We start from the raw sequence: 72,089 nt of genomic DNA, 5'->3' as shown, positions 1-72,089 counted from the left end.
TCGCAGAAACATTCACACATTCTCTTAGCAAACGAGATTAGGAATGAGAAATGGAGACACAGAAATATAACGCAGAAATAAACAAATGGTAAAAGGAAAAAGAGGACTACATATTGATGAGCGACCCGTCGTGGCATGGAAGCAGTGAGGTCCTGGTAGGCCACTGAAGAGTGCCGGCACAACATCTGCTCACACAAGTCTCTTAATTCCCGTAAATCCCGGGGAGGAGGGCAATGAGATCTGACGCCAAGTTTAATCACATCCCTGACGTGTTCAATCGGCTTAAGATCTGGAGAGTTGGGGGACCAGAAAACAACTGGAACTCGCCGCTGTGTCCCTCAACCGCTCTATGACACTCCTGGCCTTGTGACGCATTATCTTCTTGAAAAATGCCACCGCTGTCGGGGAACATGATTTTCATGAAGGGGTGTACGTAGTCTGCAACCAGTCTACAACACTCTCATATTGGTGCCTCCACTGGGCACATGGATGTCCACGTGGGTGTTCCCCAGAGCATAACGGAGCCGTCTCCAGCTTGTCTTCGCCTCGGAATACAGGTATCACGGAGCTGTTTCTCTGGAAGACGACGGATTCGCGCCCTACCATCAGCATGATGAAGAAGGCACCGGAACGTATCAGACCATACAATGCTCTGCCACTGCGCGAAGGCCCAGTACTGGTGAACACGCACTCATTTCAGTCGTAGTTGCCGATGTCGTGGTGTTAACATTGCTACATGCATGGGCCGCTGGCTGGGGAAGCCCTTCGTTAGGAGTGTTCGGTGCATTGTGTGTTCAGTCACACTTTTACTCTGCCCTTTATTAAAGGCTGATGTTAGTTCGCCGCTTGTCCTGTTTTTCCAGACTTCCCAGCCTATGGCGTCCGCCTTCTGTTATGAGGGGTTGTCGCCCAACCACACGAAGTTCGGGCGTAGCGTCACCTTGGTTTCTCCACGTGTTGAAGTCACTCACCACAGCCCTCCTCGAACAAGCCGTGCAGCTTTCTAAATGCTCGTTCCGAGCCTCCGGGCGTCAAAATCTGCCTTAGGGAGACCAAGAGCCTTTCCCATACTACACACGGACAGCACGCTCACTGATACTAAGCACAATGCGTGACTCACTATCAGTCATCCCTCGCCAGGTGACGCTGCTATAGCCTGGACGGGTTTATATGGATAGCAGATCGGTGCTCACAATTTCCCGGCTGATCAGATACACTCAATACAACTACAGATCTAGGAAATGTAAAGCATAAACTGAAAAATGACAGCATTTGCTTATTAAAATGCCACTATGACTGTCTAACGAAACACTTTGCTGCTCATACCTCTCCCCATAATCGAAAGCATGTTATGACCAATAAATGTGTAAATAAGCATACAAAGGCTGAATGCAGCCGAATTGGGCCAATGGAACGGGTCACATTGGCACGTCTCAGTCAGATATTTGGGGAATGTTCCTCCGACCACTCTTCACTAATCGGAAGCGATGGGTCCGTGTTTATATCGTAGATGAATGAGTGATTCATGATCCAAAAGTAAATTCCTGTATCGATCCTCGAAGAGAGACCATGTCGTACGGTCAGAAGCCCACTTTTACTTTATTTTAAAACTCCTAACATGGGTATACCTGCATCAAGACTCGCGTCCGTCTGGAACACTGAAATACACCGCGAAGTAGAAAAGAAGTGTTGGTGGCTGGAAAAAATGGATATTAAGACCAAGTTCTCATTCATAACAGTCGAAAATTCGACTTTTATTGCATTTTTGAAAGATATATGTGTCTGGAATGTTGGGACGAAAAGATTTTGTAGTCAAAGGTTTCTGCAGCCAATTGTTCGTAGCAGTGTGACGGCCGCGGTGGGACGCTCTCAGCTGGAGACACCCGGCTTGTCGTCCCGTGACGCACGATCACAAAATGATTTATTCTGCAGTATGCATGCAGACATATTAGCCGGAAAAACTGCCGAACAATGCGTGCAGCGTGCCAAACGCAGCATCCAGCTCAGCCAGATCAGCTTTTCCCGCCAAAAGGACGAGGGAGTTGCTCTCCAGGTACAGCTGGAGTTAGAGGAAGGGTCGATACACGGTCCCGCAGTTGAAAACTAAACGTATACAACAGAAAAAATTCCCTTTCGACAAATTTTGGTCAAAGTTGGTTAAAACATAATTTTTGGTATACCTTACAGAATTAGGCATCTTGAAAATCTAACTTCAGATTTGTGTTCAGCGACATCAAAAATATATTATAACATGTAAATTTTAGGTAAACTTAACTAACAGTACACACAAAAGTTTTCTCTAAACTTTAAACAAGTTTTTCTGAAGAAAAGATTTTTCAAAACTGTGTACAGCGTAAAATAAAAACGGTTCAAGCTATTAACTTCTACCTTTGACCTGCGAAAAGTAAACACATTTCTTGGGAGTTTATACCTATTGCATTTGAAATTTGTTAATATGAACTATTTTTGTAAGCCATAAAGAGTGAAAAAAATCCAAAATAGAACTCGAAGTACGAGTTAGCACCATATCATTAAATTTAAGGTTATTTCATTGTGGTTGTGTATAAGCTCCCATGTTTTTGATTTGGAAACATGGAAATTTGTGGAAAATTCCTATGGGACCAAACTGGTATTGTCATCGGTCCCTAGGCTGACACGCTACTTAATCTAACTTAAACTAACTTACACTAACGACAACACACGCACCCATGCCCCAGGGAGAACTCGAACCTCCGACGGGGGGAGCCGTGCGAACCGTGGCAATGCGCCCCAGACCGCAGGGCAACCTCGAGCGGCTATGGTTTTGATTTCAGATAACTCCCTAGAGGCTACACTGCAAGCACTACGCGTACTTAAACTCTCAGGCTCTTGACAAAAGCATAATTACGGGCGCATTTTTTTTTCTGTATTGAAAATTTGAAACGAAGTTCAGAATATGATTAATCACAATCCCCAAATTGCTCATTTGTAAGAGTTTTTACTGCACCCCCCCCAAAAAAAGAACCAAACTTACCCTATTTTTTTGCTCATTTGAATGAGAGCTTGGCCTTAATGGACTGAGCAAGAACTTTTGTTAATTTCCATGAAATGAGGTAAGACAGAGATGATGATACTATGGAGTACAATGGGCTGACATTTCGAGATATGCAGGACATTGGCGAACATAGATGAACATAATGCAAGGAAACGTTCACAGGATACATTTATTCAGTAGCAGATGTCAAATAAGTAACGATGATGACTATGTTGATAAGGCTACTTTACACTCAGCTTGTGGGAGCGATGAATCTACTGTACATTGTACACTATGTAGAAGTGCTCCCAGTAATTTTGAGCCACAGTGAAACGAAATAAAACAGTATGTACCGCCAGAAACGAACGTCCATTTTGTACAGGAACGTAGCGAATTTGGCGAGATTATGCACGAGCACGCGACGCGGTCTGGCGAGGCTTTTCGACACAGCGGAGCGATTCGCTTTGCAAATGTCGGCTTATGAACATGCAGGCGCTACAAGGACGGCGGGCGGCTGTGACGGATGGCGCGGTCCAGCATCCGTCACCAGCGGCCAACTCCGGGCTGTAAATCAACGAAACGGCCCGCTCGTGAGTGTCGCAAACACAGCCTGCAGGACTCTCCGCGGACGCCTTTCCAACTGTGGCAACAGCGCTAGACTTCGTTGCCAAACCGGTGACAATTCAGTCCCAAGAGATACGTACACTCCACGATGAAAAAGAGCCCTTTTCTGTTGCTTAAACCCCTTTTACGCGATCGACTTTCTTGTCTCCACTGACTACTCGTAACAAGCTAGCGTGCTGCTGCCTCCCCATAGGTGTTTTTTCCCGGTACCTTGTCTCGTCTGTCAGCAGTGTCACTTACTTTAAAAAAGTCTGGACTGTCTGCTGTGCAGTCTGGTATACGAACTGAGACTGGTATGTGAACACCAAAGTGAGGCTACGATGGACTATCCTTTTTACGAATTTTACGAACAGAGCATGGGGGCTTATTTAAATAAATACAATAAAAGTAATTTCAGTAGTTTTGTATCCGGTTACGAAGTCTCGTAACCGGTTGGCCCTGACTAGTATTAGTACGCAATCTGACTGCATAAAATAACAATGAAGAATAAAAGGAAATTTCCGTTAACACAATTGATTAATTAAGTCCTCTGCAACTATAAAAGCTACGAAACAACAAAGCACTAGTGTAACTGTTCTGTGTGTGGAAGTGTGATTCAACGTACACGTATCTGGCACGGTTCTTCCTCAATACGACAAGAAATTTGAAACACCATTTACAATGAATTAATTGAAAAACCAGAAATACGATAATTGCACATAGAAACCAGAATTACAAGTTTAATATATGAACGCGAGCCAGATGCTTTGTTGTTGGATCAACCTGTGACCAAGAGGCATTATTATTAAGGAGATTTGAAATAAGAAAATTTTTTGTTACCTCCATTTATATTGACGAAAAATACACTGTGATCATTGCAACATCTTCCATATATACATTACACCAACCGAACAGCATCTACTCTCTCGCCCAACAGAACAATAACTGCACACGACATGCTCTCAACTAGTACTGCTCTCGACATCTTCTCAACAAGCACTGCCCACGGCAACCTCTGAACTGCAACTGCCCCAGTGGAGGCGGCGGAATAATACTCTTTGGCGCAATCTCTGGCACTGTGACTCAGTGTAGCCACCTTTCAACAGTTCTAATTATAGTAGCAGAATGAAGGGACTAGCAATAATGATGGACTTTATCGTTGAAGAAAACAACGTTCGTAATGGATATTCTTGACAAAGTACGGATGAAAAATTGTCCACATTCCTGAAAACTGAAAAGACAAGAACACAAGAAACTTGTCGCCCAAACACTGAAAAATATCTGATATTTTATCTGCTCGAGTAAACATATACGCAATGTGATCAAAAACTAACGCGATTTTTTCATTAAACGATATTTATTTATTCAACATAAACTTTGCCCCTTCAAAGTAATCCTCCTCAGCGCTTTCTCCAGTGCTGGAAACACTTCTCGAACTCACTCGTCGTTATGGTGTTCAGCTCTTTCAGTGATTCTGCTTCTACACTATTGGCCATTAAAATTGCTACGCCACGAAGATGACGTGCTACAGACGCGAAATTTAACCGACAGGAATAAGATTCTGTGATATGCAAATGATAAGCTTTTCAGACCATTCACACAAGGCTGGCGTCGGTGGCGATACCTACAAGGTGCTGACATAAGGAAACTTTCCAACCGATTTCTCATACACAAACAACAGTTGACCGGCATTGCCTGGTGAAACGTTGTTGTGATGCCTCGTGTAAGGAGGAGAAATGCGTACCATAACGTTTCCGACTTTGATAAAGGACGGATTATAGCCTATCGCGATTGCAGTTTACCGTATCGCGACATTGCTGCTCGCGTTGGTCGAGATCCAATGACTGTTAGCAGAACATGGAATCGGTGGGTTTAGGACGGTAATACGGAGCGCCGTGCTGGATCCCAACGGCCTCGTATCACTGGCAGTCGAGATGACAGCCATCTTATCCGCATGGTTGTAATGGATCATGCAGCCACGTCTCGATCGCTGAGGCAACAGATTGCGACGTTTGCAAGACAACAACCATCTGCACGAATAGCTCGACGACGTTTGCAGCAGCATGGACTATCAGCTCGGAGACCATGGCTGCGGTTACAGTTGACGCTGCATCACAGACAGGAGCGCCTGCAATGGTGTACTCAACGACGAACCTGGGTGCACGAATGGCAAAAACGTCATTTTCTTGGTTGAATCCAGGTTCTGTTTACAGCATCATCATGGTCGTATCCGTGTTTGGCGACATCGCGGTGAACGCACATTGGAAGCGTGCATTCGTCATCGCCATACTGGCGTATCACCCGGCGTGATGGCATGGGGTGCCATTGGTTACACGTCTCGGTTACCTCTTGTTCGCATTGACGGCACTTTGCACAGTGGACGTTACATTTCAGATGTGTTACGACCCGTGGCTCTACCATTCATTCGATCCCTGCGAAACTGTACATTTCAGCAGGATATTGCACGACCGCATATGGCAGGGCCTGTACGGAAAATGTTCGACTGCTGCCCTGGTCAGCACATTCTCCAGATCTCTCACCAATTGAAAACGTCTGGTCAATGGTGGCTGAGCAACTGGCTCGTCACAATACGCCAGCCACTACTCTTGATGAACTGTGGTATCGTGTTGAAGCTGCATGGTCAGCTGTACCTGTACACACCATCCAAGCTCTGTTTGACTCAATGCCCAGGCGTATCAAGGCCGTTATTACGGCCAGAGGTGATTGTTCTGGGTACATATTGCTCAGGATCTATGCAACCGAACTGTTTGAAAATGTAATCACATGTCAGTTCTAGTATAATACACTCCTGGAAATGGAAAAAAGAACACATTGACACCGGTGTGTCAGACCCACCATACTTGTTCCGGACACTGCGAGAGGGCTGTACAAGCAATGATCACACGCACGGCACAGCGGACACACCAGGAACCGCGGTGTTGGCCGTCGAATGGCGCTAGCTGCGCAGCATTTGTGCACCGCCGCCGTCAGTGTCAGCCAGTTTGCCGTGGCATACGGAGCTCCATCGCAGTCTTTAACACTGGTAGCATGCCGCGACAGCGTGGACGTGAACCGTATGTGCAGTTGACGGACTTTGAGCGAGGGCGTATAGTGGGCATGCGGGAGGCCGGGTGGACGTACCGCCGAATTGCTCAACACGTGGGGCGTGAGGTCTCCACAGTACATCGATGTTGTCGCCAGTGGTCGGCGGAAGGTGCACGTGCCCGTCGACCTGGGACCGGACCGCAGCGACGCACGGATGCACGCCAAGACCGTAGGATCCTACGCAGTGCCGTAGGGAACCGCACCGCCACTTCCCAGCAGATTAGGGACACTGTTGCTCATGGGGTATCGGCGAGGACCATTCGCAACCGTCTCCATGAAGCTGGGCTACGGTCCCGCACACCGTTAGGCCGTCTTCCGCTCACGCCCCAACATCGTGCAGCCCGCCTCCAGTGGTGTCGCGACAGGCGTGAATGGAGGGACGAATGGAGACGTGTCGTCTTCAGCGACGAGAGTCGCTTCTGCCTTGGTGCCAATGATGGTCGTATGCGTGTTTGGCGCCGTGCAGGTGAGCGCCACATTCAGGACTGCATACCACTGAGGCACACAGCGCCAACACCCGGCATCATGGTGTGGGGAGCGATCTCCTACACTGGCCGTACACCACTGGTGATCGTCGAGGGGACACTGAATAGTGCACGGTACATCCAAACCGTCATCGAACCCATCGTTCTACCATTCCTAGACCGGCAAGGGAACTTGCTGTTCCAACAGGACAATGCACGTCCGCATGTATCCCGTGCCACCCAACGTGCTCTAGAAGGTGTAAGTCAACTACCCTGGCCAGCAAGATCTCCGGATCTGTCCCCCATTGAGCATGTTTGGGACTGGATAAAGCGTCGTCTCACGCGGTCTGCACGTCCAGCACGAACGCTGGTCCAACTGAGGCGCCAGGTGGAAATGGCATGGCAAGCCGTTCCACAGGACTACATCCAGCATCTCTACGATCGTCTCCATGGGAGAATAGCAGCCTGCATTGCTGCGAAAGGTGGATATACACTGTACTAGTGCCGACATTGTGCATGCTCTGTTGCCTGTGTCTATGTGCCTGTGGTTCTGTCAGTGTGATCATGTGATGTATCTGACCCCAGGAATGTGTCAATAAAGTTTCCCCTTCCTGGGACAATGAATTCACGGTGTTCTTATTTCAATTTCCAGGAGTGTATTTGTTCACATACAGTGCGGAGTGTCTTTGTACCTTATTCCTTGTATCTCGTTTTCTAATTGTGAAATCGCCCTGAAAATTATTTTTCTCTTTAAACAGTTCTGACTTTTTTACTGCTGAAAGTATTTTCATTAAAAAACATGAGTCCATTGAATTCTTATTTGTATGCATAATGTAGGCTGTGTCTTCGTCCATGCATTGGCTTTGCGAAACGTAATACCGGTACCTTTTTGCTTTCAGTTATTTCGTCTTTCTTGTGGAGAAAAGTTGTTGGAAAAATACCAGGCACTGGTAAAGCCTTTACAGAGTGTCACGAAAACAAAAGAGGAATAAAATAAAGATTAAGAAGGCACAAGACGCACAAAATCCATTACTACGGTAGGAGGAGAGAACAGGCTATCTTTCGACTTTGGCAGACGACGACACAATCCCCTATTTCTGCGCGGGCGCTATCCGAAACGTATTCAGGATTTGACTTTGAGCGGGGCATTGATCATTGGCGTGTCTGACCCACTCCCCACTCGGGGGGGGGGGGGGGGGAGGGGGGAGTTGGCTGCTGATTTACACGGGAGCACGTGACTCGCACCGACAACGAGCAGTCGATCTTTACCAGAAACTCGCATGTGTAAAACAGACTTCAGACTGTATTTCATATTAATGTACAGGGTAATGACGATGGATAAATGTCGCTTCTTTTGCTACAGTTGCATTATTTAACATCTCCACTTTCGACTCATGTTAGGGACACTGTTCAGTGACGAGAATAGAAGGCAGTATTTCAGCGACTACCCTAGACGGGTGTACCAAGCTTTCTAAAGGTTCCGTTATTCAAAAACTATTTATGTTGCTACACAGCTGTGCATCCGCTCTTGCGTTATGATACAGACAAAACAGGTGCTGTGTAAGTGTTTCGCAGTTTGCAGGAACGCATACAGCAGAAATAAAGTGAAGGTCCTTGATATACCATGGCGCGTCACTATCAACAGATCGATTTATCGCATCTCCCTTAATGGCTGTCAACTTGCTGTCTGGTTTGCTCGATTCTGCCTAGTCCGAAGAAGTATAAAGTACATGCGCCAAGCCGAAAGGTGAATGTCGATGACACCGCTTACTCGTTCTGTAACTCACCCTCCGGAAACCACAACGATCCCTCCAGTTACATCTCAAGCGGTTCATCTCCTGGTGCAAACCTATGGCTTCTCAAAATCAACTCTGCCTCAACCCAGGCAATAATTACAGGCCGAAACACACACAGATTCCGCCCCCACGACTGAATCCTACCATTTACGACCGTGGTATCCAGCCTTTCGGATCCGGTTACGCTTCCCATCTGCATCCTCTACCAATCTATAGAATTCCCAAGCCCACCCTTCCATCTTGAACACCTCTGAATATCCTGTGTTACCTGTGAACTCGACACGACCCACCACCTAGTTCCCCCGCCCCCCTCCCCCCTCCCCTCCTCACTGATCCTGGTGCTCTGCCACTACATTTCCCCAACACTATGCCTCAACATCCTCTACGTCCTCTCCCAAAGAAACTTTCATCGTCTTCTCTTACCCAATCGAGAAATCCGCCTGTCCTAGCAGAGCTGGGAGAACCCTACCACCAACCCCTTGTCAGGGTTCCTTTCCACTCTAATCCTCTCCACCCACTTCGAAAGTCTTGGTTCGGAACTGCATTCGTCTCCACTCTCCCGTTATCACTCCTCCAAACATTCACCGACAACAAACCCCCTCCTACGCACTATCTTTAAATGCCACGTTCCCGTGATACTCTTATCCCTGGCAGTCTACATCCAGTCATCTGTTCACTCATCTATGCGTCTGTTTTACTCACCCCCATACAGACCTTTCAGTTTTACTAAATGCAATTGTCTATCTATTTTAATATATTCGTGTGCGACACTCATCTTTATTCATCTGTGTCTATATCTGAATAAATAACCTAATTACCCTATTGTATTTAATATACAAAACGCTTATTTTTTCACCCGCCGTGACCAGCTCTTTTTGTTATATTTTTTTGTACATTTCACTCTCATGGGGCCGCAGAGCGGCAAATTGTATCCGCTGACGACCCACCCCTCCCATATGAGCGAAGTGAACGAAATAACAATAAGGAAAATATAACCGTAAGGTTGGGGAGTGTGACAATGAAGTGAACATGGACTAGTTTGCGCCAGCTGCTGAGTAAGCAGTAATCTTGGAGATGATGGTAGTACGAGAAAGGCGTTACTATAGTTCAATTCTTTTATCTTGGCGGCTCGCGCATGCCCGCCCAGACGCGGGAGATTGCTGCGTTGCCAGTTACACGCGCCGAGAGAAGCAGCGCCACAGTATAGTTCGCAAACTTATGTTTGGCGGGGGGGGGGGGGGGGGGGGGCGCAGTTAATGAAGTGCTTTGACACACTTATCATTCGATTTCACAAAAACTATTTGGCCCAAAAATTTGATTTTCACACATCTTCTTGACTGATACCTTCCCCCCATAAAGACTTAATTTTGTTTCGATGTTCAACGCAGTTATCGTGCAGCATTAAATGTAGTAAACTATTACACGAAATTTTGAAGAGTTTGCGGAGGTAAAAGTCCACAGAGTATACTTTCCGTATGGTCGATTTTGGTTGCCACTAGAAATTAAAAAAAATTACATTCAAACGAATAAAATTCATAAAGTAAGATACTGCGATATTGATTTTTAATAAAGAAAATATTAAGCACCGAACAAGATTTGAACTCAGAGCCTTTTGCTTAGCAGCCAAACACCTTAACATTAAAAAAATTTTTTTTTTTTCATTTTGTTCGATATAGTTCGTTGCTTGTGGTCTGGGCGGACGTCACAAGACATCCGTTAAAGTTGATCGTTGAATCCTTGACTCAGTTTTTTTATTACAGAGAGCACACAGGCCTCTGACCGAACACGCTGAGCTACCGTGCCGGCTACCCGTTATTCGAACACAGCTCGTAGTTCAGTAGAATTCCTGGAGTACTTCAAACAATCACGCAAAATACCGACAAACACTGTTGGTATGACTATGAATTACTTTCGTTTCGTCGAAGTACAATAGGAAATAAACAATTACCGCTGTTCTTTATTGCGAAAAATCGGTTAGTGAGAATTAAGTTCCTTGCTATCTGCTGAATTAGGAGGCTTATTGCTTGTTTGGTTTAATTAATTAATAGAATATTAAGCAGTTGGTATAAATAACGCTTGTTTCAAACTTCCTTTTATAGAAAGTGTGTTATCAAGACATTGCTTTTGTTCAGTTACTTTAGTCCGCATCTCGTGGTCGTGCGGTAGCGTACTCGCTTCCCACGCCCGGGTTCCCGGGTTAGATTCCCGGCGGGGTTAGGGATTTACTCTGCCTCGTGATGACTGGGTGTTGTGTGCTGTGCTTAGGTTAGTTAGGTTTAAGTAGTTCTAAGTTCTAGGGGACTGATGACCGTAGATGTTAAGTCCCGTAGTGCTCAGAGCCATTTGAACCATCAGTTACTTTATTTATGAATGAACGTTTCTAAAACTGAAGACACTCGTTCGTGCTCTGCACTGCAGTCGAGCTCTGGTAACGTCGTTCTCTGTTCATTGGCTGACTGTGTTTTGTGACGTCAGACGCGCTGAACGAACCTAAACTCGGCCGCCGTTGACAAGCACACGGACAAGCTATCGCAGTGCGGCAGCCTCGTGCAAGAGGAAGAGCTTGGCGTGGCTGTGTGGTGTCCTGGAGGGGGCAGTTTGACGGGGTCAAGTGCTTGCGCCACATTAATCGCAGCAGTGGTCTTCACGTTGTAAGCAATCAGCTGCACTGAACTGGTTGCCTTGGGCAGTGGCCTGCAATTGTGCTCGAAAGGACAGTGCGCGCATGAGATTTTCATGTATTGTTCGTAGGCAAGAGCTGTTCTTTGAATAATTCTGTAATCATTTTCAGATCACTGTAGAGACGTTCGAAACATTTCGTACTGACTGTGTGGTCATTTTTAGTCCGAATATGTCGCCTTGGGCAATGGGGCATTTATCTGTTAGTGTGCGTCCACGCTCGTACCGTGCGGCGACTTGCCTTGCCCTTAACGTTTGTGATGTCATTTCTCCTTAACTACTTGCCGCACAATGATGTAATATCGTAGATACATTCAGCGGCATTTGTGGACACTGTCTGGGAAATTTATTGCGGATAGAATTAGTAGCAAAGAAGTAATAAATGTAAACGTCCAGTTTTTCACGTTCACTGTTTATGAGGCCATATCTCTGAACTATGAGTCATACAATGACTAAGGTTTGCAGTTGCATTCAGTGGTATATGTTCATTCTGTCTGCAAAATGTTTCGCAAATACATATACAAATAGTAACGTCAACTGACACGATGGACGGAGGTCACTCGCGCAGTATGTTAATAGGTCTTTTGCGGCCTTAGTGGTATTGCTAAAGCTGTCTGGATTTTGGTTCAAAAAGATCGTTCTACGTACCACAGGGTAATGCAATCATTAGATTGTTAGCTAGACAGATCTGCAGAAATGCAGAAAATGGTAATAATTATCTTATGATTCGTCACCTTGAGATTTATTTCTGTGGAAGTTATTAACATCTGTTGTCTATTCACTAATTTCTTAACTGGTTAGTTGGATTCGATGCATTCTTACTGAACTAAAACAACAGTTATGCAGAATAATCATGGAATTCCGTCGAAAGAAAGTCACCTTAGCGACTAACGGATCTCGTGGGGTCACTCTGTTGTATGCAACGGTTTCAATAAGAGAGTTGGCTGCTAGTGTTCTGCACGTTATTTAAGTAGTAATGTAACTAATCCGAGAGCCCATACATTTAAATAAGGTATAATGACTTGAACTTCACCAAACTTAATTTTTCAGTGAATTTCAGGAATAGTTTCTTGTCTGCAAATGTTCCGTATTGCAATGCAGATCTGCTCGTACAGCTTAGCGAGCAGAGTGATAGCTTACGAGTCAGCGCCGGATAGAAATCGCGCCGCGATTTAACAACCGTCCATTTAGTACATACCGTCCAGTCTGGGCGTGGTTTCTAAGTAGGTTTCCACGTTCGATTAGGCGAATGCTACGCTGCTGGCCGTTCTCCGCCTCAGAAAATGCGCAACATAAACAGTTAAAACACGACAACACACTGAAAGCAGGTAACACCATTTACAGACAGGTGGTAGACGAGATTTTCTTCCGCTGGGTTAGCTCGCGACAGGAAGGGCACCCGGCGACAAACCAGAGATCGAATAAATTTGCGAAATCGCGGAAACAGCATCGCTGTGCGACGAAATAAGTGTTAGAAAAGAGAGAAATTGACTCTACATCACAAGAATATTCAAATCACCTGTAGTTTAAGACGGCGTAATAGAAATTCAGGCCTCAGCTACAATCGGGCGTTGAAAAAAATCGAATAGCGACAAGCGAAAATTTGCGCCAAACCGGTATTCGAACTCAGATTTCGCGCTTCACACCAGCAGCCACCTCAACCGCTTCGCCTCTCCGGCTACGTTTTCTGTCCAAAACAAGTTCTCAAATTGTCGCACACTACAAATGTAGCGACCATTGTTAATTTTCCTCCTTGCCCCTAGCTTCATCTAATTCCCGCAGAAAATTGGGATGTAGTGCACATTATTATTCGCCGTCAAACGTGTATACATGCGTGTGTCGTGTCTGGTATTTCGGACATGTCCGGAAGAACAGACAGCATACGTGTATGTAATTTAAGGGTGGAAAATTGGTCAGTTTACAGACACTACAGTCGTGTTCTAGAGTATTCCTTCTCATCCATTCCTTGCCTTCGTTTCACAATTTAAGGATATACTGGTATAGTATTAACAATGCCAAGAGGCTAATAAACGGTCGCTGTTACGTTTGTGGCACTTCAAAATTGGGTCCATTGATACAGAAATTCTTATTTCTGATTTGCAACTTCTGGAATATCAGTCTAATGATCAGCTTGCAATTTTATGCGACGGGTAGTTAAATATTCGCTATATATCCAGTAGCAGGAGAGGGCAAATGCGTCGTGATCCGCCAACTCAATTAGTACATTAATCATGAATGTAAATGAAAAGCTAAATATGGAAAGTTGGGCTAATCTCATTGTGTTAATTGGAGTGCTCCATTTTAACAAACTCAGCTGCATGTACTTTAAATTTCATTCAATATCACAATCAATATCATCCCCGGCCCGTTGTACCGCTGTATTTGCCATTTGTGTTATCACTCCTCTCCCATCAAGATGACCCCTGGTTCTTTTATCCATTCATGAATTTTAAAAAGTTCATAACAGCCCATAACTGGCATTTATGGCAGGGAGACTGCTCGTCACTTCACAGATTTTAAAAATATCATCGTTAGTACAATCTTCAATTGGAATTTCATGAATATTTGATTACAAGGGCTTGTTTTGTAGTCCGTCACGTCTCTGCACTTAAGTTCTGTTTACATCTGATATTCTTATTGCCATTGGTAAAAAAAACCTAATTCCTTATACGTTTTCTGCTTTACGAAATTTAAGTATAAATGTATATTCATACATTGTTTCATTGGTTCCTTCAAGATAATTGAAGTTATAAATTCGGTTACTGACTTCTCTATTGAAATATATGAACGACAGAGTCAGTAATTTAATCACAACTGAATCACCTGGGAATGGCCAGCAAAGGGAATTAATATAAAAACTGATATAAATCTAACGTGTGACACGTCTTGGAGGGTGTTATTCTGTGTTTCATCCTATTGGTTCACGCGTCTGCAGTTAGAACATAAGAAGGTATTTTGTGAACACTTTTGCTGGAATATTTAGCAAATATCAACCGAGACTTGTACCACTGCCAGTACTCTTAACTGAAGCAATGAACATCAGTTTATGCATTCGAAACGTAAGGGTCTGATGGACACATTATTGCATTCCACTCACAGAAACCACAGGTTTTAGCCCCACGGAGCAGTGAAACATATCAGTAGGTCACAATAGGTAAGGTAAAGTTATGGGGAAAATTGGAAAGGCCCAGCAAGACGTATTGTGTGGAGATCGAGTTCACCTGATAAAACTATCTTTCGTTATGCGTCAAGCATTTGGTGCCCATTATCTCAAAACACTTAACAGTTGTGCGTTGCACGCTGTCAGACAGACTCCTGAGATGCCTGAAAGGGGAAGATAAAGTATCAAGTGCGTTTCGAGTTTGAAGACAGATTGTTTTAACACTTATTTCAGAATAATATGAGCATACTTTCAATAAAATATAAAATATGCACCACCGTAACAGTTTATCTTCAGAAAGGTATGGGTACCCGTGCCCACCTGTAAGATTATGGGCGTAACTGTGGTGTCACCGCCAGACACCACACTTGCTAGGTGGTAGCCTTTAAATCGGCCGCGGTCCGTTAGTATACGTCGGACCCGCGTGTCGCCACTGCCAGTGATTGCAGACTAAGCGCCACCACACGGCAGGTCTAAAGAGTCGTCCTAGCACTCGCCCCAGTTGTACAGCCGACTTTGCTAGCGATGCAACCCTGACAAATACGCTCTCATTTGCCGAGACGATAGTTAGCATACCCTTCAGCTACGTCATTTGCTACGACCTAGCAAGGCGCCATAGCATTTGATATTGAGATTATAAAACATATATAAACAAGAGCGACGTACACCAATTAAAGTTAAGTGTTACATCAACTACGTACTTTATTTGCTACTATTAATTTCCTTAACTGTTCCAGACCTCGCGCCAGCCTGCGTGAGCTTAAGCGCGTGCCTTTCGGCTTTCTCTCATAGTGACTTGGCTGTCTTGCCAAGTCACTACAGTAACTATGTACAAATTAAAATAACGAGATAAGAGAAGATGGTCTTTGTGTGTGGCTTAACGTTTCAAAACCTCCGAGCGAATTTGATGGCGCTGAGACAAGTAATTGATATAAGAAAGATGGGGCCTCAAATGTCAGGAAATACCCCAGAACTGGACGACAAATGTTGAACATGTGGCGTCACCAGTTGACGTACCTCGCAGCGATTGTGTTTGTCAATCCTAACGCCACCAGCAGGGGGGAGCGCTACACATCGCTCCTCTAGACTACACTGTTATCAAACATCTTTTGTAAACGTGATCTCTTTTAACCGTTAAAGTTACGAAACTGTTATCCTCGTTGTAATCAAGCAAAAGCTGCTCTTATTTTGTGTTTGTTTCATTTTCTCTCTTTGTTTACAGGCTTAGTTTAGTAGAGAACACATAGGTCATTTACTGACGGCGATGCAGTTCGGAAGCTTATACTTATTTACGAGGTGCATTCAAGTTCTAAGGCCTCCGATTTTTTTTCTAATTAACTACTCACCCGAAATCGATGAAACTGGCGTTACTTCTCGACGTAATCGCCCTGCAGACGTACACATTTTTCACAACGCTGACCCCATGATTCCATGGCAGCGGCGAAGGCTTCTTTAGGAGTCTGTTTTGACCACTGGAAAATCGCTGAGGCAACAGCAGCACGGCTGGTGAATGTGCGGCCACGGAGAGTGTCTTTCATTGTTGGAAAAAGCCAAAAGTCACTAGGAGCCAGGTCAGGTGAGTAGGGAGCATGAGGAATCACTTCAAAGTTGTTATCACGAAGAAACTGTTGCGTAACGTTAGCTCGATGTGCGGGTGCGTTGCCTTGGTGAAACAGCACACGCGCAGCCCTTCCCGGACGTTTTTGTTGCAGTGCAGGAAGGAATTTGTTCTTCAAAACATTTTCGTAGGATGCACCTGTTACCGTAGCGCCCTTTGGAACGCAATGGGTAAGGATTACGCCCTCGCTGTCCGAGAACATGGACACCATCATTTTTTCAACACTGGCGGTTACCCGAAATTTTTTTGGTGGCGGTGAATCTGTGTGCTTCCATTGAGCTGACTGGCGCTTTGTTTCTGGATTGAAAAATGGCATCCACGTCTCATCCATTCTCACAACCGACGAAAACAAAGTCCCATTCATGCTGTCGTTGCGCGTCAACATTGCTTGGCAACATCCCACACGGGCAGCCATGTGGTCGTCCGTCAGCATTTGTGGCACCCACCTGGATGACACTTTTCGCATTTTCAGGTCGTCATGCAGGATTGTGTGCACAGAACCCACAGAAATGCCAACTCTGGAGGCGATCTGTTCAACAGTCGTTCGGCTATCCCCCTAAACAGTTCTCTCCACTTTCTTGATCATGTCGTCAGACCGGCTTGTGCGAGCCCGAGGTTGTTTCGGTTTGTTGTCACACGATGTTCTGCCTTCATTAAACTGTCGCACCCACGAACGCACTTTTGACACATCCATAACTCCATCACCACATGTCTCCTTCAACTGTCGATGAATTTCAATTGATTTCACACCACGCAAATTCAGAAAACGAATGATTGCACACCGTTCAAGTAAGGAAAACGACGCCATTTTAAGTATTTAAAACAGTTCTCATTCTCGCCGCTGGCGGTAAAATTCCATCTGCCGTACGGTGTTGCCATCTCTGGGACGTATTCACAATGAACGCGGCCTCATTTTAAAACAATGCGCATGTTTCTATCTCTTTCCATTCCGGAGAAAAAAAATCGGAGGCCTTAGAACTTGAATGCACCTTGTACTTGTGATGCAATACGGTGGGTTCTTGTTGTACTGTACTTTGCAATTAAGCAGCAGAGACAGCGGTGTGGTAAATAAAATAATGACTATTGCCTTAGTGTTAATATATAATTCTCTAGCGCAATGCATAAAAGTACTGCCTGCCAGACGACGCAAGACTCGAACCCTGAGCCCCACGGGCTGAAGTCGTGCACATAAGCTCGGAGCCACACTAAGGAGAATACTTGAGTTGGGATGATCAGGAGCGACAGACCGGCAGGATCCACCACTGCACGCGAGGCCAAGGTGCTTCATCTGGTGACATCTTCAACATTTGTCATCTACGTCGCATCAGGTTTTAGACGTTAATAAGAATCACCTTGTATATGCCCGTGTGTTTACGGGTCTATAAGATGTGTAATCGATCTGTCTTTTTTAATATGCGTGTGAGTTTGCCGTAACCATAAAAACTACTACCTGCTGCAAAAGCACTACTACGATGTACGTCCTTTCATTAAATTATGTACATGCATGAGTCAAAACATTATGACCACTTGCTGAAAAACAAGATATTATATGGCATAGTAAGCCCCAATAGGTGAGTGGTCAGCGTGACGTATTGGCGTCCTATGGGCCCAGGATCGATTCCCGGCAGGGTCGGGGATTTTCTCCCCTCAGGGACTGGGTGTTGTCTTCGTCATCAATTCATCCGCATCCGGCGCGTAGGTCGCCCAATGTGGCGTCGATTGTCATAAGACCAGCACCAATACGGCCGGACATGCCAGGGGCCTCCTGGCCAATGACGCCAGACTCTCATTTCCATTTCCATATTGCAGTGCCTCTGTTATTCAGAGTTACGAAGCGACTTTCTGTTGACATGCATGCATGTCCAAAGGGTCAGGCACTGCGGATACTACAGCCGTTTCCACATACATTAATTTTATCCACAGTTGCGAATATGGACAACCATCAACTGAAGAATGGAATGACGACAATGAAAAACTGTGCCACACCGGGACTCGAACTAGAATTTCCCTGTTATCTGGAGCGGTTGCTATACCACTTTTTTTCTCTCATTTAATTCAGTATTGTTTGTTCTGTTGTTTCGAGGCGGACGTCCCATGACGCTTGATCAAGTTCATTGTTGACCCAGTATCTCCTTTTTATCTTTATTACACAGGGCATCTAACCCTCTGACCGAACACACTGAGCTACCGTGCCGTCTAATTCAGACTTCCATTTGTCATCAACCATGAGTCTACGACCTGTGTACAGGTACATCCACTATGGACATTCCTGTACAGGTGAGACATTGTAGTTGAAAGTTTTGCATGTCCAAAGAAACTTGCATCGCAATTCGGAAAAACACTGGCACTGCAATATCTTATTTATCCGCAGACATCGGGCAAGTGAGTTTGAAGTAAAATGTCTCAACCGTACGGGAATATACATAATGGATGTAATCGTACGAATACAAGTTGTAGACGCATGGTTGATGATATATGGAAGTTTGGATACGGCCGTGAGTCGTGCTCGGATAGCCACATGGTAAGGTGGCCGCTCGCGTTAAGCGGCGAAATACGGATTCGATTCCTATCGGTCACAAATTTTCATTGTTGCGATCCCATTCTATAGTTGATGGCTGTCCATAATCGCAATTGCGAATAAAAATGCTTAGTAAAAGTTGGTTCACCTACGGAATACAGAAGCAGTCCTACGTAGCTTGGGTTCGACAGGCCTTTGGCAGGCTTCCGGAGGTATCCAGCAGATGTCTATGCACAGATTAAGCAGATCCCGTAAATTAAGGGCAGGTGTTGAGCGTAGCTACTGGCCGTCATCGACTTCAGATAGGTGTATTTGTTTGCCAAGATGTCTAATTTTACTGCCATGCTCCTCAAATCACTGTAGCACGATTCTGGTCTTGCAACACGAGACATCGTCTTGCTGGATGATGCAATTACCGCCTGTGAATACTTGCACATGTAGGGATTCAGATGGTCTGCCATAATATTCATGTTCCACAGCTGTGATGTTGCCTTCTGTTATCAGCAAGAGTCTCATGGGCATCCGGGTCCATGTCCCCCCACAGCATAATAGCTCCTCCACCACCTGTCTACGTCCGTGAGGTAGAATATATTTCGAACAGTCACCTGGGTGGATGAAGTCGTATCGATCATCTGGGTAACAAGAAAGGCGATTCATCCTATCAGCCAACAATTTTTCATTAATTCAGGGTCCAATATATATGATCCAGTTTATCTGAAATTGTAAATGACCATGTCGTTTTGTCAATTGGGCTTTGCAGAGCCCATGTTCAACAACCTGTGCTGAACGGTCTGCTCCGAACCGCTTTTACCAGCACCACCACCGTACCCTGTCGTGAGATCGCCGCATTTCCTGCTTCAGGAAACGGAGAAGCCTCTAACCTCCACCTTCTATGATGGGGCGTGGACGTGCAACACTTTGTCACCAACTCGTCGTTTCACCGTTGTTCACGCTCTTTCATAGATACGACAGTAGCAGCCGATCAGCTTCGCCGATCCGCAGACTTTCATTAAAACCTAACCTTCTCCAAGGTGTTAATGTTAGTTAACACCCCTTCTGCGGGCCTTATCGTCGCTAGAACGATTCGCTATCGAGGCAACGGATCTTCTCAGAGTTGCGCATAATCATTCTGCTATTTTTGGAATACGCAACATGTGCATGTTTTTCCTCCTATTCTCTGTTGATTTTTCATTAATGGCCATGAGTCATGAATGTCTTCTTGCTTGACCAATATAACCTGAGCCTATAGCAGGTGCCTATTGAGCTGTTTTTTTCTTTTTTTTCCAATCCCAAGCGGCTAAATTTTCGTGTTGCGGGACCGCCAGGTTTTCATGTAATAATGCGGGCACATGCTCTAAAATGAGCTCTAGACACGGACATCAATTATTTCATGCAGTTGAGGTGCTTGATGAAAACAGTGCTCGTTTCCGCGCAATTTGTAGCCTGTATGTACGTTTCGGCGGCTTACACCAGGACAGTGGTGTATTTCAGTACACGGCGGAGCAGCGTCCTGCGTAGTGTGATACCAAGGTGCCTCGGTAAGGTGGAAGATTGTTTCAGCAATTGGTACAACTTGCTGAGCCGGCCGATGTTTTCGTTCCTGATGTCTCTGATGTGTCGCTCCACTGAGACGGCGGTCTAGAGTGACTCGAAGATATCGTATCATGTCACCCCGTCGGACAGGGTTGCCCGCGACGTTGAGATGGTTGGCAGCACTGCTGGAATGACATGGCGAGTACCTTGGACCCATAGAATCGAACACGCCAGTTAACAGCCCAGGTGTTCAAGTTGTCAGAGATGTGCTGCTGTGGAGATGAAGAGTGTTGGCATTTATGCTGCAACTGATAATTGCTGCGTCATCAGCTTATAGTGCGAGACACTCATGGTCGGTCTTAAGTGCGTCAGCGGTGTAAACCCTGTGAACGGTCTGTCCAAGGACCAAGCCCTGTGGCACGCCGGCACAGAAACAACGAACTGTGGATAATTACCGTATATCCGTCTCTTTATGGATAGTGGAACAGCAGTCGTTTTAATTAATGTGTAGCGACAATAACATCATGAGTTCTGTGTATTATCTTTATTTAATTACAGAAGGTTTCAATGAAACAACCCACTATCTTCAGGCCCTTTGCAACAACGGTGACCACACTTACAGTATGCATCATCACCAAGATATGGTTTACGGCGCGTCTGACTGCTGCACATCAAGTCGAGTCGAGTTGGCTACACATGAACTGTGGGTAGTCCGGCTTCAGTTCGAGGATGGAAGGTCCGTCGTCGAGACACGCGCGGCTACGGCAGACATCCGGAACCGTTCCTCATGTCCAGGCAACGTGAAAAAGAGTCCACCAAGCCATACAGTGTCGAACATTCTAGAAACGTCGAAGACCACCGCGTCGGAGTACTCTCCACGCACCAGAGCGTAGAAAGTCTCCTCCACTAATCACCGGTGCTGATGCTCCTCAATCGAATGACCCTTCCGAAACCCCAACTCTTCGTGGGTAATATCGCCTCGGAACTGACGTGATGCTGTGGCCTCTTGAAGACCTCGGATGCATCTATAATTCTGCGCAAGTGGCTGATCTTTGTCAGTCTTCCCTATGTGCTCTCTCTGCACGTTAACATACAGTAAATGGTCCCGAAAATCTCATTGAATATGCTCAACAGATGAGCGGCGACTGATGCCTTCTACTTCAGTAGGGTAATGGCTACTAAGGAACGTCCAGCCATCCTGGTGTTGAGGTTGTGGAGTACCGAAGTGATGTCTGTAGGGGAACCCGGGGTAGAACGGGGTACCGGGGCGGAAAGAAGATGTACGTATTTTCGTGTCAAGGAGGTGCTGCCAACGTCGGCTGTAAGTAGAACTAGTTCGGATAGCTACTGTTCAACCATGGCAGCCATGTTTGTTTGGTTTTCGTAAGCGTTGGATCGTGAAGTTTTCGTTGTGCTAATTTTTGCGACTGCCTTGTAACTTCTGGCGAATTGGAAACAAGAAAAGGTATACCTACTTTTTTACAATGTGATTATTGTTAGTAGATGCTTAAAATATGTTTAATAATCTTTAGTGTCATGCGGTTAAAAGTTTGTTTTCGTGTATTTGTTTAGTGGCCTTAGCTCCATAACCTAAACCATGTACCTGGTGCGGAATGGGGAAGTATCCCTGTCTGCCCCACTACATTTTAACAAAGAGATCGCTTTTATTAGGCTCCTAATCTATTTTGCTTTCGATTTCAGATGGTTCTAGTATATAGGAGAAAAAAATAGGCAGTCATGGTCTACTGAGGCCATGAACGATGCTGTGGAGGCAGTTAATTCTGGCCATTGTGGTTATTTGAAGGCTTCAAACCAATTTGACTTTCCCCAGACTACTGTGGAAAGATACGTTAGAATCAGAAAGGAAAACGCTGACTACAAAATTGATGAAATGGCTGGAAAGTTTAGAAACGCATTTACAGAAGAACAGGAACTATAGCTCGTTAAGTACTTAAAAAGTATGAAGGCTAGGTTATTCGGCTTAACAATCAAAGACTTCCGTAACCTAGCTTATCAGCTGGCTGTAAGAAATGGCATTGTTCATAGATTTGAAAGTGAAATTGCAGGCGAAGATTGGGCCAACGGATTCCTTGAAAGACATCCTACTTTATCTGTTCGCAAACCCGAAGCAACATCTGGTGGAAGAGCCATGGGTTTTAATAAAGTAGCCGTCGATAGTTTTTTTTTTCGTTACTAACAAATGAAAATGACAAACACAAACTAATGGCTTCTCAAATATTTAATTGTGATGAAACAGACTTCTCGGTTAACGCGAAAAACCAATCAAAGATCATAGCTTGCAAGGGGAAACGTCAAGTAGGATCGTTAACATCTGCAGAAAGGGGCGAAACTGTAGCCTGCCTCATTTTTATGTCAGCAAGCGGAGCTTAAATGCCTCCAATGCTTATTTTTCCAGGAAAGAATAAGCTGAAATAATTTGGGTTAGGACTGGGAACAGGTCCACAGCAGCAGAGGGATGACCACAGAGTCATCCTTTGTATGGTTTCGAAAATTTGTGGAATTTTCTAAGGCATCAAAAGACTTCCCAGTTCTTCTTATATTAGATGGCCACTCAACACATACCAAAAACATTGACGTTACAGAGTACGCCAGGGGGAGAGGCGTTTCGTTGGTATGTTTAAAACCGCATTGCTCTCACAGACTTCAGCCGCTTGATGTTTCTTTCATGAAGCCTTTAAGTATTCATTATAGTGATGAGCTTCGAAAATGGCTACGAAGCAACCCGGGGAAAGTCATAACTCTCTTTCAAATTTCAACGCTTTTTGTTTCAGCTTTCATCAAAAATGTAACAAGTTAAATCGCTATTAAAGGTTTCGAAGGAATATTGCCCACGGACCCATCCGTATTCACCGATGCAGATTTCCTCCCGGCAGACACAACTGACATCGGCATGAACACAAGCCCAGGTCCACGACGCTTAACGCCTTAATGGCATTGATATTTTGTTTAAGTTGGGGCCCTCAACATAGTGGTCATCAGCGCCCGTACAAGTTTCCTATCTTTCCACTTCCAGTCTCGCCACGTCCCGAATGATGATGATGACAACTCAGATACCCAGTCCTAGAGCGGAGAAAGTCCCCGACACAGCCGGGAATCGAACCCGAGCACTGATTTGCTCCTCTTACGTGTGCTCATACGTAACCCTTCCGTCAGCAGGTCTGTACAAATGACATGTTGCGTACGCCCTCTAAAGCAGGTTTCTGAACAACCCCGCTGTTCGATCCGTGCTGGCTCATCTGTCTCCTTCTGGACGTCCGCTGGCGGGGATACCACGCAAATGATCAACATAAAAACAAAGACCATCTTGAACAATATTTGAATTCACAGTTACGACAACTTCGTAACGGGTGATACTTTCTGCTTGTGAATTGTGAAAGGCATTTGCGAGAAATCAACAAATTCTTTAAAACAAATGTTTACATAAAAACTTTACAGAATGTATGTATACATAATTCATGTACGATACATAATTTCGATTAACCTCAGTACAACTGGCACACTAAACCTTCCAGAATTAATTGGTGACACATTTACAAGCAGATAAGAAATTCTTTAAATTAAATATCCGACTCAAAGCTCCGTAAAAGGAACATTCAAGACACATACATTAATTAGCTTACCACAAATCGAAACATCGAAGACTTCACGTAGCTTTGGTGCAACTGGCACACTAAATCTTACAGAACTGAACTGTAGCAGCCTGAGATCAATAATGTTACACGTATGGAACCATCTGACAGACAATCTCAGCGCAATAAATAATTAACGGTAGTCAAATGGCGGGAAGCTTGACATTTTAACATCTCAATGGGGCACAGCAATTCTTTGTAGCACGTAAAACACGTAGTTAGAGACACAGGTAGACAAACGATAAGCTAAGCTACACACTAACTTCAACCAATACGGGCAAACAAGAAGAGAAATCTCACATTTGAAATCAGGGCACTCACTTGTACGTAAGCCCCACGCACTGAGATACACAATTTAACAAGAATACTAGCTCAGGCAAGACAGGCAACACTGACAGAACTCAGTGAGCTAGACAAATGTGACATCAAATGTATGGATCACAATGGGTGACAAAACACCGTCGCTCGCACACATATGGTCGACCTCTTGTAGCTGCAGCTGAATACCACGCTAATCTGATTCCGTCACTTTAGCATCCACATCGATACTGACATGACAGGTGTAGCATGTATCCTGGTACCGCACCCCTCATACGGCAACGAGAATGTGACTGGCCCAGAGCTTACACCTGTTGCCAGGAAATCTGTAACATGCTCTACACGGCATCAAAGTAATGACAGAAAGACAGACTTCATTCAGTGCCGGGTACACCACAATATCAGTACGGGCGCTACAGTGCGCATGCGTTCGGAGAGCACGACTCAGGGCTGCCCTTGTCACTAAGACTGGGATCTCCAATACACACACCAGTACACAAAATGGCTGCTACACTCCAGCTGACCATGTGTTCTATTCCTCATTCGTAGTCCCATTTCAGATTGAGAGCCCATACCATCCAACGCTGCTGCACTTCCACCTCGGCCACAGACAAAAAGCCCCCATAGCCTACACGCGGCAAGGCCTCTGATATCGATACCCAGAGATGTGCTGGCACTACTCAGTAACGAGAAAAAAATATATATGGTACAAACAATTGGTCTGTTAGTTTAACGTTCTACTATTATAGTTAAAACCGACGAGAGAAAGAAAACTCAACCAGCCATTTTCACAGCACAGAAAAGCATTTTCCCCGCAGTTGAGTTTAAAAGAAAACCTGTACAAAGTTGTTTAAAAAATATACAGCCTGTATCCATCTGAATGTTTGTAAGAGTTTTGTGTAAAAATCTGAAGTATCTACTCAAGAACTTTTTGACATGTTTCCATGTTTTATAGTATATATATATTAAAAAATTTTGATTACATGAATCCAAGTTTTTATTAGTCCATCGTGTAAACAGTTGAAAACATCGAACTAGAACTCCTCGAGACTTTTTAATAACAACGTTAAACAGTGTCTTGTCATTTTACAGGGTGAAGAAAAATTCGCGCACTTGGACTTCGCAGCGCGATTCCATACATACTAGCATTATAAAAATGTCTGTCACAAAATTTCGTTGAGCATATTTCCGGCAGTAAAAGGACCTTAAAGATTTTCAATCTGGCAACAGTACAATCATACGTACAGTAACTACCTCGGTGGTGTGCAGCTAATGCAGTAGATAATGATTTTGGTTGGCATGCAGGAGGTCGACGGTTCGAGTCTGGGTCGAGGCATATTTGTTTTTATTTGCCATTTTTATTCTGCCATACAATGCTGTAGTATACATCTATTCTTAAGCCAAATGTATCCCAAATTTACGTAGTACATGTTTGGAAATTATGTGCGAAGAGCGTTGCTAGCCCAATTGGTAAGGTAAGGCTATAACGAAAAATAATGGACCTGAAAGTGACAATATTAATAGTTGGTACTCATCGAAGGAAACACTGGCCGAAGGTACATAGAAAACAGGTCTGTAATGTAGTAAATGCACTGGTGTGAAACAATTCGCGTCTAAGACGTGCAAAGCCTTCTTTAAATGCTGACCAGTGAAACGATTGTACTTCCATTTCTATGTTCATAGTACGTAAGCGCAAATATTTTGCAGAAGACCCACTGTAGTTGCTGTATGACAGTTAAGACACCAGACTATATTTAACAAATAAAAACGAATATGGTTCGACCTAAAATAGAACCCTCAACCTACTGAATCATAAGCCGAAACGTTTGTGACTATTACAGTGCCATATATCACAGAGCGAAAAAAGTGGTCCAACTAAAATATTAATATTTCTTTCCGTAGTACACGAATATGTAATAAAAATGGGGGTTCCTATTTAAAAAAACGCAGTTGATATCTGTTTGACCTATGGCAGCGACATCTAGCGGGCCAACCATAGCGCCATCTGGTTTCCCCCATCAAGCTAGACGAGTTTCGTTCTTTGTAGTTTTTCGTTTGGTGCTTATGTCGTGAGATATTCGGCCCGGTCACTATCAATGGACCACCCTGTATACGAAGGACGAGGTTTTCAAGTCGTCATTTTAGTATTGCTTGTGTGTGAGGAATTGCGCTGAAAAGTCCGAGTGCGCAAATTTTTCTTCAGAGTGTATAGGAGTATAAAGTAGTGCAATGAGAGATTCTTGCCTTTTACGTCGCCTGCGATGGAAATTCGGCCACGTTGGTTCAGCAAAGCTTTGAAATCGTTAGGATCCAGAAAACGAGACGCCGATGCTGCAATAAATGTGGCAGTACATCGCACTGTCGTATAGGCGACCATGCAAGTGACCACCATCGCCGTCGCCAGCCGCAGAACGTGAATTGGGTAGTGGCGGATGTAATTTTGCACGAATCCTGCTATAGCGCCACCTGCTTTGCTGCTCTCTCCGTGCGGGTGCAGGAATAGCTTGGCTCTGGTACATACACTACGGGCTTTAGATGTGTGCACACAGCAGGCAAATGTCAATAATTTCGCCTCGGAGAAATTGGCGAAGTTCACCAGTATAAGTGCAGACACCATTGGCGTTCCAAGCTGCTGCTGTCAGTCCATTAATTCCCATCATAAAGCTGATGTTGAGATTTATATCCGGTGCTTGCTTGCATATCTGACTTCAGTGCGGCATTAATTTACTTGCGGAAGGAGCTCTATTACGCTGTTGCCAGAGCAATCACTAGCTCAATTAAGCTGCTGAGTTCCTTAATTGGAGCAGCTGTCGACAGAGATGCTACGTCGGCGATTGTTCTCATGGATAGGCGCATTTCAGTTGGGCGTTGCTGCTGGTTCATCCATATTTCCGCGCATGGTACGTCGAGACGCAGCGTTAGGCTGCATCTCTGAAATGTCAAAAGTAAATTACTGCACTGGTTCAAATGACTCTGAGCACTATGCGACTTAACTGCTGTGGTCATCAGTCCCCTAGAACTTAGAACTACTTGAACCTAACTAACCTAAGGACATCACACACATCCACGCCCGAGGCAGGATTCGAACCTGCAACCGACGCGGTCGCGCGGTTCCAGACTGTAGCGCCTAGAACTGTTCGGTACTGCACTGTTTCCTGTGGCTGATGCGAAGGGGTGGCAGCATCTTCTGACATCTGCTGTGTAGTGTTCTGGGTAATTTTATTGGCGTTTTCCTTCTGTGACCTGATTGGGAGCTGCTGGGCGGATACTCCTGCATTGACTGGCACCTCTGTCATAGCAGCTGCGGCGTGGGAGGCTTGTCTGGGCCGTCCTCTTTTCTTGCACCTCTGTAGTGTGCCGACGTTGGCGAGCTATAGTGCGCATCTGTATGGTGCAACTGTGGTAGCAAGCCATATGTCCTTCCTAACTGTCAAGTGCGCATGTCTGTGTCGAATCACGTCTAAAAGACGTTCCTGACTGGTATGTTGTCAGCAGATTGGCGTGGAGCAAAGTGACTTACGCTCTGGCGCCGACAGCATCGCACTGGACGTTTGTTATCCCTTACATTTTGTGCTCGCTCCGTGAAATTGGCGACGCGCGTCAGGTGGAAAAGTATGGCGTTTTCCGGATCGTTGGCTCTAATAACCAGGAACAGTGGCTTATCCTCTGCTGTCTTCGGTGATTTGAGCTTTATGACTGCCCTTAAAGAAATACCCAGAGCTTCAGTTTCTTCCTTTATGTGCGCTGATTCTATACTGTCACATGTGACTGTGTGAGTATGGTGAGGTAGCTTTCTTCCCGACGCTTCCTGCGTCACGCGTCGGAAAACTTCAGCGGCAAACCGTGGCACTTAGTAAAGGTGTCTGCAGGCCATTTCCACAGTGGTTGTTCTGCTTCTGAGAAGTGACTCAAGGTGCCTGTAGTTCTTTTGGAACTTAAGTACCAGCAGTGGAGGCTTAGATGAAAATTTGACGCGGTAAAACCGCGCTGCGAGCAGTTCTTGGAAATCTGAGAGCAGTGCAAATCAATTAGCAGTTTCATCTTGGTGACTGCAAGATAACTTAGCACGTTGAACATAGTTCTGCGCTGCACAAACCGGCGGCGAGATCTGCATATCTGCGGCGATAGCTTCGGCAGTTCCAATTGGAGGAGGCCTAATTCGTCTTTCATATACAGAATCCTAGAGCAGCACTGTCAAGGCGGTCGTAACCCATGCAGCAGCCGATGTCAGATCTCCGCCGGTCGGCGACTGGCTGACTCCACGTTCTCTCTGGCTTCTGCACGCTGCTGCATTGATAATTCTGAGGATTTCCCTTTCGTCTCTGCTCCGCTTATATGTGGTCTTTACCTGTTATAGAGACGAACAAAAGGGGCTAGCAGAAGAGGAAGAAGCAATCAAATTATGCTAACAAACATATTCTGGAAAACAATAGCTTCGCTAACACGACTTATTACTCCTGAGTGTATGAACAACTGTAATATAGTCTTGTAGGATCGAAACTACAGATATGCTATTAAAGAAAAACACATTACAAGTATTCTACATGTGAACTGTTACGTACAGGCAGGCTTCAGCACAGCTGCACACGTACAATAATCCGAGAACTCCAGGCGTGTCCTGAATGCATTCACGGCCACTCACAATGTACTCCCGGAGTTCATCGACACTCCAGTGATTTCCAGCCCTTTTGACAGTACCAGTGACACTTTACAAAAAGAGTTCAACATTTCCACCGCTCGTGTGAAGACAGGCTTCATCGACACTTTGTTGAGCTCTAGCGCTGTTGATGGTGTCGATGAACTCTAGGAACGCATTGTGGTTGGTACATTCAGTGCATGTGGAACACGCGTGGGATTTTTGAACGTATTTGGACATCGACGGGTAGAGGAAGTAAAGAATGGGTTTTGATAAACGGTGGCAGTGTTTGACATTTGCTATAATTTGTTTGTCCTGAAGTGTATATCCGTAGTTTAGATCCTCGGGAACTGAGGTGACAGTAATCATGGGACACCTCCTAACACAGTGTCGCACCTCCTTTTGCCCGGTGTATCGGAGGAACTCGACGTGGCATCGACTCAACAAGTCGTTGGGAGTCCCCTGCAAAAATACTGAAACATGCTGCCTCTATAGCCATCCATGATTGCGAAACTGTTGCCGGCGCAGGATGTTATGTGCACGACCTGACCTCTCGATTATGCCCCATAAATGTGCGGTGGTATTCGTGACGTGTGATCTGGGTGACCGAATCACATTCTGGACACGGAATGTTCTTCAAACCAATCGAGAACAGCTGTGGCCCTGTGACATGAGGCATCGCCATTCAAAAAAATTCCATCGTTTCTTGGGGACATGAACTCCATGAATGGCTGCAAATGGTTTCCAAGTCGGCTGGGACAGAGAGCACTCGATTATCGAGCCACCACCAGCTTTCACAGCGCCTTTTTTGACAACTTGGGTTCATGGCTCCGTTGCGTCTGCGCCACATTCGAACCCTATCATCAGCTCTTAACCAACTGCTATCGTGACTCATTCGACGAGGTCACGATTTTCCAGTCGTCCAGGATCGAATCGATAAAGTCACGTGCTCAGGAGAGGCGCTGCAAGCGATGTCGAATTCTCAGCAAAGCCACTCGCGTCTGTCACTACCACAGCTTTATAACGCCAGGTTTCGCTGCATTATGCTAAGGGATACGTTGGTCGTACGTCTCACATTGATTTCTGCTCTTATTTCAAGCAGTGTAGCTTGTCTGTTAGCACTGACAACTGTACGCAAAGGCTGCTGCTCTCTGTCGTTAAGGGACGGCCGTCAGCCACTGACTTGTCCGTGGTGAGAAATAATGACTGATGTTTGATATCTTTGTCACTCTCTTGACGCTGTTGATCTTGGAAGTTTGAATTCCTTAACGATTTCCGGAATGGAATGTCTCATGCGTGTAGCTCCAACTGCCACTCCGCGTTCAAAGTCTGTTAATTCCCGTCGCGCGGCCATAACCACGTTGGAAATTTTTTCACATTAATTTTTCTTGTGTACAAATGACGGCTCCGCCAATACACTGTCCTTGTATACTTTCTGTACGCAATATGACCGCCGTCTGGGAATGTGCGTATCGCTATCGCCTGACTTTTTTTCACCTCAGTGTAAGGTGTTCACGTAGTCAATCGAATACGCCGTATCGTGGAAACATTTGGTTAATGGGCCTAATTTTATAAGTATGAGAATTAATGTATGTGTTTGTGTACTGATCAGACGGAATGTCCGTCATACCCTGAGCGGGTAACTGCATGACCAACGTTCGACTGTCTGACACACAGTTCTGCCTTTGTAAGCGAGACGATAGCGAATCATATTTCGAAGGTCTGTTGTCTCCTGTTGAAGAACATTAAATGAGATGCCAGCTCTGAAATAAGTACGAGCGAATGCAGTTTATTCGTAGAGAGCACTCAACTCCATACCTAGACATTCCTGAGCACGCTATTTCCTTCTTTCACTGATTCAACAACACAAATTAGTGAGAAAGTTGTGCACAATTGCGCAACTGTTAGGCAACGGCTAGATGCCTTTGCGTTGGGAACTTCTATACACATCGATTAATTACATTCAAAAATGGTATCTTCTCCTCCTTCCCAAAGGCTTTTTTCTTCATTCTAAAGAGAAATTTGGAGACACATCTAAGCCACTCCAGCATTTGTTCGAAATATTCTGAACCAAATTTTCCACAAAAGATTTTCTAACAGTTTCTGAAAAATACGAAAAATTCTTTACTGCGATATTGTACTCTCGGAGAGTGATACCTACCTCATTCGTGTCATGTCGCATGCCTTAGATTTCTGCGTTCGATTTTTCCTCTTGTTCCTCGCTTCCCATCATATATGAAACGGCAGTGTTCCGCTACGGTTACACACTACTGTGTTTCTATGGCCCATGTCCTATGTTCCTTGAAGCAGTCAGTAAAGATTTGGGGTTTGAATAGCACTCGAGACCTACTTACTTTCATTTATTCTGCTTCTAACGAGAAATTAAGATATAATGATAAATGAATCATCAATTAAATATTTTATTGTCCAAGCAATAGCATCGACAATACCATTATTTTCAATTTTGTTGATTCAATTAAAGTACCCAATAGATGTGCTATCTTTACTATACTTACCACTAGTTGTGTGCTGTCCTTAGGTTAGTTAGGTTTAAGTAGTTCTAAGTTCTAGGGGACTTATGACCACAGCAGTTGAGTCCCATAGTGCTAAGAGCCATTTGAACCATTACCACTTGTTAGTGAGGGGTGCGGAGAACAGTGTAGTGAATGTCGTAATGCGGAAACGGAGCGATTTATCTGACGTCCAAAAGAACATTATCATTGGCTTTCTGGCCAGCGGTGAAAATATTTCCGATGTCAATATGTTTGTAAACTGTTCGGGTTGCCGCCGTAGTTAAGCTACACCCTGTATGGCAGAACTGCGTTATCCAGAACCGGCGGCGAGGCAACCCACAAATACAGTAATCGCAACATCGCATCCTTGAAATAGATGATATTAAAGCGATCTTTTTGGGTAAATGATGGACAACCTTTTTGAGACAGCAGCTCTTGAGCAACTGATCGCCCAGATGAACGAAGGGGGTTACCAACAGTATCCCCACAACCACCGTTTAACGGGCGTTGCTGCGTGTGGGCCTCTGCAATAGACCTTTGGTTCATGCACTCACGCTGACTGCTGTCCATCGGCTACGAAGGGTTCCCCGATACCGGAAGTAAGAGTCCACAGAGAGGCGATAGGTTTTATACTTCATCAAACCCATGGCTGTTGAAGTGAACGGCGTGAAAAATCTGAAATCAAACACCCTGCAACAATATTCGGAATGTTTTCGTATCATTCCCTGAGTGATCTTGCCATTCTGGGAGGTAGAACGGCTGAACATAAGTATGCATCTATCATTGGGGATTAGACAGTACAACGTGTCACACAGGTCGCAGAGTATGTGCGTCATTGGAGAAGCACCAGCATGAGTTTACAGTATTTCCCTGCCCACCAAATCCCCCGCGTTTAAGCCCAATACAAAATCTATGGGACCACTTCTATCGGGCTGCTCACGCCATGGATCCTCAACAGGGAGACCTAGCGCACCTGTCCGCGGCACTAGAGTGGGTCTCTTTCAAAAACTCACTGATTCTCTTCTTATGCACTTCTCGCAGCAATTCGCACTACGTAAGGTGGCAGTTCAGGCTCTGATGGGTAATCATATTAATGCAACTGGACAGTGTAATGTGACTACATAGAAAAAAATAAAGCTAAGATAATTTATGACTATCTGCGATATGGGAATTTATACATTACATCCAATGATCAAGAATTCAAATTACAAAGCAGAAGAAGAAGAAGTGGTATAAACACACTCAAAGAACGTCACATGAACGAATACGTAAATTAATATACACACATAACAAAAAGTTTTGCATCAGGCTTGGTTCCGAGAGTTCCGGAAACTGTGCAGAAAATTGGAATAGAGATCACCATAAACCTCATTTCCTCCCATTTTATTGCTCATGAAAACAACACATTGCATGTTTTATCACCATACAGCGAGTCCTTCAAAGGTGATGGTCCAGATTGCTGTACACACCAGTACCTCTTGCACTGATGCAAGCCTGTATTCGTCGTGGCATACTATCCACAAGTTCATCAAGGCACTGTTGCTCCAGTTTGTCCCACTACTCAACGGCGATTCGGCGTAGATTCCTCATAGTGGTTGGTGGGTCACGTCGTCCGTAAACAGCAGTTTTCAATCTATCCTGGGCATGTTCGATGGGGTTCAGGTCTGGAGAACATGCTGGCCTTTCCAGTCGAGCGATGTCGTTATCCTCAAGGAAGCCATTCACAAGATGTGCTCGATGGGGGCGCGAATTGTTGTCCATGAAAACGAATGCCTCACCCGTATGCTTCCGATGCGGTTGCACTAACGGTCGGTGGATGGCATTCATGTATCGTACAGCCGTTACGGCGCCTTCCATGGCCACCAGCGGCGTACACTGGCCTCACATAATGCCACCCCAAAACAGTAGGAACCTCCACCTTGCTGAACTCGCTGCACAGTGTGTCTAAGGCGTTCATCCTGACAGGTTTGCCTGAAAATACGTCTCCGACGATTGTCTGGTTGAAGGCATATGCGACACTCATCGGTGAGGTGAACATGATGCCAGTCCTGAGCAGTCCATTTGGCATGTTGTTGGGCCCATCTGTACGGTGCTGCATGGTGTCGTGGTTGCAAAGATGGACCTTTGACGTCGGGAGTGAAGATGCGCATCATGCACGCAGTTGCGCACAGTTTGAGTCGTAACTGGACGTCCTGTGGCAGCACGAAAAGCCTTATTCAACATGGTGGCGTCGGTGTCAGGGGTCCTCCGAGCCATAATCCGTGGCTATAGGTCATCCACTGCAGTAGTAACCCTTGGACGGCCTGAGCGAGGCATGTGATCGACAGTTCCTGTCCCCCTGTATTTCCCACATATCCGAACCACATAGCTTTCTCTCACTCCGAGACGCCTGGACACTTCCCATGTTGACAGCCCTTCCTGGCACAAAGTAACAATGCGGACGAGATTGAACCGTGCTATTGGCCGTCTAGACATGGTTGAACTACAGCCAACACGAGCCGTATACCTCCTACCTGGTGGAATTAATGGGACTGATCGGCTGTCGGACCCCTTATATCTAATTCGCGCTGGTCATGCATGTTTGGGCGAGTTTAGTGACATCTCTGAAGAGTCAAAGGGACTGTGTCTGTGATACAGTACTCATAGTCAACACCTATCTTTAGGAGTTCTGGGAACTGGTTTAATGGAAAACTTTTTTTGATGCTTGTACAATATACACCACAAGGGGAAAGATATGGTTGGCATTGAGGATCAGTTTGGCTTTAGGAAATAGTAAGGCTCCAGAGATACAGTTTTGACGCTACGGTTCATAACAGAAACAAAACTTAAGAAAAATCGAGACACCTTCATAGGACTGGTTGACCTTGAAGAAGTGTTCGATAGTGTAAAATGGTGCGCGTTATAAATTCTGAGGAAAATGGAAGTAACATTTATGGAAAGTCGGGTAGTATGCAATATGTTCAAGAACCAAGAGGGAACTATCAGAACCACGAACGAATTACTCGGATTTAAGAGGGTGTAAAACTGGACTTTATTGTATCTCCTCTACAGTTCAAACGTACGTCGAAGAACAATAGCGGAAATAAAGAAAACTGAAATACAGTAAAATAGTACTTGGATTGTCTTTCCATGTTGACATGTTGCAGAGTTTTGCCAAAGTAGTTGGTGGTAGTAGATCTGCCGAAGACAATAAGAGAAGTCGAAGTTTCTGGCGGAAAAAAAGTGAAAAGAAAAGAAATGTTTATAACGTATCTCTTCTTCCACTTCTTCGCCACCGACTATTTACAGTATAATTTGTGCTATATATGCAATCAGCTATGTCGTAACATCATCATCAATTAATGATAGAGTAAGTCAGTGTTCTTTTCATGTCAGTCTCTGGGTAATCTGGGTAATCTATCAGTTGACCCTGGAACACGAAATCATAACGAGGAGCTTTCAGTGCTTCTGATGACAGGAACAATGCTCATACGTCCGAGAAACAAAAAACATGTTCTTCTTACGGTGTCTTCTCCCCAAGGCATAACAGATATTTGTCTTGAAAGATATTTATGTATAGTTTCAAAATCAGCCTCAGCCACCTAGCAAGACTTACTATTCACGTTACAAGAAACAATAATCCTATCTTCAGTATGCCGCTAAGCAAGTTCATTAGTCGAAAACTTCTTTAGATTCATCTTGCTGACACTCAAAAGCACAATCTCTAGTAAGGCCTTGCAAGGTTGCAACCCACTCCCGATTAGTCTGACCTGCCATACGTTTTGTACGAAAGAAGGCATACCGTTTCGCAACTACATTGACTGGTTGTTTGAAATATGCATCTAATGCAGACAAAATTTCTACGTTGGACAGAGTTGCTATGTCGCGTCGGGGAAATAATTTGACTATCACACGGTAGGTTAGCACACCGAAAAGGCTGCCGCTCGTTACCTTGAATTCTGTAGGCGGCGAGATGGAATCCAAATTGGCGTGACCGCTTCGTCCAGCTTTCCAGTGCAGCATCAGAAGGTCTGAAGGGCGATGCAACTGCGTGTTGTAGGTGCGTTAGTGGTGGAGCGGCGGCTGCCGCATGTAATATCTCTTTATATTCGATGAATTATTCTGAGACAGTTCTACCCTTGAATGACGTTTACTAATTTTCTATCTTTATACTCGCAGAATCCATGCGAAAAGTAGTTCATACAATAGCTATGCGATGAGCGCTTAAGTATTCTTTGTAGTACTCTCTCTGGTGGTTGTTAGGAAAAAAAAAGGGTGCTTCCGAGATGGTCTTTGTGCCGATTAGCCTGAGCTTGGTTTGCAAGAACTATAATTCGATTATTGCGATTTATCACAGAAGATAACTGATACGAACTGTACGTCTAAAAACGAAATATGTATGGATTGCTCCTTCATATAAAAGGTGTGTATTTGACATTTGAGAATTAATGATATTTATCGATGTATTGCGTGGTTGTTAATCAGAAGGGAACTTCCGAAAGACTGGATACGAACCTGCATTTAATAATCCAAGAGCTCCATTACTTCTTCGGAAGGTTAAACTTCATCAAAGCCAAATATCCGCTTGATCTGAGGTTTTCCGACTGATTATACAACGCTCCCAAAATTACGAGGCATTTTATTTGTACAGATTAGCAGACTGCCGCAAAGCACGAGCCTGCAGAGAAGAAGAATCATTGCCTGATTTCATTCTAACAAGTAAAATTTCAGAATCATTTTGAGTGACTGAGCTATGACTGTGTTTCCTATCATGAATGATTGATTGCTCGAACGAATTGAGAGCTGCAGAATTACGTAGATAGGAGGAAAAATTACACGCATCGTTTTGCATTGCACGTTGACCCTGAACGAGCTGTCCAAGGGCATCCAGTAATGCCTGCGTCTGCTGATTCTGTAAGTGATGACATTCGGACAGTACATCTGGAGATTGTGGCGAAGCCATTACACAATTAAATCAGGGCAGTCTCAACGGCATATGTCAGTACAGGTAAGATCACCGTTATCCCATCCTCGTTGCCAATTTTGTGTTATCAGAAGATCCAACACCGTGTTACGAGTGGAGGCCGAAATGCACGCGTTTTAGCTCACGCAGGCTGGCGTGAGGAGGGAAGAACTATACTGACGTGAGGTCTGGAACATGGCAAGGAATGAGAATTCAGAAAGCAGACGTAATTAGTTTGATACTTAACTTTAATCCATTACTGATGAACGTCGCTCTTGACGGTACATGATTCACAATAATATCTGCTCAGAATACATTCTTGAAGTAATTATAGTAACTGAATATGGCGTAGCAAATAACGTAGCTGAAGGCTATGCTAAATTGTCGTCTCTGCAAATGAGAGCGTATGTAGTCAGTGAACCATCGCTAGCAAAGTCGGCTGTACAACTGGGGCGAGTGCTAGGGAGTCTCTCTAGACTAGATATGCCATGTAGTGGCGCTCGGTATGCGTTGCTGATAGTGGCGACACGCGGGTCCGACATATACTAACGGACCGCGCCCGATTTAAAGGTTACCACCTAGCAAGTGTGGTGTCTGGCGGTGACACCACACTATTACTTCAGGGCAGTTCGGACTTGGCAGTCGTAGAGCTGGGACGCGGAAGAAGTCGGTCGGGTTGAAGCAGTAGTGAGGCTTGGATAGCCATGACTCTTCCGGACGTTGCCGGCACACATGACTTGAACTGGGGACGGTCTTGGTTGATCGTCGGTTGGTCGTCGGTTGGTCGTCTTACCGGGCGACGTGTATTTGCTCGCCGGTCTCCTGTGGGTTGGCGGTGTGTTTCTCAACGCGTGGTTCGGCCGTGTTATTGCTCGGTCACTGTTTTTAGCACTGGTTGCGTTCTTCGTCCCAGTGTTTGTGAAATTGCGTGTAGCTTGTGATGTCGACTGCTCAGTTATTTTAGTGCTGTCTCCGTGCTGGCGTGGGACGGGTCGGCCGGTTGGAGTGGATCAGCCAGGAAATCTCCACGCCGCGCAGAGGGCTGGGCACGCAGGCGGTCGCTACACAGTGTCGCAGTGTGTGGGAGCTGTTCCGATAGCTACGAGGTTCGTGGCTCACCGACCCAGGACATCAAAGTTGAGTGGTGATTTAACTACCAAAGCCAGTTTGTTCACATTGTGCCGTTGGTTTTCATGGTTGGCTGTTGTGTGTGCAACAGCGAATGTTCGAGTTGGCGAAAATTTGGCCACCATCCGGTGGGATTTAAGTTATTTTGTTTATTTGAAGTTCAAGTGCACCAGCGGAATTTTCTTCCTTGTAGCCGTTAGCGTTTCGTTTTCCTGCCCTGGCCGCTGAAGTAAAATTCAGACATTGTCCTTTCCTCACCATGTCGTCTCTGTCTAACTCGTGTGTGTAGTTTTGACAGCTTATGCATACTTGTTTGCGGGCGGCTACGCCTTTTACGTTTTGGCTTCGGATTTCCTTGCGTACTGGTGGAGTGGAAAGCTAGTCGTCTTATCAGTGGGTCCGTTGACTGTCTCTCGGTTCGGTTGCCGGCGGATCGGATATAGTTGGGCCGACTACCTGTCTCCCCTAAGCGAACGTTAATATTTCAAGAGCAGATCGACCCCCGGAAACTTCTAAGCGCCGCTGGCTGTACTTCTTATTGGTGTTTGATCGTGGATTTTAAAGGCTCATAGCCTATGGTTTGAATTGTATGCTTTTAGTTGGGTTTTAAATAATGGGCCATCAGCCGTTTTAGAACTGAATGTTCCTTACTTGTCGAGTCTTGCATTGATTGGGCCTTCAGCCTCATTAAAAATATTTTTTTCTGCGTAAATCTTTGGATCTTCTGCCTTTTGAAAATTTGTTATAGTTGTGGTTTCCAATCACGGGCCTTCTGCCGTCTTAAAATTTAAATTCTTTACTTGTTAAATCTTTCGTTGTTTGGGCCTTCAGCCTTATTAAAAAAAAATTATTTAAGGATAAAGCCTTGGGATTTTCGCCTTTTAAAGATTTTCTGTAGTTGTGTTTTGAATCATGGGCGTTCAGCCGTTTTAAAAGTAAAATTCTTTATTGATGAGTCTTTGATTGTTTGGGCCTTAAGCCTCTTCTTTTATAATTATTTAAGGATAGAACTTTGGGCCTTCTGCCTTTGAAAATTTATTGTAGTTGTGCTTTTATATCATGGGCCTTCGGCCGTTTTAAAATTAAAATTCCTTGGTTGTCAAGTCTTAGACTGTTTGGGCTTTCAGCCTTAATTGAAATATTGTTTAAGGATAAAAACTTGCGCCTTCTGCCTTTTGAAAATTTATTCTAGTTGTGTTTTAAATCATGGGCCTTCAGCCGTTTTAAAAATTAAAGGGGTTGTGCCCTTAAGCCATAAGATTGTTTGACATATTCAGTTGATAGTTAAGCCCGAAAATTTGCGCTGTAATGACTGGGCAACTAAATAAAGTTATATGTGTTCGAGTGTAAATGCCAGCCGCTCATTTCTGGCCCCTTTCCACAGTTCCTGCTACCTGTTCTGTCCTGTGGATTTAACCCGGCGTTTCACAGTGAACGGTCCGCGCTTAAAAAGTATAACACTGAGCAAAGCAGATAAGTGACGGCGCCGTGGTTAAGTGGTCACGGTGTTGGAGGTAAAGCAGGCGAGCCGTGTTCAAAGCTTTGTCCTGCATTTTTATTTTATTTATTTTTTGAGCTGTTCGCTCTATTCAAATTTGTGTATGTGTTGTGGGTAACGTCCGTTTACAACAATGAGGTGTAAGGTAGGGACCTATAATGATAGTTGATTCTGCACAACTACTCTGTTAGCAGCCTAAAGGAAGTGACTTTTGAATGAGAAGGCAAACGTTTGTTTACAAGGCTACAGGTCAACCTAATCCTCCATCGGAAAACACGCCTGGTGAGTCATACACGGCGTTAGTCGGAGTATTTGGGTCATATGATACGACCTAATTTGCACGCTGGTGATGAGCGAGATATTACTCCTTGCCCGATTTATGTGTTGGTACGAATGTGAACGTGATCACACCCAAGGAAATGATGGAAACATAATAGTCTGTCACATAAGCTGCAACAAATGAACTCAACTGCCTCACAATCACACAGTTTCTCTGTACTCTGTCAAAACACATGTTTTTAACGTTTTAGAAGTTGCATTAAGTTTTGGAAGTTCTGACACTTGAATTCCTTTGTTGTAACATAGGTCACATCCGTTTATTTGTTGTTTTCCTTTCTGTGAGACGTCTATGTGGTATCTCGCTCGCTGTCACTGTTCATCACATTTGCTTGCGACAGTAATGTATTTTTACCGCAGGCCTTATATTCTAGAACCGACGTATAGTACGAAAATTGCCAAGACTACAGAAAGAGTAAAAACATTTCAATGGCCGGGCGGACAGTTTATAAAGTTGTGAAAAAATGAAAATTAATGGCGCGAGAGTGTTTTGAATCCTTCTCGCCCGTTTCGGAGTACAACACCGTGACCACTTAAACACGACTCCACGGCTGTTACACTCTCCTCAATGTTGCCTTTGTCAAGCGTAGACGTTCATTGTTGTTATTTTGCGTTTGTATCACGGTTAAGTAGCCCTTATTCCTGTTTTCGTGCTTGATCTATGTTTTGTTTTTGACGGGCAATCCACGGGGCGATCTTACCACTAAAACTGAGGCTGGTACGGAAGAGAGGTACCCATGTTAGTGGAAACGTGGTAGACATGATATAGTCCCTCGATGCTACTAGTCATGTAAACGATCTCTTAAGAGTCTCGTCCTGGTATGTGTTTTGAAAGGAGTCGCGTCTTGAGCAGAGGCAAAACGGAGATTTAGTGACGGGGTTGCGTAAAACTAGAAATATGATGAAAGCAAGCGGGGTGTAAGGGATTTCAATACTACAGATTTTCTAGATTTATGTATTGCCTTTTGCACAGCGTGATAAATAATCACGTGTAGAGGCCAGTGTCGCGGGGTGCGATGGAGCGGTGAGTTGTGCGGTAGTCTCAGACACGTTGTCATGAAAACATCACTGATAAAACAAACATTTATTGTTCAACAACAACAACGATCGTGATTTTGCTCGCAGGAGTCAACGTCTCCAGCGCGTAAGTTTCAAACGAAAAGCCTGTAAGGAGGCGCTGCCGTCGGTAGACGGCCTGATAACAGGTAACGTCGTGGGGCCGGCGGTGATTCTGCTAGGATGCTGACCATAGGAGGGGGAAACGACTCGCAACGCAGTCTGGAGACTGCCTGGCAGCACTGGACGGGGAGCACAGTAACACACCGTCGTTTCTGTCCTGATGCACTGAGATATGCCGCAAGTTGTCCACATGGGTGATCGTGACTAAATATGTTTGTGCAACTCCAGTGTCGAGCGGAAGACTTCCATTGTAGGGCGACAGATGGTCCACGAGCTGGAGGGCGCTAAGTTCGGAACACTGGACTCAGTACGAGCAACAGGGCCTCCTCCAGCAGCGACAGTCTGGAGGTGGGGACCAGTTGATTCATGTATACTCATGGACTCGTGGACCATCGTAGGCTCCCCTCGAAGCTGGTGGCTGATAGTTGCAACACCTCTGACTAGATAAGAGAATTATTGATAAAAGCATGGCCTGTTTTGTTTTGCTAATGCTCAGGTTTCTTTAGCGTAAGCCATAGCAGGACAATGGATCTGAGGTGAAGCAATCAGGTCACCCTTTTCCACAGTGACCGCTTTTCAACTGAGTCGACACTACCACGACATAGGTCCTTCAGCTGTGCCAGGATATGTGGTAACTGCTCGGCATCTCCTGACAAACATTGGTATATCAGTAGACAGCCCCTGATCTAAAATAGTTTGGTTGGCCCGAAATAATCAGCATCAGCTGTAGAAGTTGTGTCAATTTTACTCATCCGTGTCCAGTAAATTATTTACGGCGAAACATATGACTTTCTCTTCTCCTGGAGATGTAGTGATTTCAGGGAGTATCAAGACTTGAAAAGTTACTGCCAATCTATCACCTTTCTTTGCCACATGTGAGTACTGGGAGCAGATTTCCGTCACAATACACCTATAATAATTGGTACTCGTTAAGGTTCGATTAGAACTGTGTAATTGTGTGTATCTCTTATCTATTTCGTTCCACCACTTATTTTTCTTTTTGCAAAGATATAAGGTTCATTATAAAGTTTTCTATAGGATGAACTGAAGCTTTTACACCATTCGTTAATAACTAAACCTCATTCTGACCACTGATTTTGAATATGTCAACAGCGTCGTCCTGGAACTAAACTGGGGAGGAGATTTATAGGTGTACTATTAATTCACTTTGCAGCAGTTAATGATCTGTTCTACTGGGCTTCCTGCACCTTCTGCCTTAAATGGGTGGGGCCAGGGTGGAGACCCCTAACACCGCTCTGACAGGCTTCACCAGTAAATCACCCCTTTACTACGTTAGCTCTGTCAGTGGTGGCTTTTCACTGCCAGCCATAAAATCGAAGCCCCGCGGGTCTAAGCACACCTCAGGTCCGTATATTTTCTACCACATGTCTCAACGGAGCTGTGACTGTCTAAATCGACTGTTTTAAAAAGATTGCCAAATTACCGAGATCTACAGTCAAAACTTGATGTGAAATTTGTAGATGTTACTGTCTTTTTTTCCTCTGCTGTGCTGATTGTACATCTTTTCTTCTTTGTTTTGTTCAGTATTACATCGGCTGTGATGTTCAAAGACATTTAGTTTACCCTGTTTGTGATAATCATCATGAATTACTTTAAAATGTTGTAATATAAACAAAATATGCTAGGAAGGTTCCATGCTCAACTTCATGGCCAAGTTGAATAACAGGAACATATAGCAGATACATAGCTACAAGAGCGTCGATAATAATACCTAAACGTCTCCAATTTGGAAAAATGGGACAAAGGCAATATAATTGATTTTTGAATTACAGGATAAGTATTAGCATTATAAAAAATCAGAAGACAGAAAAAAAATGAGAAGTACATAGGTGACCCAATAAATTTCTTCATATGTTCAAACAATGTTCTCAATTCAACCGAAATTAGAGCAGCAGCGCCAAGAACTGAGAAATAATTCAGTTGGTATATAAGCAGATAATATTATGTTATTTATCAATTGTACATATACAGAGAAGGTAACATCTGCTGTATCCGGTAAAATAAATGTTGTTGACACCATAGTTGAATCATTCATCGCATTGGACGTACCTACGTCGGCATACGTGTTAGTTTCGCTGTTTCTTTATTTAATCAGTTATTCATCATGCTGGATGGACCTGGTTTCACACCTTCCGAAATGGTCACCGTCAGCTGAATCTCTAAATAGAAATACCGATCAGTACACCATGGTGCTCTTTCTTTCGGTTGTTGGCATGCTCTAGAGAACTTCACAAATAACGATTAGCGTGTACGAATTTCTACGTAAAAGGACACTTCAAATTCCACAGATTAGTTATACACTCCTGGAAATGGAAAAAAGTACACATTGACACCGGTGTGTCAGACCCACCATACTTGCTCCGGACACTGCGAGAGAGCTGTACAAGCAATGATCACACGCACGGCACAGCGGACACACCAGGAACCGCGGTGTTGGCCGTCGAATGGCGCTAGCTGCGCAGCATTTGTGCACCGCCGCCGTCAGTGTCAGCCAGTTTGCCGTGGCATACGGAGCTCCATCGCAGTCTTTAACACTGGTAGCATGCCGCGACAGCGTGGACGTGAACCGTATGTGCAGTTGACGGACTTTGAGCGAGGGCGTATAGTGGGCATGCGGGAGGCCGGGTGGACGTACCGCCGAATTGCTCAACACGTGGGGCGTGAGGTCTCCACAGTACATCGATGTTGTCGCCAGTGGTCGGCGGAAGGTGCACGTGCCCGTCGACCTGGGACGAGACCGCAGCGACGCACGGATGCACGCCAAGACCGTAGGATCCTACGCAGTGCCGTAGGGGACCGCACCGCCACTTCCCAGCAAATTAGGGACACTGTTGCTCCTGGGGTATCGGCGAGGACCATTCGCAACCGTCTCCATGAAGCTGGGCTACGGTCCCGCACACCGTTAGGCCGTCTTCCGCTCACGCCCCAACATCGTGCAGCCCGCCTCCAGTGGTGTCGTGACAGGCGTGAATGGAGGGACGAATGGAGACGTGTCGTCTTCAGCGATGAGAGTCGCTTCTGCCTTGGTGCCAATGATGGTCGTATGCGTGTTTGGCGCCGTGCAGGTGAGCGCCACAATCAGGACTGCATACGACCGAGGCACACAGGGCCAACACCCGGCATCATGGTGTGGGGAGCGATCTCCTACACTGGCCGTACACCACTGGTGATCGTCGAGGGGACACTGAATAGTGCACGGTACATCCAAACCGTCATCGAACCCATCGTTCTACCATTCCTAGACCGGCAAGGGAACTTGCTGTTCCAACAGGACAATGCACGTCCGCATGTTCCCGTGCCACCCAACGTGCTCTAGAAGGTGTAAGTCAACTACCCTGGCCAGCAAGATCTCCGGATCTGTCCCCCATTGAGCATGTTTGGGACTGGATGAAGCGTCGTCTCACGCGGTCTGCACGTCCAGCACGAACGCTGGTCCAACTGAGGCGCCAGGTGGGAATGGCATGGCAAGCCGTTGCACAGGACTACATCCAGCATCTCTACGATCGTCTCCATGGGAGAATAGCAGCCTGCATTGCTGCGAAAGGTGGATATACACTGTACTAGTGCCGACATTGTGCATGCTCTGTTGCCTGTGTCTATGTGCCTGTGGTTCTGTCAGTGTGATCATGTGATGTATCTGACCCCAGGAATGTGTCAATAAAGTTTCCCCTTCCTGGGACAATGAATTCACGGTGTTCTTATTTCAGTTTCCAGGAGTGTATTTACAGTTATTGGTGTTTATAGTTCATGCAATGTCAGTAAAACGCTACAGTAATTCACATACTGCACGTATCACGTCGTTAGTTTCCTCAAGCTTAGTAAAAGGTTACTAGTAAAATAAACGTTTTAAAAACAAAAATAATCATAGTCTGTTTTTAAAGTTTGCTCTCTAATACCTTTAACAGCATATTTGTCATAGAAATTACTGACACTCACCTCTTTTCGAAAATTGTTCCATTCTTCGTACATAATTCTCTCTATATTTCAGACACAAAAAGGTGGAATCTGTTCTCAGACTCATGATTTTCTTGACCTGCAAGACTTAAAATATGGTTATAACACCCAAGAAATACACGCAAATTTTATCTACACCAAGTTTCATTGCCTTTGACGCTCGCTTTGTCCCTTGCTTGTATGCTTTAGTAAATACGTTTCCTTGATTTAGGATATATATATATCCTAATATTAACTGTGATACATGTTTATTTATTATCGTTGCCGCACTCTTAATTACTCGTTTTCTATTAGGTTCCACCTGAATTACAAATTATTCTCTATGTTTCTGTGTACTTTCCAGGATACGTTCCGTCACCTCTTCCTTGTTATTCCTACACATAAAATTCACACAGTCCAGGAACAACTCCAGTTGACAAATAAACGAGGCGTATAAAGTGTGCCTTATCTAACTTCTGGTGTGTGGAAATCAGCAAAATATAGGTCGGGTAAAGTAAACACTGCGCCAGTTCCATACGAGGTAATGTTAGTGCCTGTATCATCAGACAGGGGTGCGCCCGTAGTATGTTCTCATGAAATTCATTGCGTGACGTGTGTCTACATCATGTGCAACAGAGTGCATAATCCGTGATGATTCTTGTTTTAGGAACTTCAGGCCGTACTCTAAGGCATGAATCTATTTCTAACGTTTCGTTTGATAATGCTGGAGGCATCCTTGCTGGCTGTAGAGATGCTGTTATTTGAAATTTAATCTTAAGGAGCCTCAGCAAGCCGAACTGTTGGCGCATAACTTAGCAACGATCTAGTCATGGTATTAACCAAGGGTGCGAAATATTGCAGAATCGCACCGACAGCTATTACAGAACTTGTGATCTTCAAGAATAGGTGTTTTTCACCTTATTTAGCACTAAGGCCCATTATATGTCTCATTTCATTTTTTTTTTCTTTTATATTGGAGCCATTATCGTACTCTGAATACGTATGGCCTCTTTGGAAGTCTTAGCATAATGATAATTCAACTTCGATGAAACTACAAAACCAACGAATCAAATCTGATGGTTGTTTGGTCACAGTGCCGACATATTCGTGTTGCCCAGACGACATATTGTCTTGTGTTTTTGTTCGCGGATGTTCAATAAATGGCTCTGAGTATTATGGGACTTAACATCTGAGGTCATCATTCCCCTAGATTTAGAACTACTTAAACGTAACCTAAGGACATCACACACATCCATGCCCAAGATAGGATTCGAGCCTGCGACCGTAGCTGCAGTGCGGTTCCAGAATGAAGCGCCTAGAACCGCTCGGCCACAACGGCCGGCTTGTAGTGTTCAAATGTTCTCGCGTCTTTCTTGTAGGATTAAATTCTGTATCAACACTATATTTTCTTAACACTCTGTTGGCACTATGAGTGACTATTGCTTGGGGTGCGAGGAAAACTTCCAGTTTAGCTAGGTCCCTTTTGGAAGAAGATGTGTATTCGTTAATGTAGTGCCCTGCTATGTTTTATTGAGAAAACCTTTTGGCCTGAAAGGCCATAAAAGTTACACACAGGAACGATGTAAATACTAGAAGTGAAAGATTGTGCAGTGTGCAACGTTTGAATGAGCGTTACTCAAAGGTCCGTTACTCAAACCCTTCCCCTCCCCCGACACGATAAGATAAATTCAACACCTTGGTTTCTCATAATACATCTGCCGTTGCCGATCTGTTAGGGACGGAGACTCCTTACTTCTCGAGGTCACTGATGGAATTGCAGCGAAGGCAATGTGGTGGGCATGCCTCTAGTTAGTAACTCTAGGTTTTTCATGAGTGTGCGTTTCTGTTTGCTTTGATTTCCCCGTAGGAGAAGAAGTTGTGTTCCGTTTCCTATGTCGTAAGTAGTACTGTTTGATAAGGGCAGAGTCCCTAAATGGATTGTAGCGGTAGAAAATACGTCAGTAGACAGGTTACTGAAGAGGGACGTTGTATCCCGTGTGCCTGTAAAGGTGGACGCCGAGAATTTCATTGTCTTGAAACGTTCGTGGTCAGAACGGATTTTAGTTTAAAAATGCAAGTAACTTGAAACGAAATTAGATATTTATGACATTTAAAGCACTGAGACCCGAATGAATAGTCGTGAAACTTGGTCCGCACAATCGGGTGTTAACAGTTCCTAAGCATCCTTGAACGCATATGCCAAGAATGTTGTAAATACCTGCTATGACAAGGGAAGGTGGGCATTGGTGTTTTGTAGCGTTCAGACATTCACACACCTTTCTTGTCGGATTAAACTCTGTGTCAACACGGTGGGCCCTTAGCACTCTGCATGTGACTTGAGTGGTTTTTATATTTGAATATTAACTCTCGATCAGACATAGACAACGTTCAGAAATCAATGTATGAATAAAAATTAAATTTTCTTGTAATTCTTCAATAAAATACAGAGAAACGCATTTTAAAATTATTAGCGAATTTTGAATATATTTCCATGTATTTTATTTTGTACCCATTACTGTGTACTGTTAGAATTTTAATAATACTTCATAGGCATTTTACATAGCATGTTTTCATGGTTGGCGTTTCAGTTTTTCAACGTATACGGCGATTCAGTTGCCGCCACCTATATGTTTTATGCAACTTGCAATGTCTTCAGTATCAAGTGAAAGATTTTCATATTTTATCACTTTCTATGTACAAACTATTAGTCTTACAGAAAAAATTAACAGCGCCTCTCCGTTGGAAATTTAATGTAGCTAAGTTTCATACTGATACATGTTTTTGCTAGAGGCTTTAGTTCTCGAATTATTCAAGAAAAACATGCAAAAGTAACCTCCAAATGCATTTTCCTTGACTAATTCGAAAACCGTGGCTGTCAGTGAAAATGTATCGCAGCACAGAATGTAGCTACAGAAAATTTCCTGCAAGAAGGTCCTGTTCATTTTTTCTGTACGATTACTAGTTTGAGTGTAGTGAGTGAAACAATATGAAAATTCCACACCTGGTTTTTGAAGACATCGCGGGTTGCGTAAAACGCATTGGGTTGGGCAGCTGACTCTCCCTGTATAATTACATTGGCGAACATTAAAATTTCAGCACTGAAGGCGACTTGCAACAATCGTCAAAATGGCACAAAGTGAATTACATGCTTGGATATACAAATAACTGGAAGAATAGTGTAATCACAGAAGGTAGGTAGAACTAACTCTATCTACACTCTGGTATATGACGGAAGATTATAAGGCGGGTTACTGATTCGGAAATAATATTCGAATTTTGATAGTGATCGTCGCATTCCTCGTTTAAGGAGAGTTGCCGGCCAGCACATGTCGGATATCGACAGTGGCTAGATCATTTTCTATGTTTTATGGCTCAACATCTCGTGAAACAAGCGCTGTATTATTGTGAGACATACAGAAGCGAGCGTGTGGACGGCTCTTACCCAGGTCACTGCTGCTAACGCCATGTCGTCATACCGCGCCAATGAGTAGCATACACAGTATTGCGCCATAATCTAAGAGTGAAATTAACGAAAATTGAAATAGCTTTTCCATAATTTGTCAATACATGATTGAGGATATCAATATTAACGTTGTGAAATATCAGAATGATTAGATGAATACGTTTCGCTAAATATATTATTTTAAGCAAAATATAAGTGGCTCTAAATAACGCAGCTAGAAAGCTGAAAATACAATTCTCTACGTGATCGGATTAATATTTTGGTCAAAATCGAAGTTTATACGAAAAATTTATGGCGCTAAATATAAATATTACACTTAGAAAGATCAAAATTCATTTGTAGCCCCAGTTTAATATAAAACCATTAAATACGTAACTTCATTAAGCTACTTCTACCAGTTGTTAAGTGATTTACTAAAAACTAAATTTGGAACAGAAACGTCCCTATTCATATTAGATTAAGTGTCATTTGTAACTGTCACAGAAAGTTCTATTTACACTACTCAATTTCGTAAAGGAAATAATTCATCTGTACTAAGTTTCAAGGCTTAAGTATAAATAACAGTCAATACAACTAGCCTTAAAAAGGTAGTTCAGAGATCTTGTTCTACTTCCGTTCTAGAATTTCCAGACAACAAACGTCAAATGCAGTCGAGATGAAACTTTTTCAATAACTAAAGCCAACTTAACTGCATGCATATAAAGTAAGTTGTTACACAAAGAGATATTATATAATACGTGTCCGGGAAAGCGACCATTTAGATTTCTGCGCTATCATTGTGCCCGTGTCAATAAAACTGCGGCATACACTCTGCCTCAGATGACGTCAGAGCTAGGGATCTACCAAACGCACGTTTTTCGTTAAAGTAGGAAGTCAACTCGTAAGGACTGTAAGCCATCTTGGATCTCTCAGATTTCACGAAAGTAACGGTTTGTGTGCCGCCCGTAATGTTGACAATACGGTGTAGCAAGTGGTGATTATTTTCCACTTTTGTGGCGAGTAATTAACATTGATGATTGGAACTCAGGGCGATAGACGATTTTAGTTGGCTCTTACCGCAAAGGTCGCCCCTGAACTGCTAATAGTGCTTTTTCTGATAGGGACGGGGTGTGTATGAACTTTTGCTGAATATATTAAACAGTTAGGACTCAAATCTTTTATTTGTAGCCATAGGTCTTGATCCCGCTGAGTAAATACCAAGTAGGAACCTTTTCTTTCAGTGAGCACAAGAAGAATGTGGGCTTATAGACTGGAAATTGTGCTCAGTATGTTCTCGATCGCCTTCTGGCTGATCGTGTTCACAGCATTCAAGATGTCTATGGGACCAGACGACTATCACCTGAGAGGTCATAGATGTTGTTCACTTGACTGTGAAACACCTTACAGCCATGTAATGTACTATGACTAAAGAGATGGGATTATTTGTACCAAGACAAGATACAGACCAATAGTGTGACGACATATGGAATATCACGGACTGTCAGCTCCCCTTGACTTGCCAGCAGAGAGAGAGGTGTACCAACAGCGGTTCGCTCAACGACAACTCTGTACACAAAAGTGGCATCACATCGTCTTCGCAGAAGTGTCCTGACTCTGCGCACAGCACCACGATGGATGTATCTGTGGTCGAAGTAAATTTGGGCTGTTTGTAAATTAATGCGTCCAATGTCTCGCTTTACTGAAGTGAAAGGAAGGAATGACTTCTAAGGAAAGGTATTTCACCGTCCACTTCCGTTACAGTCGGTCTCATTATCGGGAACAGTATTTCATCTTTCACGTCGGTCGTTGTCGATCTCGCTTCTAGGAATGCCATAAACTAGTACACCCCTCACTTGAGACAGTCTCGTTCCTTGGTCTACTTCCTTGGAACATCTTTTCTGTTTCGGTCTCAATCCTTTTTTTTTTGGTTAGTTGTTCGTTCATCGTTCCAACTTTTTTATAACAATATGACTAATTTCAAAATTAAGCTGCATTTAATACACGCATATATTTCAGACAAAAAAGTGAAATCTGCTCATCCCTTCATCGTTTTGATCAACTGTAGGACACATACAAGGCAAGTTTTTCTTTGCCTGATCAAGGAAAAGGAGCAGCTATTTTTTTCTATTTGTAAGTATTTACATTTCATTTACTTGGTTTACGTACTGGTTTTCAGAAACCTTTCAATAACTTTTTAATTGTAGTGTAAGAAAATTCGCATAAAACTCGCGATTCTCGCATTTCTTCCAAAAATAAAACATGGCACTTAATGAGACTCTTATTAGTCACAAAAAGAAATGATTTATTCGTGATTTTTGGTTCAGCAGGCGAATAGGGAGAGTTAGTTGCCTCCCCATTCGAAAAATCGTAGATGGCACTAAAACGTATCCACTTTCAACTAAAACAATATTGCTCAAAAGTAGCTTTTTTAACGAAATACTTTTTTGCTGTCAACTTAGTTATTAGTATTGTATTGCTCCATTAAATTTAACAATACAAACTGTAAACTTACGATTTACTAAATGTGTGAGACAAATATTACGAGAAATTAAAATTTTATTTGAAGCGTGCTTAGTCTTCGATAAATCTCTTTTTTGTACTGTAACCTTCTTGGAATACTTATACAAAACATGGAATATATATATAGATTCTGTTCTTGGTTGCAGTCTCTTCATGTGGTCGTACATCAACTTCATCGTGGAGCATAAAGTTTTTGAATACGTAATTGGCTTTTACAATCCACTTTGCATGGTACATCCATCCCCTACGAGTACGGAAACATACTCTCGAGAACAGAATTTGCAGTCAGTTGAGAAACTGCCAATAAATGCCAACAAGATGAATACAAAAGATCTTTTTCCAAAATATTTTCAGCATCCGCAAAAGTGATCACATTCATACCGCTCTGACAGAAAATAATGTATTAACCGAAAAGCCATTCAGCGCTAGTTTCGAGGACAACTTTCACTTTTCCGTAAAAATTTAAATCTGAAATATGCGTAAAATTATCAGTACTGAACATTTATTTCCCTTTCAAACGCATATATGTAAAAATTTTATATTTTAAGTGCATTAATAAGTATTTACTAAGTTGTTCAACTTCATACTCTGATCTATTAATGGCTGCCTGTGCTCGATCAAAATTTCTCTTTATCCAATAACTGATAAAAGATTCCATGTATGAACCTTAGGGCCCCTTTTAGCTGATGACTAATCGGAAACTGACTAATCGAAAACTGGTTATCTTTTTCGGTTTAAAGATCTGCAAAGCAATTATATGGGCTATATCATCAAAATTTTGAAAAAAAAAATAGTCTAAATTCTTTTCGCTTATGAATTTTCTACGATGTCCCAGAATATTTATGAAGTTACCCACGATGCTGATACAGAATTTCTAATTTTAATGCACAGTTTCTCAGCTATTGTGTGGGCAGTTTTGATTTTTCCAAGTAAGTCTTCACTACCCACACATAGCGTATGGCACTTCTATGCATAGTTAATTTACACAATCGCAAAACGTAAAACAAACTATTAATGTTGGTTTGACTGACGACAGTTCACTTCAAATTATATCACGCTAGTAATGCCCCCGCAGTTAGATATTATCTTCTGTAAAAGAGGTGAAAACGAAGACATTGTAGATGCAACGATTACGAGCTTCCCTCGAAGGTAAATGACTAGAAGGGAGGTCCGAACTGGGTCGTATACAGGTTCCGTAATCCGTAATTTTGATCAGTCTGCTCTGGCCTCTTTCTACCTTATTTTCAGTCACCCGCCGTCGCATCAGCCAACTACTGTGATACCCTCTAAGTAAGCATTCAGCTAAGAAAATAATGAAGTCAATAGAGTGCAGATATACTTGTGCATGCTTCAAACTGTTTCCTGGAAACAGATCTGACATTGATTTAGCAACCACAATTAGACAAAATAGTAAAGGGGAACAAGTAAAAGTGAATGATCACCAATGAACTATCCCCTAAAGATGAACTAGTTAGTCAAACTTCAGATCGAAGCTTCCAGGGAAAACGAACGTTGCGAGATTACATTCGTCATTGGCATACGAGACTAGCTTCAAATATTATGGAATAGGTACGTAGCACCCCTGGTTCGCATAGCAGATAATTTTGACGGCAAGTCATAAATTCTACGACCCGTTAAAGGCTTGTGGATGTGCCCCATCTTCGAATCCTATATTATCCTAATCTACGCCCATAATGAGACTATTCGACTGTTGCTATGTCCATGCACGTTCTCTTGGTCTATCACCAACCGAAAACAATTGATCACAGGTTCGCGACAGAGCTACAGATCACTAGTGTATAACCACTATGACTGGTGAACACAGTTGAAGCAGTGTTGAATGATGTACTCATATCTGACACTTCAGCTCAGTTGTATTCGATGGCCAGCTGGGTTACAGCCACTGTTGTCGCAAGACCTCTATGTGCTACGTTTACCACGCAGAATAATTCCCAAATCACCTAAAAATGTATTCGTTAGTTCTTCTTTCTACGAGGCAAACGAAGTAAAGTTTGGTTACTTGCAACTAGGACTGTTTATATTTTTAAAATTATCAAGAATCCTATACATCGATATTTAAAAAGTGTTGTTGTCTCTCGATTACAGACGAAAAGTATCGATATACCCACGAAAAAGTTATCGACCTACCCACCTACGAAAAAATCGGCTGCACATTGTAAATATACTGCCGGTTTTAGATCTGTAAATTTAAGACTTGGTTTATTATTAGATATAATGTGCATCCACCACGTAGCAGACTGCCTCTCCCTCTAGAGCAAGAACTGAAAGGAAATCGATTCACGTTCATGCTTGGCGATAATCACTTTCCTAATAATGCATGTAAATGGCACTATAAACCCTGTCCGATAGATCCGTCTTTCAGTTTCGTCACATATCGAATTTGTTCGGAACACTTCATGTTGACATCCCTGTTTTTATCATTTCTGCCAACGCCAGCGACCTAGTAGCTGCAGTGTCAAAATCGCTGGGGAAGCTAAACGTTTCAGTTTCTGTTAGTATTCACGAGTGCCGATTACGTCGCATTTCCCCTCTACCCACAATAAAGACCATTCTTCTCATTTAAATGTTTGTTTATCATTTTCAGCAAGTGTTCTTGAAGAATTCCGATGTGAAGAAATAGCAAACTAGTTGCGTTACAAATTGTTTTTGCAGCAGGTGTGCTATTTCTTCACATTCGAAAATCTTGCTGTTCCATTCACACCCCCCCCCCCCCCCCCCCCCAAGTGCAATCGGGTTTATTCTTTTGACCCATATATACTTGCATCAAACAGCCAGAGAGACAGGCTGGAAGTGACGAAAGCTCAAAAAGCAGTAAGACTCCTTTGCAGAGTGAAAGTAAAATTATATTTTGGGAAAAATTATCGATATATCGATATTTTATCAATAGCTGTACTTGCTCCCGTTCCTAGTGTCGCAGTTCAATTTTAATGTACTAACTGAAACTGCGACAGCAGGAACGGTAGCAAATATTGCATATATATATATATATATATATATATATATATATATATATATATATATATATATATATGTGTGTGTGTGTGTGTGTGTGTGTGTGTGTGTGTGTGTGTGCGTGTGTGTGTGTTATGTAGGTCATACGAGCACGTATGTGCACGTGATAAATGGCAGTTGTATTAACTGGAAATTCTATATCTTCAACTATATAAGTTATACTTTATCTTTGCGAAAGAATGTGGGAGAAGAAGGAAGCTTGGAAGATGCTCTGTGAACTACCAGCATACGCTGAGACTTTCAGGAAGAAGGAGAAATGGTATTTTCGATACTGTCGTGTTAAATAAAAACGATTTTAATGAAGACAGATATTCACCCTGCATAAACCACAGAGTATGCGCTGACAGCTATATTACTAGAAGTGTCCAGCACTCGAACCCAGTCTTCTGCTTACTAAATGTGAAAGTGACGGGTCGAGCCCCACACGGGAACTCTGCTGTAGTAAGGTAGCGTTAGAAAATGAAAATCTGTATCTGAACACAAATGACTGATCAGTGATTGTCGAGGGAGTGATTAACTTATACACAAACGAAGTGGCTGGTTCAAATGGCTCTGAGCACTATGCGACTTAACTTCTGGCGTCATCAGTCGCCTAGAACTTAGAACTAATTAAACCTAACTAACCTAAGGACATCAAACACATCCATACCCGAGGCAGGATTCGAACCTGTGACCGTAGCGGTCGCTCGGCTCCAGACTGTAGCGCCTAGAACCGCACGGCCGCTCCGGCCGGCACTAACGAAGTAAATGGACGTCTGATACAGAAGCTGTTAGAGGTATAAGTGCAGATATTTTTATTGGTATCTAAGACAGTGTACAGCACATTACATCAGTACCTACTTCATTTGCATAGTAATAATTATAGATATTAGGAGTAGAATGTTTTTAAGTTGGTCAGAACCTCCACGTATATGTGGCAGGAGCAAGTCGTTAATGCTCACTTCTCGTGGGCAGCAGGTGGATGCGAAACGGCTAGTCTGTACTGACAGGCTTAGTTCACGTTGTGATGCAGTTACGACCGTGTAGAAAACATCAGGTAGTAAATTACGTGGCGTGTTTGTGGGAAGACTGTTAAGCGCTGAGAAAAACGACTAAGTGGGTAAGTATTAAGGTGCCAGTGGTCACAATATGTGAACTTGAACTCATAACAAAAATGGTTCAAATGGCTCTGAGCACTATGGGACTTAACATCTGAGGTCATCAGTCCCCAAGAACTTAGAACTACTTAAACCTCACTAACCTAAGGACATCACACACATCCAAGCCCGAGGCAGGATTCGAACCTGCGACCGTAGCGGTCGTTCGGCTCCAGACTGTAGCGCCTAGAACCCATAACACACTGAATGCCGGTTTGAGCTACAGCTGTGCAAAATCACAGACAACTTCTGTTTCCTTTTTATTTTATTTTGATTGGTGATAATATTTAGAGACTAATAGATGTAGCCTCGGACAGATATGGTGCAAGTTTAAAGTAAAAAAAGAAATTTCTCCTAGTTAGTGTATGCCCGACCAAGCTGAGCGGATGACGTTGCCTGTCAGTGCGAAGTGAAAGACACTGCTTCCAACTTCAGTCACTGTCGCTGACTGTGTGTATTGTTGAGCACATTTAATTATCTTTACTGGTATTAGCTCACTGCTGAGAGAGGCACATTGTTTCGAATTCCCAGCAGACGCGTCCATAATTTAAGCGTCAATTACGCCGGACACATAGCGCACGCAATGGCCGTGTGGGGTGGCCGACCGTGAATGCTAATTGCCAAACGGCTTTACTCGCAATTACTGCCAATTTCCGGCCAGCATATCTTCCTCTAACTGGTGCCGACTGCGCCCTAAGAGTGCCCATTCGTCAAACACGGAACTACCACTACATCGCCTTTGGTGTATGCAGTAACTTTATTTCTACGTGTGCGCTTGAAATTAGTTTTACTGTTTAATGAGCGTACACCACTAATTTTTATTTAGTTTTCTCTACTTTGGCAGTTTATAGAAACATTTCCGTATTTAAACACAAATGTTTTTAAAAAATTTTAATCGTCAACTACCTACTGCTCATATTTACCATTCGTAAAAGGTCTGTGCAAAGTCCCTAAGAAGATATTGGAGCGAGCAGCCTTTGTCTCAGCTTGAATTACGTATATAGAGGAAATGGCGCCATGGCTAGCACAATTGATTAGTGTTGCTGTGGAGCCGTACTCAAACGTCTGTCTAACTATCCAGATTTCGGTTGTTTGTGATTCTATAAGTGACAATGACAAATTCTGTCGTGGTTCTTCTCAACAAGACACAACTGATTTCTTTCTCTAGCCTTGTGTCATCAGACTTTGTACTGCAAGGATCAAGTCGCTGACTGAACTGCAAACGCCATTAGTTTCTTTATTCACGATGCAGGACAAATTCGTTTAGTGCTCAGCAAGCATTTGATAGGCACTTACCGAGTAAAGAGCCTTCGTTACAAATTTTACGTCTTTGTTAAACTATATGAAAAAGCATAAAAAAAGAAAGATGCGCGTATATTCTATTCTCATATTGTAACGAAATTTCCCTGTAATTAGTAAACTCACGTCACTTAGACATTTTATTTTACTTCAATTCCTACAAAATAATTTAAAAAAAGGTTTTATCTCATTAGATGTTTTTTTATTCCAGTCTTTGATCACAATATAAAGTTCTTCGACGATGACCGGTTTGAGTCAGTAATGACCATCTTCAGATCTACAATATAAAAAAATACACAACTAGCGGTCAGTCTATGTTTCAAAACAATACAGTGTTTCATATCACGATATACTCTCACACAAACCGGGAAATGTACAGATGAAATAAGGTAAAACGTACCTACTCTACACCATGTCCTAACGCAGTAAACACGTAATGACAACGTCAAAACATATAAATACACTCAGCAAAGCATCGTCACGTACAACTAAAATATGGTACAAAATAGGCCACATCGTCCACACAGTCATTTGGCAACCGGCGTTACTGTACAAAACATACAGAAGTACAGCAGCTACCAGAAATATGTTTGCCTATATGCTTCATAGATGTCTCTACTATGCGCTTAGGTGTATTCTTCATTTACGCAAGAGCCACAATATGATGAAAATACATTTGGTAAAATAAATGTAGCAGACTTTTAAATTTTGCTATTATAGAAAACAGTTGTGATAAAACAAAAGACGATTACAGTTAACCATATAAAATTATTTAAAGCAAATATAGATAATGGGTCTGATACTTTATGGTGAATTTACGGTCAAAAATAAAATATACGAAATACACTGCATGTAGCCACCTATAAATTACCTATGAAAGATAAAATGTCTACATGACAAAATAACTCTACTGAAGAAAAGAAAGAGCAATGATCAGCGTCCTCTGTTGGCTAGGCCCCCAGGATGTTGCGTAGACGCGCAGCGATCGTTAGAACTTAGCCACTAGAGGGCTTTTCGAACATAGTGATGTCTCCCAAGAAAACATTTATACAACATACAAACAGTCAATGAATACAATTATTTAGTCTGGCCTTACAGTCCATGAATAGGTAGTTTTAGCTGATTTATTCCTGATTTATATCGTGATATTTCTGTGGTTCCGTTTGTATTTTTCTAATATTTCTCATATTAGTTACTTTGTAACATCTTAACGCGTCATGAAGTTTTACACAGCTTACCTTGACACAGGTTTGCTTCCGCGCGAACATCTTTCAGATCGAAAACTTGTTTGCTAGCGTAAGCCACACGTCATATCAAAGAAGAACCGACCATTACCGACTCTGCTAGAACGGCGGATCTATGCGAAGGAATCGGTGGTTATCTCTTAGAGACTCAACATAGATTTGACCGGTGATGATCATTCAGAGCTCTGTGAATATATGTTTCAGTTTGGAGGCCTCGTGGATGTAAGCGCAAATAACTCTTTTTCCTGGAAGCGCAATGAATGGACGTAATTTAGAAATCCGTCTTTCATATGCAGCGGTGGTTCCCACTCTTTGTGAGACAGTTACCTCTCAGTGCCATCAGATGTTAACTGGTACACCCTCTCTCGATTCTTCATTATCAGCATTAGCCTCTAACTAAATTTTAGATTGGACAAGAATCTTTGAACACTTTTCCGTTTTTAGAATCACGAAAAGTAAATGATATTTAGTGAAATCAAGAAGTAATGAGTTAATTGGCAATGATTTTTCCTAACTGTCTGTTTTCATGGAATGTTGAAGTATTTCTCAGTGCATTCCTGATACTAGCTTCAGCTCCTCCTCAAAGAAGGAACCTAACTATCCACAGTCAGGGTAGACACTTGTTGCAAAACATGCTCCCCCTCCAACACTCATCTCTCTAGCGACATTTCCTTCACCCGCAGCCCGTGAATAACGAAGTAATTTATAGTCCATTACTGGAACGACCCAAATCTAGGAAAAATTTGGAAATTTGTGGTAAGGCCTTACGGGACCAAACTGCTGAGGTCATCGGTCCGTAACCTTGCGCCCTACTTAATCTAACTTAAACTAACTTACGCTAAGGACAACATACAAACCCATGCCAGAGGGAGCACTCGAACCTCCGACGGGTGGAGCCGCGCAGACCGTGACAAGGTGCTTCAGAATGCATGGCTACCCCGCGTGGCCTACATCTCGAAGAAGCCTCTCTCATGAGATTTAAGCGTACGCGATGTATATGTCTCAATTTGGTCTCATAGATACAAGGTACAATTTACGAAGTATGTCTGTAGTGGGTGCGCCTAATGAGAAATGATATTCATACATTAGATTAACAAGCTCTAACCTCCCGACAATGTGTCACGCGTTAATGTCAGTATTAGGAAAAATTGTTATTATTGGTAAATTATACAATCAGAATTAAAGTATGACGAAACAGTAATGCTCTTCTAAAAACAAACTTAGTTTCGTGATCAAAACACAACTGAACACTTCCATATTTATCACACAGAAAATTACATGTTAACCTTCAGAGGGCAATTACACCCAGGTGGGAAGCACTTACCTGCATCTACATCTACGTGGATACTCGAAAATCACACTTACGTGCCCTACTGAGTGTTCATCGAACCATCTTCACAGTAATTCTCTATTATTCCACACTCGAACAGTGCGCGGAAAACTGACACCTATATCATTCCGTGCGAGCTCTGATTTCACTTATTTTATTATGATGATCGGTTCTCCCTATGTAGGTCGACGTGAACAAAATATTTTCGCATTCGGAGCAAAAAGTCGGTGATTGAAATGTTGTGAGAAGATTCCACCACAGTGGGAAATAAATATTTTTTTAAATGATGTCCACCCTATCGCTTTCGAGATGGGCGTATCCTTCGGACAAGAACCTATAGTACGGTGAGATCGCAGCAAGAGAGAATTTTATTCGGATTACATTTACGTGGTTGAAATTGACGCGTGCTTTAAAGTTATGCAGAATTGTATTCGGCCGGCCGGTGTGGCCGAGTGGTTCTAGGCGCTACAGTCTGGAACCGCGCGACCGCTACGATCGTAGGTTCGAATCCTGCCTCGGGCATGGGTGTGTGTGTGTGATGTCCTTAGGTTAGTTAGGTTTAAGTAGTTCCAAGTTCTAGGGGACTGATGACCTCAGATGTTACGTTCCATAATGCTCAGAGCCATTTGTATCATTTTTAGAATTCTATTCGTTTTTGTATTGCATTTTGTATTCGAACTAGCAATGGGGAACGTTATACGTCTGTTCCGTGTTTTCATCTCATCATAACATCGGTGACCGGTATCTGTTTCTAATTTAACCGTCCATAAATCCAACGGACTTCCAGAAATTTTTCTCACTAGTAAGATCATGTTTCAGAAGCTCGTCAATTTACGTTGAATTTTCTTCTGTCATAATGGCGGGTTGGGATTTTAAATGGTTTTATCTGATATTTTCTTTTTATCCACGACGAGTACCTTTATGTATGATGACTTCTTCTGGTTTATGTTACATTTTTTATATGTTTGCTTTTCGCGAATTTATTATCTAGCACCACCTCCTTTGTTCACTAGCTACACCGTATGGATCTCAAGATATGCTTCAAATAAAATGCCCCATTCCTTTTATTTGCTATTAATTCACTGTTATCGGAGAAAAAAACCATGACATGAAATTATCTTCCGTAAGAGTTTTCCAACACCACAGGTAACGCTACGCAATGCTATACTGCGTGAAACGTGAATGAGGTGGAGGCTTCGTCCGACTTCATTTCTTTCACAGCAGCAGCTTTGACAGATTCCTAAGCAATATAGGTTCTAAATGAAAAAGGTATTAGTCCTGCGCAGGATTTTTACACTTGAACAGGTTTTTACGCGTGAAGCAGTTTAGCGCAATGTGTTGCTTGAGCCTTTCCTAACGGACCGTTTGTGGAAATGGTTCTCGGGCGAGACGTCGGTTGTCGTGAAATTCCCACAACATTTCATCGACGCAACGGACCGTCATCTTGAGGTGTGACGAGAACACTGCTAAGCTGCGGCAAAAGCCCTCTTTTCATGTCAGGCTAAATAGAAAACATGTTGCCGCAGTATTCGGTCGCCAGTAGGGAACATTTCTCGATCTGTAGCGGGAAAGATATCTGTACAGCCTGTCAGATGACGAAGGCGCAAACGCTGATGAAATTGCACGCACGAACGACAGTCTTTGCTCGTGCGCTCAATCTCTCGGTTCATCGTCCGACAAGGGCGTAGGCGTACTTCTCGTTATCGATCAAGAAACCTTCGTTATTTTCCACAAAATTTGGCATTTCACGCCAAGGCAGTTTCTACTTAGGTTGGCATGAATAGGAGAGTCCTGACACATCGCAGCAGTGTTTTCGTCGTTCTTGAACTTGTCGGAGAGTTGCGTCGATGTAATATTGTGGGGATATCAAGATACGTGACGGGTTGCCCTTGTACCATTCTTACAGTATAGCATGATGTTCGCAATTAATGTTCTAATTTAAATTTCAGCTGTGTCACTTCCGAGAAAGCCTCCAGTTTTCGCTGCACCTTCATAGTAACAGACAAATTGTGTTATTAATGGGTCAATTTCAATGTGTGGACGTATATTTCAGGGTGAAAACCAAGTTCATAATCTTTATATGTACACAGAATTTCAGTTTCGAAAGGAGGGGCAGGTTTTCAAGCTTACCCTCGTTGCATCGGCTAATCTGGATATAGCGGTTATTGCCACTGTGTCAATATGGCGAGATACTTTGTATCACTATATATATATATATATATATATATATATATATATATATATATATATATTACATAGATGCACTGTATTATCCTACAGATCTTACGATAGTGTGACACTGGATGCGTAAAAGGTGACAAATAAAACAAAAAGAAAATTTGCGATCAATGCCTCCCACTTAGATTAATGAATCTGTCAAGGCCTCAGCGAGTTACACAAATACGTAATTCCATCTTAAAAACCCTTTTACGAGTTTTTGATAAACATGAAAAAGAAAGCAAGTTTCCTCTATTTGTTCCTGTTCTTAATGGTTCAAAAATAAACTTTTTCTCTTATACAGCCTAAATGTCGTCTCTATTCAAGAAATTTACGGTTCAGTTGCTTACAGTGAGAAGACAGATTCTTTCCTTCAGGTGAATTAAGACCTGGGTACAGAATCCCAAACAGACAGAAGTGGTAGTGCCGAGAGAATGTGTGTATGGGTTGCTGTGTTGACTACCAGTCACGCTACTGTGGGCAGTTGACAACTAACTGACGTACCACTTATAGAAGAAAGCGCGATGTTTCATCTACTTATCCATCAGCGCCCTGCTCCCTGCAGTCTCGAAGACGTACTATGTACTATTCTTGGCATGCCACAAATTTCATTCGACCCATTCATTCCGTATGTTGTTTTCGTTGTAAACACAAACATTTTTCCTTGAAGGCATTGACCGTATTGTCTCACACTGTAAAAACTGTTTTAACTGTTGTAGCGATTACTTTTGAATTAATAAACAGTACACTTGCTTTTACCACATCTGTGTCGTTTTCAGTTGACTGCCCACTTTACTATAAAGTCGCGCCTGAAGGTCTGTGACCCTGCCCGCACTGCAGAGCGTTGCCGGCCTGCTGTCAGGGGCCACTCGGCATTCCTCCAGAGGGCGTGGTGCGCGCCTGACGAACGGTCTCTGGACACGCTGGCTCTGCTCGTATATCACCCACCTGCGCCGTGGGCCTCCTACAGTAGATTCTACGGCATGGTGAACACTTTCCTTGAGCTGTCTGCCGAAGTACATCACCTTTGTGTCAAATGAAGCCGTTGACACTCAATTTATCAGCGGAAATGTAAAACCTTTTGTAGTTTCTCGACAGCATGATTAGCTCTTTCTAGGTGAAATTAGGTTATTATGTTTTTTGTACAGCTGAAATGACGCAATTTCAGAGACTTTACTGGCGTCATACACATATGTCTTTTAACGAATACAGACTGAAGCAGCGAGTGAAAATTTGTACGAAGGCTGGGAATCGAAGCCGAGGCTACTGCTTACTAGGCCCTGGCACAACGGTTTACTCAACTGTACGGATTACCCTGGAATGCCTCCCTCCGCGATACAAATTCTCACTGCAGCCCCCTATGTAAGAGGGAATTTAAAGTAGGCTGGGACAGCAGTAAGAATTTTCACCGAGGAGAGAGACATAGCATGGTAATCTACGCAGTTGTGTGAACCTCTGTCTAGGTGGCTTAGTGGCTGAAGCACCTGCTTAGTAAGTAACTCACCCGGAGTCGATTCTCGACGTTGGAACAAATTTTCACTCGACGCTTCAATCTATACAAATAAAAAAAATTATTATGGTTTTCTTCTTCGTGGCCGATCCTCTCACTTCATCATATAATTTTCCGATAGCTGACATTTTCCTATCGTCTGATATATCGATAGATGTTTACCCTCTTCTACATCACTCTGTGCTTAAATTCTAAGTTACGGACTTTCCACTTTAAGCAATAATCGGTTTCATTATCATTAACTCCTGGTTAACTGCTGGTGGAGCATAGGAAATTCCAGTAAGTTTTCCACTTTATTCACCTTTAAATCCTTTGTTTATATACAGTTTTATCTTCCTCTCCGAAATGCTTATCCGATATGATTTTATAGATGTTTCTTGATCTAGGTTGCTTTCCCGTAGTGGTTAATCAATACTCTGGTTTGAACAGAGCTCTTTGGTATTCTGGAAACAGTCGTAATCACACCACTTCACCTTTTCTGTTTATAAAATAGTATCCTTCGTTCAGTATTCATTTTGCACGTTACCATATAGTAGACACTATTAGGTTTAATGTCTTGGGGTTCTAGTCACCTGTGTGTTTTACATGTTAATATGATTTGTGAGTCTGATGACCACTTCTCAGTGGACGTTTTAAATAAATGTAGTTTGTAAATACATTTATCTCGTTTCGCGTCGTCAACAACGTTAATATTACGATGCAATCTCTAAGCTCTATCACAAACCAGTTAATACTAAACAGTTACACTTCCTAGTATGACACAAGAAACAAAAAAATTTCAAGAATTAAAATAGATTTATTGTCTGTCTTAAGTGCATTAATTTTTTAATACGACAGGCTTCAGTTCAACATGATTCACCCTCAGATCTGACTGCATCGATTATAAGAGTAAACTGTCCAACCGTCAGCAAAATTCACAAATTCACATTCTATCTTTTTTTATTGCGTGACGTAGTGTGTAAGGTTTGCTGATGGACGGGTTTCAGATCTGAGGACTCTTCACGTTAAAACCAGTGATTGCTGGTTTTATCTCCAAGGACATTATGACGATTTTGGCATATTTTTAGAAAAATATCTATGTACAAAGAAAGTACTTGCCTGACACTTCCCTGTTCTCGAAGTCGTAACATTATTAATACAGCAACCTCTGAATTATTCGTATTAACACGGACTCTGGACTGCACGGATAACCGAAAAACATAGATAATCATAAATTAACTAGCACTTCATGCAGAGAGACTAAAGTTTTTGTGCGCGTGCCGTTCCAGTGCAGTAGTTTCATCAAATTGGTAAACATGTTCCAGCGCAACATTCTTTCATATACGTAACTAAAGAATACGCGTACAACGTAACAACCATTAGCTGCGCCTTTGTTATGCAAGATCCCGTCCCCCTTTTTGCTACACCTCCTGAAGTGTCTCAGTTTAGGTAGGAGTCTGTAAAGATGGCATAAGAGGCGCATAGTATCACTGGTCGTGCTTTCTATCCGAGATTTAGCAAAGATTACGAGAACCCGTCCTTGGATTGTCTTACAGAGTCGTCGCGTAGGATTTCTTCCTTTCAGTTTTGCCATAAAGCTCTTGTAGGTGATGTTCCTCACAGAAGCAGCATCAGCGCCACTGGATTCTCTGGAAAAGGCAATTCTGTGTCTTGTAATATCTGACTGATGAAGCGGGAACATAAATTACATGAAATAATGTCTGCGGATGCCGTTGAAAAGTGTTTATTTACGAAAAGAACTTAATTTTATAAAATATGAAACAGTATGTTCCTTACTAACTCAAAATTAGCTATTCGCTAAAAGCATGTTCTTACGACATAGATCAAACCACAGCCTATCGGCGACCGGCGTCTATGGCGCGAAGTCTAGGTCTTGTGCTTAACAATCGTGACACATCGTAGCTGTTCGTATAACTTCGCTATCTTAAACATGATTCACCTGTTTATTGAAATGCTTTCTTGAGACGTGATATTGTTGCGAGAAAGTGTTAATGACAAGTAGGCTTTTGTAATATCTGCAGTGGAAAAACTGGCTTCCATTGATAAACATTTATTGAGCAAAATTACACGCTTCGCGCCAGAATGTCTGTTGCATCCCTAAGTATTGTGCAGTGGCGTAACTGTTTCTCTCAGAGCTAGCTACAAAACCTCACCCCACCCTCCACCGGCAATGTCAGATGGTCCAGCGGCTTCGTCAGCCAGTGTGAGAAACGCAATCCTACTCTCTGACAAGTGTTCTGCGGTGCTGTCTGAGCTTATTGAATGCTACTGGTATCTGCAGACAGGATGTAAAATGTAAATCTGGAAAGTAAGGAAAGAAAACGTAATCTAAAAATAAGGGATATCTTACAGTTATCATTATTGATGTACCTATAGGTTTTAAAAGGACGGTATCCAACACTGCGCTTTAGTAAGATAAACTAGCATTTTCCCATAACTTCGTTCGAGCCATAAAAAGAGGCTGTCGTTTACCTCCAATAAAATCAGTCAGTTGTAAGTTAAAAGTCCCATAACCACATTAGAATCCACGCCACATGCAGGTAAAGCTGCATCTAATCACTGAGTAATCTAGGCACTTTCAAATAAAAATTATGTAACATATCTAACAAGGTATATCACTCAGATATAACGTGCCTACATTTTCATCCAGAATTACTTGTGTTAGCTTTTTAAGATAGTCTTTTGTACTGGAGTCATTAGTAGTTTTCTTGGGCACAAAGGTATCAATGCCTTCGATCGTTTCTTCATGTGGTTTAAAACGAACATCGAGTTCCGTAGTCACATGTTCAATAAAAGGGTAAAATACGCGTCGCCGGTAATATATTTCGGCAGTATTTCCAGGTTCACTGATGCGTTGGTTTTGCCTTCCAGTCGTTCTTGGAACAACTATGTCACTTGCAGATCTCTTTTGCCTGCTCGAAAAGGACTGAGAATTGACTTTCGTTCCGAATATTTTGCAAAGTGGTTTCTATTGTTTTTGCATAGCTGCAGGTATTGGTCAAGTCGACATTGACCTTATGCACTGCTTTGTTCAGGTTTGCTTTATATGAAAAAACTTTCGTTTGTATAATAAACTGGCTGATTTCTGCAGTTGGTATGCTGGAGTGGCGATATTACTACTAGTTGTATCTTGAAGTGTCTCAAGTGTTGTACATAATACAGGAAACATTTCTGCAAATCTTTCGACTGACTCATCCTTTTGATCCACTACGTCTCACTTAGGGAGATAAGCGTCGAATGAGAAGAGTTAATATGTTCCGCAATTTCCTTCAGAAGGTTGTCCCGAAGTGGAGATGGTCGAAGAAGGTTTACTACATTTATTATAGTTCCGATAGAGTTCCGTATCACGGGTACCTCGCATGAACGCGAGATACGTTTGCGCTAGAAATAAATTAAGACCGTGCGCCGCATAGTGTACGAATTGCGCCCTTGGTTATCTTTATGCAATTGTTGTTCTGGGGCCCTGTAACCGACCGCGCATAACTGCAGCGGCATCAAAGCCTTGCCAGTAAATTTATTCATATCCAAGTTATGAGATGCGTTATAATCGTTGCTGCTAGTGCTTGAGCTGAAACATGTACATGGATAAATTCAAGAAAATCCTCCCTGATGATCGAACCCCAAAAGAGATTTCTAACTTTTCCGCTTCATAATTATTTCGAACGTGACTAATCAAATACAAGCACGTGGAGTTTAAGCTCGGTTGATTCACGGCGCCCGAAATTTTCAATGTTAACTGTTGATTGCCCAAAGCGAAGCTACAAATCCGATTGGCTTCAGTCCGTGGCGCGCATAGTGATGACGCTTGGATAGGGTGCGAGAGAGGTTGGGGGGGGGGGGCATGGGAGAGGGGGGCGGGGAAGGCAAACCCCAATTTAGGGCCCAGCTATCGTTTGGTGCATCACAACTCCATGGTTTGTAGCTGTCTCAACCAACTGCGCTGCGTGACTACTAACTTGTGGCACGGGGTTTCACAAAGAGGATATTCGGATAATATTCGCGTTTTCTGCGTAAGATAAGGAGGGGGCAGGGACCGACCGTCATTAGAGTAATATGTTTGCGTTTATCTGTCATCTTCTTAGCTCTTATAAGTCGACCGCAGTTTTAGCAACAACAAAACATATGATACGGATGGTCAATGATTCATTTTAGAAGCTGCGGAACTGCTACTGGCTGTTATAACATTACGAGAACTCACCTAAATAGCCATGCTCGTTAACAGTAGTTAGGCAGATAGCACTCGTCTCGGAGGTATGCTGGTTCGAATACTGGCTGTGGATGAAAGTTTCACTGCCAGTATATGGTCGCTCAGGGCAGGAGAGGTTGTTGCTTGAAGTTTCTGATCACCAATCTTTCTACCAATGTACTGCGTTAAATTCCAAACCTCTTCGCAGGATGGGGACGCCAAACTCATTATTCGAGAAGAGTAGGATATGTGCCGACACCGGGTTTGAGTCTTCAACACAAATATAACACTATTCTATTTACGCACCCATTACAGACACCTGCACCCTACAGATAACCATATGACACAACTCTGACATATGTGCAAGTAAGGATCTAACATGCACACTGCAGGATTACTCTTCCCGACAGGCGGCTGAATTCACCCCCTGGAATAACCCTGCCAACACTGCGATGCTGCATTTATATTTTGAATTATGATAAGTAGTGCATTCCTCCTTGTCTCGTTTAACAGAATAAATCCAATACCTCTGGAGGGAACCATACCCGAAAGAAAATCTACAACTTTTTATTTTACTATTGATTTTGAAGCAGCTGGAAACATTTAGGTCCTAGGACTAGTACTAGGCGGACATAGAGTCAAGAAATAGGTTACAATATGTAACAAGGGAAGAGTTGCCCCATTTTACTGGAATTCAAATTAGAAACAACGGTGAAATACTTCAGATACATTTGACGCTGAGTAGTGGCCTGCATCATGCGCCAGAGACAAAATATGAATCCCACATATAACAATACATTCTAAACTAAACTATTCGTTTAAATTATCACACAGTACGTCTGGTTCTGCCCTTCATTTTTTCAAAACGTGTCCCGGCTGTGCATGGACAATCCGCTCCCGAATAACCGGGAACTTCCAGCAATTTAGATCATTTGTTAACACAGCGAGTAAATGTTTGTTCTAGTATCGATGAAGGTGACTGATTCCTAAGTAAACTTTTTCTTCGAAAATAAAGAGGACCTGAAACAATTCTGAAACCGTAACGGACAGTGCACATTGCTTAAAATTGCTCTACGAATATACGGGGTGGTTATAATTAAACCTTCGCTGAGCCTATGTAGACGGGAAACCATTTACCATATGAGTATCCACCTTCACAAGAATGATGGTCAGAGTGTGCTTAGCAGGATGTGCGTTGTCAGTAGCACTAGTGTCATGACGTGCCGTTAGGTTCGGGTAATGCTAAGGCAACGTAGCACTGAAACACGAGCAAAGAGAACTCCGGTCAACATGTCTGGAGAACGCGAGCAGGACTTTACGCGCAAAGTTGCTTTATCAAAACAACAGCAATAGCGCCTCAGCTGTTCGCGACTTCCGTCGTATTAAAGAAAAACGGAGAGGTCCTCTTACCGCACCAGGATTGAAGAACATGATAGAATTTCGAATTAAATGTTGCTTTGAGAATTGCTCCTGGGAGAGGCCTATGGTCGATTGTAGTTACTGTCGCCATTGTGGTCTTCAACCATCATACGAGCAATGTCACGACAGATGAATATTCCACGGTCCACAGTTAGAAAAGAGCCGAGAACAGTTGTGAAATGGTATCTCTGATGCGGTTACAGGCCATCGCGTAAGCAGTTCGTCGTCACAATGAGCAATGTTTGTGACCTGAGTCGTAAACATATGGAAATTGAATTGTATTTCTTTCAATGGTTTATTCGTTATTCCCCTTTCGACTGTCCTTACAATTGTTTCCACGTAGTTTCATTAGTCTACGATCACTCATTTTCATGACGGCCCACTCAAGTAGAAAAGTTTAATTATAACCATTCTGCACCACTCTTTCAGTACAGTAATTAAGAGTATTAGTAACGAGAAAATCTCTTCACTGGCTAGATGAAAGGCGAAGGCACGGAAGGTTATTATAACGTTTTTCTTGTCTAGGAAGCTACACTGCGTAACACAGTCCATAGTTTGGGACATTCAGCTTATCCAAGAACAGTTTTTCCGTTACTGTAATTTCATTCCTGTTTGTTTGTGTGCTACTTTAATTTGTAACTTACATGTAGCCCACTGAGTATTAATTATAATTTTGAAATATCCTGTGTAGCAGATTTGATACTGAAGGAATTCGCAATTTTTCCAAGTGTGAATAAATATACTGTGATGATTCTGTTAGGAAAGTATTGTCATTCCTTACCAAAACACATTATTAACTTTTGACTGTAAATGTCCGTTTAGCACGCCTTGAATTTTTGACTCCTTCGAACTGAATTCCTTCATGTGAACGATAGTGTCGGTTTTTCCAAAATTTCCGTTTTCATTGGTTCTCTAGTTACTCCCTGCGTGGCTTGTTTCGACGAATGGAAGTGCAGGACAGCACCTTTTCGGTATTTTCGTACTAAATATTATACGTTTGTAGACAAATTTCAGAACTGAATTCTGGCTCTCGGCATTGACTGCGTTAGTGAGGGTGTAAAGTTTTCTGTTTTCCTATAGTAACTATTTGTTTTTTTGCCTACGTGTCCACGAAGTTAGCATCTTGTTGTTACTCATCGCAGGCATGAGCGTTAGAATAACATTCCATTAATGTACAGCAAATTTTGTGAGATCATCTACGCAACTAATAGTACTGGGGTGGAAGCAGGAGTAGCAAAATTTTGAAAAATGTTTTGAGTTCAGTTTATTTGTGTATTAGTAACTGCAACAGAGAAAAGAACGTAGATTGTCATCCCGTAGGCGCAGATCCAGCCATCGGCCTCAACAATCTGTCGTAATTCCTTTCACCTTTTCAGCTTAACAGGCGATTATTCGTATCTCTCCGATTAGACCACTATTACCACAAACTTAGTCCTGTTGTCCAGGAGTTATGATTCTTGTTGATATCGTTGTCTACAAACCAGAGATTTAATAAAATGCTGTACTCATATTCCTACCTTATAAGACGACTACTCTTACCTTAGAGGTAAATGTGACTTCGCACTATTCGGCTAAGCTGCTTGCTACTACACTATGGGAGGTGAAAATCAAACCAGAACAAGTGAGGAGCCGGAAAAGAGCAAACTAACGTACGTTTAACTGGTGCACCTATCACTCTGGATATGGTTTTCAACCGTTTGTTTCAGTTTATTAATTGCTGTACCTCAATTTTTCTACTCACCACATTACCACATTGCGTCGTATTACAGAGGGAGTCAATAAGCTATAAAGCCTAAACCTAAGATTCTTTCCAAGTGAATGAATTACTGTGTGCCAGCCATTAACACAGTTATTCTTAGGCTATTTATCCAACTTTTATAGCAAACAAACATATCTAGGTGTAACAATGCACAGGAAAGTGAAGACATATTAGCATGTAATATCATCAATTACTAAAACCCACGTATGAAAGCGAAAGAAATTGCTAATGGCTAGTCAAACAATGTTAGTGCTGTATATTTGACTTTTCCTTGCCTCAGAGATAAAATCATCGAATGGTACAGGTCATTACTAATTTTATGTTATATTTATATGACTGATGATGAGGTCCCATACTCCGAGGAGCGTAGGGAACGATGCGGGAAAACGGCACCGCCGTACTAGGCAAGGTCCTAGCGGAGGTGGTTTGATATTGCCTTCCTCCGACTGTAATGGGAATGAATGATGATAATGAAGACGAAACAACAACACCCAGTCATCTCGATGCACGGAGAATCCCTGACCCCACCGGGATTCGAGCCCGGGCCCCGAGCGCAAGAAGGGAGATTGTGACCGCAAGACCACGAGCTGCGGACTTCATATGATTAAATATTATTTATCGTCTTTAATTGATTGTTGACAACAAATTACATACTGTTGTACGATGCACTACTGTCTAACATGTTCTGCGCAAAGTGTAAAGCTTTTCACCTCATCTATCACAACGTTAACAAGGATGAGTCTCGCTGTACTGACCACGAAACATGGTGTCGTAGCAAAGAAGGTCCAAGTGTGAGAGAGCTCTGTCACCGTAGCTGGCTCTCTTATATTGCGATGACAGATGGCGCTCATAGTTGCTTCAGCATCCACGCACCACTGGATCCGCCGGATACTGTGCGACCTCTATCACTGTCTGATGAAAACTTGCAATTCTGTTGCTAATTTTGGGGTAAAACAACTTTAATTTATAATTGGGTGAAGGCCAATAACTTAAGGCCCAAAACAGGAATTTGAATTTTAAAAGGCAGAAGGCCTTATCCTAAAATTTCTTTAAATCAGGCTGAAGTCCCAAACAGTCTCACGCCTTAAGGGCAACACAATTTTAATTTAAAGTCGGCTGGAAGCCATACATAAACAAACAACAAGGACAAATAAGAAAAGACAGCACATCAAATGGCGCTCAGAAGATTTCAAGGGTTGGCCTGGAACTGAAACACTTAACGTGAGACAGGCAGTCGGCCCAACAATTCTGAATCCGACGTGAACCCAAACGACAAATTGTGAACGGACCAACCGACAGATTAACTTCCGCTCCACCCGACTAGCACACAATAGGCAGTTCAATAAAACCACGCAGAAGGTATCGGTGCCCATATCGAATTAAACATTCAGCTGTCAAACTACACGCCACGCTGGACAGTCACAACATGAGGAGCAAAATACAGTGCCTGAATTTACGTCAACGGCCAGGGCAGGTAACCGGAACGTTAACGACCACAAGGCAGAAGATTCCGCTGGTGCACTTCAGTTCAAAAATAATCAAGTTAACTCCAGAGGAGGGCGGCTAGAATTTCGCTAACTTGAAAACACACGTTGTTGTTCGCGGGAATGTCCCAACAGCCCACAACGAAATCAAACGGCACAATGCGAACAGTTGGGGCTGGCAGGAAGACTAAGTAAAGACTCAACTTCGGTGTCGGGGATCGGTGGGCCACGGACCTCGTAGCAGTGGGAACAGCCCCTCACACTCCGAGAGGCGTGGACACCGCCAGCGGCCCGGCCAAACACACACCACGGAGACTTCCTCGCTGCTCCACACCACGGCACAGCCGGAAACTATAAGCGCGAGGCCAAAGATAGTACAGGGGTGCGAATATCGATACACGCTGCTGCTACCACTCGCGGAGAGAGAGGATAACAGCATAATCGCGATAACCGCGGGAGACTAATCACAGAATAGCAACCAAGGTTTAATGCGAAGCGTAACACGAGTCAGTCACGCCTCAATAATCTTGCCGTATTATATTTTAACTAAAGTTCAGTCTTGATCACAACACTTATGTCTCAATAACATAGGTGACCGATTTCGGTTACATTTATATAAACATCTTCAGACGCATGGCTTCCTTGGAGGATGGTAGGCGGAGCTCTCCTCGGCTGCTCCCGCGTCCGGCCATTCTGATTTATGTTTTCCGTGATTTCCCTAAATTGCTCCAGGCAAATGCTGGGATGGTTCCTTTGAAAGGGCACGGCTGACTTCCATCCCCGTCCTCCCCTACTCCGATGAGACCGATGACCTCGCTGTTTGGTCTCTTCCCCCAAACAACCCAACCCCAACCCCCTCAGCTGCTA

This window comes from Schistocerca piceifrons, chromosome 2 (genome assembly GCF_021461385.2).
Source record: "Schistocerca piceifrons isolate TAMUIC-IGC-003096 chromosome 2, iqSchPice1.1, whole genome shotgun sequence".
Classification (NCBI taxonomy): domain Eukaryota; kingdom Metazoa; phylum Arthropoda; class Insecta; order Orthoptera; family Acrididae; genus Schistocerca; species Schistocerca piceifrons.
This window is presented reverse-complemented; position numbering follows the sequence as displayed.